We start from the raw sequence: 72,089 nt of genomic DNA on the forward strand, positions 1-72,089 counted from the left end.
TATGACCTATATATTTGAATGTATTCCCTTCAACTGAATCAAAATCCTCTATAGAAAACGCTTCATTACCAGGCGCACAGGAAGATGGCATATGCAAATATAAATTTGTGAATTTATATACATTTGCGCATATGTATATGTTGTGTGTATGTATGCTTAGCAGCCACAGCTCAAAATAAAACGGTAAAACTTCTCAAGAAATCCAGCGCGCATTCATAGGCGCAGCGCACATTCATAGGCACGGCATTGTACATATACACATATTTACATATACATATATTGATGCATACATATGTATGTCCGAAGCCGCGGGCACTCGACTTGACAAAAATTCAAGATTTATCAAATATTGGCAAATAGTTCTACGCGAAATATTCCAATATTGACTATTTTCGAATTGTCGAGAAAATTGGCATATGGGCGGCCCGTTTTATGAATGAAAGTACTTGCTCTTAGAACTATGAGCTCGAATTTATCAATGAATTTTTTGATGATGAGTTTTTGTTGCACAGTACAATAGTTGAAACTGTTCGGCGCCGTCGCGACTGTTCAGCGCTATGGCAACTAGAATGGTGGCCGCTACGCCTGCGTCTGACTGCATTTTGTTCTTGTAGTCGCTAGGCATAGAATTTTAGCTTTGAACGACATACGCATTTTGAGGAATAAAGTGAGTGTGTGCGGTTGTATGTACATGCAAGTTAATACCCTACTCTGTTAAGCCGCATAACGGCAAATATATACAAAAATTTTGAGTAAACAATACTTCTTAAAGCTAGCATAAGCACTAATTGGATGATGAAATAAGCTCATCCAATAGTGAAATATTTACTGTAAACATAAACAATTATTTGTTAAGGATAGAATTACAATAAGCAATACTTTTTAAAGCTAGCATAAGCACAAATTTATAAACATAAACAATTATTTGTCAAGTACTTCTTAAAGCTAGCATAAGCACAAATTAAAGGATGATGAAATAAGCTCATCCAGTAGTGAAAGATTTATTGTAAACATAAACAATTATTTGTTAAGTATAGAGTAAGCAAAAATTTTGTATGAAAGAAATAACGTAGGAATAAAAGAATCACTTCAAGTTTGACTTTGGAAGCAAGCGTTACATTTTTTTAACGCTCACCCGAGTTAGAACTTTAATTGGCGATCCTGCCAGGAGCATCAACCGTAAGCAAATACCTCGTGCGAGAGGGCATACGGTCGGTGATAATAAAATAAGTACCCCACGAATCGGGCGAAAAAACAAATAACACAATATATTTTGAAAAAAAAGTACCCCATGAATTGGACGAAAAAAATAAAAATTTTCGAGAAATTTTTTTAAAAACAAAGTTGAAGCAGTAGAAAATTCTCGCTGGACCACAAAGCAGAAGAAAATTCTCGCAGGACCACAAAGCAGTAGAAAAATCTCGCAGGACCACAAAGCAGAAGAAAATTCTCGCAGGACCACAAAGCAGTAGAAAATTCTCACAGGACTACAAAGCAATAAGAAAGGAAACGGCAGTGAAATAGCTGTGAAAGAAACATAAAGCAACAATCAAAGAATCTAAGTACCAGCAAAGGACGACACCAGAATCAGGAGTATATTAATGTAAGTTAATTTATCATAATAATAAGAAAAAAACCCGTAGAAATAAGGTAAATGGGAAATAGTTCAAGTACCCCTAAATACGTGCGTCTGTATTATTGCAGTTACTGTGGCAATAATCACAAAGAGTCTAAGTGCCCACATTTAAATAAGAAGATAGTGAAAAAGTGTAATTGAGTGAAAGATTTATCAAGAGAATAAGTGCAAAGGGTGAGGAAAGGACCTTGAAAAAATTTTTTTTTTATACACTGGACGATATAATAGTTAGATTTGCAAGAATGGCAGTGAATAATTTATCTGCGGAGGATATAGCTAGATTAATAGCTACTCACACCGCAAACTTACGTATTGAAATAGGTCAATTGAATAACCAAATTAGGGCTCTGACCACAGCTTCTCAGGTAACTGAGTATCAGACTCAGACTATTGACGATGCATTAATGTGTAATGAAATGAATGAATGGATATAATTCGATCTTTGCCCGTGTTTTCAGATAAATCATATGTGAGTTGGAGAGAGGCTGCAAAAAATTCTATGAGTTTGTATATTGAAGGTAGCAGAAGATACTTTGGCGCACTAACTATATTAAGAAATAAAATTGTAGGAGATGCGAACGATATTTTGACTAATCATGGGGCTGTATTGAATTTAGAGGCCATATTTGCTAGATTGGACTTTGCATATGCTGACAGACGACCAATTCATGTAATTGATCAAGAGATGAGTATTTTAAGACAAGGATCAAAATCCCTTATAGATTATTATAATGAAGTAAACCGTAAATTAACTTTACTAATTAATAAGACCATAATGACGCATGGTACTAATTCAGAAATAACAAACCAACTTAATATTAAGAATCGTGAAACTGCTTTGAGGACATTTATTACCGGTTTACATCCTCCACTTAACCAGATACTTTTCACATTGGCTCCAGTCGATTTACCAAACGCTTTGGCTAAGGCTCAGGAGCTTCAATCAAATCAAATGCGATCAGAATTTACATTGCACTTTTCTAGAGCTCGAAACCAGGGAAATAATGTTAATGGAAATTATCAAAATAATTTTAGAGGTGATCAAAAAATGGTGTTCCAAAATAATTTGAGATATCCACAAGTAAGACAGAATACAAATGTAAATTTCTCAAAGCCAGAACCCATGGATACTTCATCTTGTAATGCTCCTGTGGTGCAACGAGGGATGTTTGCAAGATCACAACAGGGTAATGCTTTCTCTGGAAATAGGTTTAATCCACCGATAAAAAGAAATGATAATACAAACTTTAGTGGTCAACCACCTGCAAAGGCTCAGAGCATCAATAATATTAGTGAAAATCATTTTTTAGGTCAAACTTCCACCTGCCCTACATATTCCGGACAGATCTGCAAACCGGAAAAGTAATGAGGATACTAATAGATACCCGTGCTACTAGTTGTTATATTAGAAAGGGAGTGTATGACAATGGACAGGAATTAGCAACTAAGAAGAGGGTAAGGACTATTCATGGTTCGACCGTCATTGATTTGTTTCATAAGGTACATCTATTGGGATGTATGGAAAGATTTTATGAAATAGATAATTTAGAAAGTGATTTCTTGATAGGAGTTAATTTCTTGAAGAAGATTAGAGCTAAGATTGATATGGAAAAGGAGTTAATTAATTATGGGATCGAATATTCAGAAAAATTACGGTTTTTAAGTAACAATGAGGATAGTTGTATAGGAAAATCAGGAACGATATTAAAATCTTTGGGACACGGAAGTCCTAAAGCGCCCGCCGAAGGTAATACCGGTAATATAAAAGAAAAAAATGAAAATTCAAAGAAGGAATGCTTTGGAAATACAAAAGTTATAATGGGACAAAATTGTCTTATGACGCCAGGTGATGAGTCATACCAGCATAAAACAAATAAAGAATTAACTTTGGAGGAAGAAACCTCTAAAGCGCCCGCTGAAGATCATTCCAGCAATATATTAAATAATTTTGAAGTTGAAAATTTGGAAATGAGGAATAAATTTTCTAAGAAATATAAAAAAAATATTGGTGAAAGTGAAGGTTTTAATATTCCTCTATTGAGAGAGGATATTATTAGAATTATAAAGGAAACACATAAGAACATTGACATGGATTTGCCTTTCAGGACAGACATAAAAGCGGAAATTAGAACTGAGGATGACAAACCCATATGGTCGAAGCAGTATCCGTATCCTGTGTCTGTAAATAATTTTGTTAATGAGGAAATTGGAAATTTACTAAGAAAGGGTATAATAAGGAATAGCAAAAGTCCTTATAATTCTCCTGTTTGGGCAGTTCCGAAAAAGGGAATGAACGAGGATGGAAGTCCTAAACTAAGGTTGGTCATAGATTTTAAAAAATTAAATGAAAAAACAATATCAGATAGATACCCCATGCCTAATCCTGAGGTGATACTTTCGAATTTGGGGGAATCCAAATATTTTTCAACAATTGATTTAGAGTCAGGATTTCATCAGATTTTAATGCAGGAAGGTGATATTGAAAAAACGGCTTTCTCAGTTAATAACGGAAAATATGAGTACTTACGGATGCCATTTGGGCTAAGGAATGCACCTAGTATATTTCAGAGAGCAATGAATGATATTTTACGTGAATATATCGGTAAATTTTGCCAAGTGTATATTGATGATATTATAATATTTTCGAAGACATTGACAGAACATATTCAGCAGTTAAAACAAATAGTTGAAAGATTAAGGGAAGCTCATATGAAAATATCTCTTGAAAAATCAAGGTTTATAGAAACAGAAACTGAATTTCTGGGATACGTAGTATCTCATAAGGTTATTAAAACAGACCCAAAAACAGTGGAAGCGATAAAAAATTATCCCATACCTAAAACTTTCCGACAATTAAGGGGTTTTTTGGGATTAACAGGATATTACAGAAAATTTATTCAAGATTACGCTACAATAGCTAAGCCACTGACAAAGCACTTAAAAGGAAAAAATGGAGGAGTATCGCAGCATGTATCAAAAAAGACAAGGATTGATCTTGACCAAGAAGGTATAGCCGCTTGTGAAAGGTTAAAGGATGTATTATGCCAATGCATTGAATTATCGCAACCTGATTTTAATGAAAAATTAATTTTAAATACCGACGCTTCAAATGTAGCTGTGGGAGCTGTATTATCACAACGAGGAAAACCCATAACATTTATTTCAAAGACTTTGAATTCAACCGAGCAGAATTATGCAACTAACGAAAAGGAGCTTTATGCTATTGTTTGGGCATTGAAAACATTGCGATATTACCTTTATGCTGTAAAAGATTTAGAAATTTATACGGACCACCAACCGCTGTCGTTTGCGATATCTGAAAGAAACCCTAATGTTAAAATGAAAAGATGGAGGGCATTTATTGAAGAATTTTCGCCAAGAATAATCTATAAACCCAGAGCAACAAATGTTGTAGCAGATGCACTATCGAGACAGCAGTTAAATAATTTAACAGAATCGAATAATGAAATTTCAGAATCGGAGGATTCATTTGCGAATCCACAGCATTCAGCCGAGAGTAGTGATGAAATTTCAATTAGGGAAACTAACAAGCCATTGAATAATTTTAAACAGCAAATATTAATAAATCAAGGTGCAAAAATTACTACCCAAGAAAGAGTTTTAATCTTCGGTAACACTAGATTTTTAATAGAATATGATAAACCAGAAAATATATATTAATACCTGTTCTTTCTGAACAATTAAATCCAAAATTGGTTACAGGAATATTTTGTACTCCGGAAGTGGCATATGAAATAAAAACCGTATTGATGGATACTTTTCCGGTAACGAAATTTTTACGTGTGAAGTGTTTTCCAATTGATGTCACGAATAGAGAGGACCAGGGTAATATTATAGAGCAAACACATGGTAGAGCACATAGAAATTATAGGGAAAATTTGGCACAGATCAGGGATCAATACTATTGGCCCCAAATGGTGAAGCAATTCAAGCAATATGTTAGAAATTGTCAGGTATGTAATAAGAATAAATACGATAGACAACCCAAAAAGGTACCAATTGGAAGGGCACCAATTCCAGAGAAAGAAGGTGAACAAGTTCATATTGACATTTTTTACGCTCAAAAACTGAAATTTTTAACTTTGATTGACTCTTATTCTAAGTTCTTGATAGTTAAGCATATTGAAGATAAGACAAATTTAATCGAAAAGATTTTGGAAGCTGTACAGGTATTTCCGGAAGTAAAGAGAATTACAGTGGACAATGAACCAAGTTTTGCATCGGCTCAATGTAGATCATTTGCTAATAGATGTAATATTGAAATATATTATTGCGATCCAAGACATTCAGTAACTAATGGTCAGGTAGAAAGAGTGCATTCTACTCTCATTGAAATAGGAAGATGTTTAAAGGAGGAATTGAATTTAATAAGTGATTTAGAATCCATTATTAGAGCAGCTCAGCAATACAATAAAACTATTCATTCGACAATTAAAGAAAAACCGTATGAGGTGCTTTACAATAAAAAACCACATGAAAATATAAAAGATAAATTAAAATCGGCACAGGAAGTTATGTTGAAGGTACATAATAAAAGACGAAAAGAAAAAAATTATACTCCATGTCAGACAGTATATGAGAAAGTTATAGGTGAAAGGAATAAATTAAAACCGAAATATAGGAGACAAAAAGTAAAAGAAGATAGGGGAAATAAAATAATAATTCAGAAACGCGACAGAATAATTCACAAGGATAATATTAAATCTTAATATTTACAGAATGATGAGTAAGCGTTGAAATAGTTATATCATTAATGAATTACAGAATTTAATACAAACTATAACTTTGGGAAAGGTAGGAATTTTGAATCCAGCTATTCTGCACATTGATGAGATAAGAAATATAACACGACATGAACACGGACGAATAACGATTACAGATTTAATAGATGATTCACAGTTTAAAGTAATTCAAAATAAAGAATTAATTGTAATATTATATATATAAAATATCCAAAGGTATTGTATGATTGTAAATTTTATGAAGTTCGGGCTATAGCGCAGAGAGATGGTAAATTGATAATTGAGGATAAAATAGCGAAGTGTGGAAATGATTATGTAAATGTAAAAGAATGTAAAGAAGAAATAAAAAATACATACTGTAAAATTGAAGAAAGGAAATCTTGTTTGTCGAAAATTTTGAATAAAGCAAGAACCAAATGCAAAAAATTAAAAGAGAAAAATAAAGAAATAGAAGAAATAAAACAGGGGGCCATATTAGTTTCTGGAACGCATTTAATTGATGAACGCACATTAGATGGAGTTTATTTAATAGTTTTTAAGAATTATACTATTATTGATAATGTTACATATGAAAATATTGATGAAAAAATTTGGAATTATGTAAAAATTAATTATATTAATAACTTTGAAATAACTGAGTATGTTGAATCTACAAATGAATACTTAAAATTTGAAAATTCGAATGTATTAAATAAAATAAAACAGAAATTCAGGAAAAACCGATTTGGTGGTCACTTACCACAGTATTGATAGTGTCATTGTCTTTTTATACAGTTTATAAATTAATAAAGAAAATATATGTCAAAAAAGCATTAAGAAGTAAAAATATAAAAGAAATGTTAATGAGTGATATTGATTTGACGATTCAGAATATCACCGATATATATTCGAAGACGGGACGTTTCGATTTAGAGGAGGGGGAGTTAATACCCTACTCTGGTAAGCCGCATAACGGCAAATATATACAAAAATTTAGAGTAAACAATACTTCTTAAAGCTAGCATAAGCACTAATTGGATGATGAAATAAGCTCATCCAATAGTGAAATATTTACTGTAAACATAAACAATTATTTGTTAAGGATAGAATTACAATAAACAATACTTTTTAAAGCTAGCATAAGCACAAATTTATAAACATAAACAATTATTTGTCAAGTACTTTTTAAAGCTGGCATAAGCACAAATTAGAGGATGATGAAATAAGCTCATCCAGTAGTGAAAGATTTATTGTAAACATAAACAATTATTTGTTAAGTATAGAGTAAGCAAAAATTTTGTATAAAAGAAATAACGTAGGAATAAAAGAATCACTTCAAGTTTGACTTTGGGAGCAAGCGTTTTATTTTTTTAACGCTCACCCGTGTTAGAACTTTAATTTGCATATGCGTATATTAATAAGCATTGTTTTGCTTGAATTCAATTCACATATTTATATTTGCATATGCCAGCTTCCTGTGTGCCTGGTAATGAAGCGTTTTGTATACAGAATTTTTTTATTGGATCAATTGAACGTACATATATACATATATAGTTAGGGCATCAAGTGTGCATATACGCACATGCACATACATATGTACGTCGATGCATATGCAGAAGAAGCTGTTTTAGCATTGGCAGGAATTCGATCATTCGAATATTTACTCCCTAATTATTGCATGAAATATGATAAGGCGATGCTCGTGAGGTAGGTCATGTTGCTTCAGTGCATACATACATATGCGTGCAACACTATATTTATTAAAGATGCAATAGAACTTAGTTGTCCCATATATAATATGTATGTATGTATGCAAATACGTTTCTTTGAAGTTTTCTTTTATTTATTTTAAATTTCAAAGTTTTGTACTATCTATAAAATGCATACATATATGAATTATTCCCTGTAATATACATATGTACATATGTATGTAAATTTAAAAAAATTTCGTTTGGCAAAGGAACAAAAAAATGCATATTCAAATGTACATAAATATGATAAGGCAATGCGTCGTGAGATAGGTCATTGTTGCTGCAGTACGTATGCACATACATACATTTGTAACACTATAAGAATTGAAGATGCAATTAAACCTTTGCATAAATATAACTAACAAAATATATGTATATATACATATATATTCATCAATATACCAATATGCTCTTTGAATTCTTGTCTAAAATTAATTTCAACTCGAAAAATTAGTAAAAATTTTCATCAAATTTAATAAAACGCACACAACAAAATGTGAGCATTAAAGTTACTTTGATTTTAAATGTCGGACTTTAAATATTTATTTATTTGGATGTAAATTTTCGTTTATCAAAGGAACATAAAAATGCAGAAGCAAATGCCTTGCAAAATGCCGTCGGCATTCGTCAATTGGATTTCATACAGAAACTAAAAACTGAGCAGAGCCAATGTACTTGTACATAATTCACTGTAATCAGCTCTGATAAGAACTTCCCCGCTGTCGAGTTGAGCGAGGTGAAAAAGTGCTCCCGGTTTCACTTCTTTTTTGACAATTCACACTGTTGTTGTAGCAGCATAAACATTCCCCATACTTACATACGGGGAATGCTGCTGGAGTGACAGTCCTTGGCCGGATATAAATCCGGGTCGTTTCGGTAACGTAGAACCGACTGTCGTGGAAACGTTGACAATTCACACTATTCGTAGCTCGTGAGAATTCTCTATATTTAACGTTCTCTGCAATGTATTCATATATATTTGCAGAAGTAATTAAAATTGACAATTCACACTATTCGTAGCTCGTGAGAATTCTCTATATTTAACGTTCTCTGCAATGTATTCATATATATTTGCAGAAGTAATTAAAACTAGAAACTGAAAGGGACATAGGAGCCTTTGAAAAATCTAAGGGCACATTCGTATTTAAATTATTACGTTTCAATTGAATGTTGTTAAAAACAAATAACTGTAAACATTTAAATCGCTAATTTATCGAATCGCTTATCGAATATATTCGCCAGTTATTTTGGTGACTTTTACTGGCAACCCTCCATTTCGACTATCAGCGGTTCATCAGCTCTGGAAGTGGCAATACTGACAAGTACGGACACGAGCTTACACGAAAAGAAAAAGTTTCGCACCTAATTATCCATAATTGAATGCAAAAATTATAGAGAAGAAGGTTGCGTCTTCCAAATTCAGCTTATCGGAAGAGACCATTAATAAACAAACCAAAGAATTAGAAAAGATAACAAAGAAAATAACTACTTGTTTGGAAAGAAGAGTAGGCGAAAGCAATGGAAACAACCAAACACAAGAAATTATATGTACACACAAATAACGGCATTCGGAGACTTTATACTTATTTGTGCTTTAACAATTTAACACGCGGCTCTTCGTTTGCACTAGTTTGTTTAGTTTTAGTCTCACAAATCAACATATTACTAAGCCATTCACTGCATTTTTACAAGATGCAATTTCTGTTACTTTTGGTCGTTTGTTTTGTTTTGGGAAGGGAGCTGACGTCGGATTAAAGTAACTGTTGTTTAATGGCTTTACCTTCAGTACTCAATTCGCCTCGGATAGGTATAAAATTCTGCATTATGGACAAGTATGATAGAGGAACACATTACGCCTTTCCAATTCGGCGTGTCGTAAGAGCGGATGAATAAACAGGCAAAAAGAAGAGGAATTACTTTTTTGTGAAGAAGAAGAGTAGGCGACAGCAATTGAAACAACCAGACACAACAAATTATACGCACACATATACTTTCCAGCCATGGCGTCGTCCGCACTAAAAATGCAAACAAACTGGGTTTGGAGGCTTTATTTTAATTTATGCCTTCACAATGTAAAACACGGTACTTCGTTTTCATTAGTTTATATCTCACACATCACAATACTTACAAGCCATTTACTGAATTTTCACAAACAAGTAATTTCTCCTACTTTTGTTTGTTTTGTTCGTTTTTTTGTATTGCGAAAGGAACTGACGTCAGAACTGTTAAAATCGCCAAAAATAAACTAACTGTGTTTTAATGGCGCCACCTGAGTCATGCTGAAAACAATGAACACCGCACGGAATCCCTTACCGCAGTCCCTTACCGTGCACAAAAACTCACCCCCGAGAACAACTGCGATCTTTTAATTACATATTTACACAATGCATCGGTTTGTGGTTGTATGTGTTTGGTTGTATCTACACAATGTTGCCATTGATACCTATATTTGCTTACACACGTTTTCACTCATCCGCGTTATCAGCTAAAATTTTTCATTGTTTAATAAACCAAAGCCAAAAACCAACAAATGCAAATAGTTCATTTATCTATAATTAACATTATTCAACAGAATTTTTAAGCTATTTTGATAAAAATCATCATTTTTCTAAGTTTATTTTGTAAATGATTTCGAAATGTACTGCTTGGCAACACTGTGTGTAATTTTTTTAATAATCGTGAAATAAAATCTACGGTACTATGATACGGAAGGAACGAACTTTTCGTTTACATGGGGTTCTCATTAGTTTGATGGAACAGCAGAAATATTTCTCTTCAAAAGTGCACTTAGTTATCGAGAATTCTTATTATCGATGATCTTTTCCACTATCCGGTAAAAATTGTTTGTTCACATTTTGTGAAGGACGCGGTGTAGGGTTTTTAAAATAAGGTATGTGAACAAGCTATTGGTCGATTGGTTTTGAGCTTTTATGTAATACATCTTGGAAAATGTAAGAAATTTCTGTAATTCTGGTGTGTAAATTAAGCCATGATTTGGTTTTTTTGCAAGTGCATTATTTGTAGTTCATTTGTATGTATCGAGTGATCTGATTGTTGTGGTATGTGAATATGATTTTGTTCCTCGGCTCTGATCTATTGACCAGATGTATGGATTTACTAAAGTCTTCTATCTGGAGTTATTTTCGTGCTATTGTATTGTGTTGAATTTTTGAAAAACTGCTTTTGATTATTATGAGCTTTTCTATCAGTTGATGCATTATATCGTTTCAGCTAGTAATATTAAAATATCGGTGTGGTTGGATACTCTGGGTGGATAAGTATTCGTATAATTGACTTGAGCGAGGTAAGTGGAAATTGATATAACATCTTAGTTGTTCGAACTACCTCAAAGTTCCTACCTCAGTATCCACCGAAAGGAGAGATTTATGCAAGAACTATTTGTCGTCAGCAAAAACAAGCAATAATGGCTGATCAATATATGCGTGAACTTTTGCGGATAGCTGTCGCACAAATTTGCCAAACTATTGGCTATCATGTCATACAAGCAACACCGTTGGAGCTCCTTCAGGATACCTTGCATAAATTCCTACACGAATTTTCACGAGAGCTAAGACGTCAGGTAGAGCACTGTAAGTACAGATCTTTTAGTTCATCAGTCAATTTTCAAACTAAAACAAAAAAAGGTTGCGATTTATTATTAATATTTTTCATTTTGTGGTGTTGATTAATTCCTGGAGTTATATATAGGTCAAACCAAAAAATTAAAGTTTTATTTTCCATTGCTACCACGAAAAAGTTGCTTATAATATCTAAGTGTACGGACCAAATATAAAAATTATAACACACAAATGTTGATAACATATATCAGCCTTTTGTTTTATAGTGCTTTTTATAAACTACCATTAAGACGCGTATGTTACTTAAATACAAACACAGCAAAGTAACAATATTCCCTTTTAAACAGTGTTTATTAATTCAAGATTTGATTTAAAGCTATTTTTACTCAATAATACTATGAATTTTATTAAAATTCTATGTTCTAATCGTTTGTAAGGCAAAACTTTCCATTCTTCTTCTTAATTGGCGCGATAACCGCTTACGCAATTTTGGCCGAGCTTAACAAAGCGCGCCAGTCGTTTCTCTCTCGTGCTAACCGGCGCCAATTGGACACACCAAGTGAAGCCAAGTCCTTCTCCACCTGATCTTTCCAACGCAGAGGAGGCCTTCCTCTTCCTCTGCTACCACCAGCTGGTACCGCATCGAATACTTTCAAAGCCGGAGCGTTTGAATCCATTCGGACGACATGACCCAGCCAACGAAGCCGCAGGCTCTTTATTCGCTGCGCTATGTCTATGTCGTCGTAAAGCTCATACAGCTCATCGTTCCATCGCCTGCGATATTCGCCGTTGCCAACGTGCAAAGGTCCAAAAACCTTACGCAGAATCTTTCTCTCGAACACTCCAAGCGTCGCTTCATCGGATGTTGTCATCGTCCAAGCTTCTGCGCCATAAGTTAGGACGGGCATGATGAGAGTCTTGTAGAGTGTTAGTTTTGTTCGTCGAGAGAGGACTTTACTGCTCAGTTGCCTACTTAGTCCAAAGTAGCACTTGTTGGCAAGAGAGATTCTACGTTGGATTTCAAGGCTGACATTGTTATCGGTGTTAATGCTTTTTCCTAAATAAACGAAGTCTTTTACAACCTCGAAATTATAACTGTCTACAGTGACGTGGGTGCCGATACGCGAGTGCGCCGACTGTTTGTTTGAAGACAGGAGGTACTTCGTTTTGTCCTCGTTCACCACCAAACCCATTCGTTTTGCCTCTTTATCCAGTTTGGAGAAGGCAGAACTAACAGCGCGGTTGTTAAGGCCGATGATATCAATATCATCGGCATACGCCAACAATTGTACGCTCTTATAAAATATTGTGCCTGAGCGATTAAGTTCTGCGGCTCGTACGATGCTCTCCAACATCAGGTTAAAGAAGTCACACGACAGCGAGTCACCCTGTCTGAAACCTCGTTTGGTATCAAACGGCTCGGAGAGGTCCTTCCCAATTCTGACGGCGCTGCTGGTGTTGAGCAACGTCATCTTACATAGCCGTATTAGTTTTGCGGGGATACCAAATTCAGACATAGCGGCATACAGGTAACTCCTTTCCGTACTGTCGAATGCAGCTTTGAAGTCGACGAAAAGATGGTGTGTGTCGATTCTCCTTTCATGGGTCTTTTCCAAGATTTGGCGTATTGTGAATATTTGGTCGATGGTAGACTTTCCAGGTCTGAAGCCACACTGATAAGGTCCAATCAGCTGGTTGACGGTGGGCTTCAGCCTTTCACACAATACGCTCGCTAGAACCTTATAGGCGATATTTAGAAGACTAATCCCGCGGTAATTGGCACAAATTGTAGGATCGCCCTTCTTATGGATTGGGCAGAGCATACTTAAATTCCAATCGGCAGGCATGCTTTCATCCGACCATATTTTGCCAGCTCCTCACCGCCATGTTTGAATAGCTCAGCCGGCAGTCCGTCGGCGCCCGCGGCTTTGTTGTTCTTTAGCCGCGTTATCGCTATTCTCACCTCGTCATGGTCGGGTAACGGAACGACAATTCCGTCGTCAACGATTGGGGTATCGGGATCTTCACATTCTCTATGACATGCGCAGCTGTCACCGTTTAACAGGTTCGAGAAGTGTTCCCTCCATAATTTAAGATTGCTCTGTACGTCAGTCACCAGATCGCCGTCTTTGTTCTTACAGGACAACGCCCCGGTTGTTGTTGTTGTTGTTAACAGCATAGGTAGCCCTGTCAGTGTAGTCATATCATCGTTCGTCTTCGTCTAGCTCATCTAAGGGTAGGCCCAGGAAACATGCTGTTTCGACAGGTTGGGTCCAAAGGGAGAGGGGGGTTAGATGAGTCGGTTTGAGGGGGCATGTGAAGAGGTGGTTAGTGTCGTGCGGGGTACCTTCACATGCCGGACATGTGTTTGGTATGTCGGGGTCGATTCTGGATATGTAGGAGTTTAACCTGCTACAGTATCCAGAGCGTAGTTGTGCCAGTGTTACACGGGTCTCGCGGGGAAGCTGGAGCTCTTCATCTGCGATAGGTGGTGGTTGGACTCCGATTACGGCATTCACAGGACGGGAGTTCAAGAAGGTGGTAACGGCCTCCCGGTGAATGTCGTTTATAGACTGTCTAAATACTGTCCGGTCCAGTAGGTTACGGTCGGTCTTGTCCTGGATATCGCCAGCGTAGTCAAGGAGGTGTCTCCTGACGTGCCTGGGAGGCGGCTCGGGCTCAAGCAGGTGTCTGCAGGGATGAGACCTACGGTAACATCCGAGCAGGAACTGCTTGCTGAGCAATTTGTTGTGCTCCGCAACTGGGAGCATTTGTGCCTCGTTATGAAGGCGTTGGATAGGTGACATCAGGAGGCACCCGGTCGCTGTCCGAATGGCGGTATTTTGACAGGTCTGTAGCTTAGTCCACTGTGAATCACTAGTTCCAGGCGACCAGACAGGCGCAGCATAGTTGAGAACCGGCCGGCCAATTGCCTTAAATGTCGAAAGCAACAGTTCTTTGTCTTTGCCCCAAGTGCTGCCGGCCAGCGATTTGAGGACCTTGTTGCGATTTTGGACTTTAGTGGCAATTGAGGTTGTATGCGCAGAGAAGGAGAGCAAGCTGTCAAAGGTTACACCCAAAATTTTGGGGTTATTCACAGTCGGAATTGGTGTGTCGTCGACTTTTACCTTAAGGGACAGCTTGACCTCCTTTGTCCAGGTGGTGAAGAGGGTCGCCGTGGACTTGGTGGGGGAAAGTTGGAGATTCCTCGCAGAGAAAAAGCGAGAAAGGTCGGTGAGGTAGTTGTTCACTTTGGAACACAGGCCATCGATGTCATTGCCCGACGCCATTATCGTGCAATCGTCAGCGTATGAGATCGGGGAAACTCCCGCTGGTGGTTGGGGGAGCTTCGAGATGTAGAAGTTAAAAAGCAAGGGTGAAAGGACACCACCCTGCGGTACGCCTTGCTTAATCTTCCTCTGCTTTGACATTTGATCCCGAAAAATCACTGACGAGTGCCGACCGCTCAGGTAGTTCGCGGGAGTGTCGACTGATAAATGTCATCTAGTAGCGTGGAATGGCTGACTGTATCGAAAGCCTTTTTCAAGTCCAACGCTACTAGGACAGTCCTCTCGCAGGGGCGGTTTTGGTTAAGTCCGCGATTTATCTGGGCGTTTATGGCGGTGAGTGCAGTGGTGGTACTGTGCACTCGTCGGAAACCGTGCTGATGTGGGGCTGGGGCCAGGTGTTTCGTGTAGAGTGGGAGTAGGAGGGCTTCAAGTGTCTTCACTGCTGGGGAAAGGAGAGTTATCGGCCGATAAGACTCCCCTTGGTTGGCGGGTTTCCCGGGTGTCAGTAGTGGGGCCACTCTCCCTGCTTTCCACTTGTCAGGGATGATGAGAGTGGCCATGGACAGATTGAAAACCCTTGTGAGAAATCCTACTCTCAGGGGTCCCAGATGCTTCAGCATCAGCGCGTTTAAGCCGTCAGGGCCAATGGCTTTCGATGATTTCGAATGGTTGATGACCCCCTGAACCTCATCACCGGAGAAAGTAAGTGGCGCACTGTTGTTCGTCAGTTTGTGCAGCCTTCTGGTAGCACGACGCTTGGTTCTGTCGCCCGGAGGATGCAATATAAAAAGCCGGCTAAAATAGCTCGCGCATCTCTTCGGGTCCGACGAAGTGCAACCGTTGAAGGTGATAGCCACCTTGTCGTTGTGCTTCGTCGGGTTTGACAGAGACCTAACGGTGGACCAGAGCTTACTCACCCCAGAGGTGAGGTTGCAGGTCTTCAGGTGCTCAACCCATTTGGTCCGCTTATGCTGGTTTACCAGTTGCCGGATCTCCAAATTGAGATCCCTTATGCGGGGATCCCCGGGATCAGCCTGGCGTAGGTGGTCACGCTCGTTTGCTAAACTGGCTGCTTCGGCTGGGAAATGAGGACGAATGTCCTTATAACTTCCAGCTGGAATGAAGCGAGCCGCAGCAGCTGTGAGCACCTTGCGGAAAGCGCGTTCGCCTACGCGCACATCAGTGGGGATGGGAAGAGCGGCGAAGGTGTCCTCAGTGAATTCCGTGAAGCCGGCCCAATTAGCTTTTTTAAAGTTAAAATAGGACCGGTGATTCGCGGAAACGAAGTCGGCAGGTCTCTCGATCGAGACGATAATGGGCAAGTGGTCTGATGCAAGCGATAGCATAGGTCGCCACGTTATGCTATTTATCAGACCAGCGCTAGCAATTGTTAGGTCAGGCGAGCTGCTGCAATTGCCCACTACCCTGGTGGGGGCGTCGTCGTTCACTGTGCTGAATGTCGAGTCGTCTATCTGCACTGCCAGTTGCTGTCCCCTACGATCATTTGGCAGGCTTGAATGCCAAAGATCGTGATGCGCATTAAAGTCACCTACAACCAATCGGTTTTCACCTCTGATGAGCGCGCCTATATCAGGGTGATATCCTGCCGGGCAGCAGGTGACAAGGGGTATATATACGTTAAATATTTCGAGCTCGGAATCGCCTGACCGGACAGCTATGCCTTGACATTCTAAGGTGCTGTCCCTGCGGTCGATTCCTTCATCGATAAGACGATACTGCACAGTGTGGTGGACTATAAACGCTAGGCCACCACCATTGTCTCGCTCGCGATCGTGTCTGTGCACGTTATAGCCATCCCTGGTGATCAGAGATGACCTAGCGTGCAGCTTTGTTTCTTGGACCGCAGCTATCTTGATACTGTGCCGGCTCATAAAGTCGACTATCTCGTCGACCTTACTCGTAAGTCCGTTGCAGTTGAATTGGAGAAGCTTGAAGCTTCTCGGCGAGGTCAGTGAAATCCGGGGGGTGAGGGACGCGTGGTGTTGTCTGCGTTGGGCCTGCTGCGCAATGCACTGTGGCTGTTGCGGCCTGATGGTGGTGGGCGGCCGCGCCTCCGAGGGCGGTAGTGGGTGCAGAGCTCTGCAGCAGGGGGCAACGTAGGCAGTTGTCCACTCACGGGTGGTGCGCAGGCCGGAACATCTCCGAAAATGGCACCAGCCATTGCAGGAATTGCATTGGACTGTTACCAGATTCCGAGGTATTACGGCCTGACACACGGAACAGACTGTGCGGGGGACCAGGAGCTGCTGGTTTGTCCCCGCACTGGGGTTGGAGCTGGAAGGAAGGGGAGGGGTTGAAGGGGAGTTGTGTTGCTCCGATAGGCTCCTCACCGTGGAGGTGTTGGTAGTGGTGGCGGTTGGTAGTGCCGGCCTATCAGGGGGTGTGTTAGCCGTGGAGGCATCAGACGCCTGCTGGCGGGAGCAACACGTGGCCACATACCGTGTGGACCACTCCCTATGTGACTTAAGACCCGAGCAGGTCTTAAGGTGGCTCCACCCGTTGCACTTGTTGCACCTAACCGAGGTGGAGTTCGGGTGAAGCCGTTTGTGGCAGACGCAGCAGTAGAATACTTCTGGCAAAGGGTTGGATTCAATTCCAGCTCTGAGGAGAAGTATTTGGAGCAAGATTGCTGCGGGAGTTTGCTCCTGTGACGTAAGGGGTGGGATGATATGGGTTTCACTAGACAGGGCTAGTATACTGGGGCGGCAGCCCTTGGTCTGGAAAAACCCGAGTCATTCCGGTACGTAGAACCGGCTGCCATGGGAATGCATTCGTAGCTTAGTATTGTTGGATGGTTTTTTAGTTATTGATACATAAGCATTACTTATAAAATTTTGGAGAAATCTGCGTAGTGATATTTTTACTACCTTGAGAACTTAGACTGGTTGTTGTTATTATATTATTGTATTTACTTATTGCATCCCAAAAAGGGAGTAATTTGCATAACTGGGCGGCAGCTTACCTGCAAGCTCTGTACAAAATATTACAACTAGAAATGTAAAATAATTAACAACTTTACAAACAATAAAACGTTTACTGTAAAAAGCTTCGAACTATAGACAAGAATTAAGTAAAGCTGCTTTATGTATATCGAAAAATGAGAGATTGTGGGTGTTCAATTGTTTTAACGTTGTCTGCAAAATGTATATGCAGTAGTCCATGAGCTGAGATGATAATTGGCAATAGCTTCCGCTTTCGTTTCACATCGACATCTAGTTCAGAATATTTAGATATCTTTTCTGCATATGTTTTTTGCATGTTCTTGTTAAGGTGAACCGCAACATCAATTATATAAGCAATATTATTAGATTTATCAATCAGAAATATGACTGGCCCATTATGGGCTCTGTTGTTCTAGCAGTATACTTAAGCCTGTCAGTGTAGTGTAGATTATCGGTCGTCTTCGGCTAGGTTATCTAACCGTAGGCCCAGGAGACTTGCTGTTTCGACAGGTTGAGCCCAGAGAGAGAGGGGTGTTAGATGCGCAGGTTTGATGGGGATATATGTTGAGTATGTCGAGGTCAATTCTGGATAGGTAGTTATAGTATCCGGAACGTAATTGTGCCAAGGTTACGCAGGTCTCTCGGGGTAGCTAGAGCTCTTCATCTGCTATGGCTGGTGGTTGGGCTCCGGTTACGGCATTCGGGTTGCTAAGTGTTTTCCGGTTAATGTCGTTGATTGTCTATATACTGTCTGGTCCAGTAGTGGTCGAACTGTTGTGTCGTGGATCTCGTCGGGCATTCGTATTTAAACAAGTGTCTCTTCACGTGCCTGGGTGGCTGCTCTGGTTCAAGCAGGTGTGTACATGGGTGAAACCTACGGCAGCACCCTAGTAGTAACTTTTTGCTGAATAACTGTTGTGCTTCTTCATAGGGTCATCTGTGCCTCGTTATGTAGGTGTTGTAGTGGGGGCATAGTCGTGTTTTGGCATGTCTGAAGTTTTGTCCACTGTGTATCACTAGTTCCAGGTTACCAGACAGGCGCAGCGTAGTTTAGAACCGGCCGGCCTTAAATTTCGCCAGCAACATTTCTTTGTCTTTGCCCCATATACGGCCGGCTAACGCTTTTAGGAACTTGTTGCGATTTTGGACTTGCGGACAGTTGCGGTTGTATGCGCAGAGAAGGGAGCAAACTGTCGAAGGTTACTCCACAAATTTTGAGATCGTTTACAGTAGATATCGGCGGAGACTTCCTCTGGTGGAAGGGGGAGCTTCGATATATAGAAGTTGACGAGTGCCGACCACTCAGACAGTTCGCGGACCACTTCTTCAGCCCTGGCGGGAGTGTCGACGGTTAAATGTCATGTACAGGGTGAACTATATAAACTATTCCAAACACCTTAACTTTTTTGTGTGAAATTAGTTTTTACAGATTTCAAAGACAAAATTGTTCAAAAATGATTACAATTTTAACATATATTCACTTTAGCTCGATATGACACCCTTTTGCCTTGACGGTCAAAAAAGTAGTTGCATGCTGCACGAATGTGATCTTGAGGTATTTTGGCCCATTCTCGTATAATCGCTGTTTTCAGCGCATCCATACTGGCATATTTTTTAGTCCTCACCTTGCTATCCGAAATGGACCAGATGGAATAGGATTTGCGTCTGACGAATACGAAAGCCATTGTGTGGACGAAATGAAGTGTGGAACACGATTTTTTAACCATTCTTGGTTACAGGAGCTTTATGAGACGGTGCCGAGTCCTTTTGGAACGTCCATGGTCTACGACCGAAATGTTTGCGTGTCCACGGCTCTAAAGCAACTTCTAAAACATTTTCCCGATTATAAGTCGCATTCACTTTGACACCAGGCTCGATAAAAACGATTGGAGAGAGTCCATCAGCGGTCACTCCGGCCCAAACTATTACTTGCGATGGAAAATTGCTTCATTCCCATGGCAGGCGGTTCTACGTTACCGGAATGACTCGGGTTTTTCCCGACCAAGGGCTGCCGCCCCAGTAAACTATCCCTGTCTAGTGAACAGCACATCACCCCACCCCTTACGTCACACAAGTAACTCCTCGCAGCAACCTTGCTCCAAATGCTTTTCCTCAGGGCTGGAATTGAATCCAACCCTTTGCCAGAAGTGTTCTTTGGCTGCGTCTGCCATAAACGGCTTCATCCAAACTCCACCTCGGTTAGGTGTAACAAGTGCAACGGGTGGAGCCACCTTAAGCCCTGTTCAGGCCTTAAGACCCATAGGGAGTGGTCCACACGGTATGTGGCCAGGTATTGCTCCCGCCAGCAGGCGTCCAATGTCTCCACGGCTACTACTCCCCCTGGAATGTTCCGGCCTGCGCACCACCCGTGAGAGGACAACTGACTACGTTGCCCCCCTGCTGCAGAGCTCTGAACCCACTACCGCCCCCGGAGGCGCGGCCGCCCACCACCATCAGGCCGCAACAACCACAGTGGATTGCGCAGCAGGCCCAACGTAGGCAACCCCACGCGACCCTCGGCCCCCGTGTACAACGACCATACCTAGAAGCTTCAAGCTTCTACAATGCAACTGTAACGGATTCACGAGTAAGGTCGACGAGATAGTTGACTTCATGAGCCGGCACAGTATCAAAATAGCTGCGGTCCAGGAAACCAAGCTGCACGCTAGGTCCTCTCTGATCACCAGGCATAGGTCGCCAGGTTATGTTATTTATCCAACCGGCGCTAGCAATTGTGATGTCAGGCGAGCTGCTGCAATTGCCCACTACCCTAGTGGGGGCATCGAATCGTCTATCTGCTCTGCCACTTGATGTCCCCTACGATTATTGGGTAGGCTTGAATGGCAAAGGACGTGATGCTCCTTGAAGTCACCTACTACCAATCCGTTTTCACTCTGATATGTATTAAAAATTTCGAACTCGGCATCGCCTGACCGGACAGCTATACCTTGACATTCTAAGGTGCTGTCCCTGCGGTCCCTGCGGATGTGCTTCGCCCACAGAAAGTGGCCCGTCATCAGTCCAACCAGCTGTCTGCACTTCCTTCTGCTCAATGACGGAGGGTTTGCTACAGTCGATTGGACATGACAGGTAACATCAGTTAAGGCCATCTGCAGCCTCTCTCAGCCTACCAAGCTCGCTTGTGGGTTGTAGTAACCCATTTGCTAACCTTGACTTTGATGGCCGCAGAAGGGAGTGGCAAAAGAGGCTCCGGGCCAAAGAACTTATCCTCAGAGCCCATCTTAGCTAAGGAGTCAGAGGTCTCGTATCCCACGATACCCACGTATCACGGAACCCATGTTACCATCGGGCTGTTATGTCTACCGACATAGTTCCGCCTAGATTTACAAGACTCGACTACTCCTGATGTGGTTGGGGGGCGGTCTATGGCCATGAGCGCAGCTTGGCTGTCGCTGCAGACACATATAAATCTGCCTCTCCATCCGTTTTCCACAACAAAGTTCATCCCTTCTTCAAGCGCATACACCTCCGCTTGAAACACAGATGCATGCATTCCAAGAGCAAAGAGCAGTTTTGTCCTGCTGGATTCCACGGAGTCCATGGATTCAAGAATGGAGAAAATCGTTGGATCGAAGTCCATGCCTTCTCTGTTTTGCAATGCCAAACAGGGGCCATACCAGTTCCCATTGTGTTCCAGCCTGCAGATGGTCTTCCAGGCCTCTCCTGGGATGAAAGCATCAAGTGGTGGAAAACCAATCAGAGCATCTACTGCTGGGCCTGAAGTAGTCGGAAAAGCTCCGGTGCAACAGATGGCCACAGTACGTTGTAGTCTCGATAAAGTCCTCCTGACTCCCACGAGAGAGTCCAGACCACTGATGCATCGTTCATAATAGGTCTTATCATAGCCGTGTAGATCCATAGAACCTTGCTAAGAGAAAGACCCCACGTTTTCCCAAAGACACGTTTGCACTGCCAAAAAGCTGTCAGTGCTTTGGATGTCTTTGTTTCAACGTGTGACTTCCAAAGAAGTTTACTATCGAGGATTACTCCAAGATATTTGAATGCTTTGGATAGCTGGATTGTGACTCCTTTTAGCTTAGGCAAAACGAGTCCATCAAGTTTTGGTGGGGTTTGCCGATAGCCCTTGCGCACAGCACCAAGTGTCAATCATATCCAGAGTTTTCTGTACTTTTGTACTGATGTTCATAAGAGCAATGGAGACAGCACACCACCTTGGGCACAGCCTCTATTAACCCCGGACGACACTAGCAGATCCTCCTCCGCCGGCACCGTGACGATTCTTTGGGCTAGCATGGAATGAATCCAATTCACCCGCACCCGGTCTACACCATGTCTGCTGGCAGAGCTGCACATATTGTCGAAAGTGGCATTATCAAAAGCCCCCTCTATATCCAAAAAGATGCCCAAAGCGTAGTCTCTTCTGTCGATGGCCCGCTCTGCCCTAGCAACAAGGTTTTGCAGTGCCGACTCGCAGGATTTACCGCTTTGATAGGCATGCTGAAATGGAGGGAGCGGGTGAACCTTCAGCGACTTCTGACGCATGTGCAACTCCACTAGCCGTTCGAGACTTTTCAGCATGAAAGAGGTCATGCGTTAAAGCCCCGCAACGCCCCCCAAACTTCTATGAGTTTGTTTTTCTGGGGTTTCTAGAGGGCAATGGCATTGGTGCCTCCTCGCCACACTGAAACTCAATATACCTTTGGTCTGAGCACGAATCTTTGGCAAGGATTCTCCAGCTCTTGATTGACCATTCAAGTTTTTAAATTGATAGGGTAAGATCAATCACCTCCTACCTTCCAACAGTAACAAACATAGGCTGTCTGCCGTTGTTGTGTATATCTAGGCAAGAGGAAGCGATAGACTCGAACAGCCGAGAGCCCCGTCCATTGCACTTGCTGCTGCCCCAGATTGTATGCTGGGCATTAGCATCGCAACATAGGATGAGGCCCAAATTGCGCCGATCACAGAATCTCACGAGACTAGTGGCCTTCCCGGGTGGTGGCCCTTGCAGAGCTTCGTAAGGAAAATAAGCAGATGCAATCACACACTTCGTCCCTCCGCGTCTACCTCTGTAACACACCTCAGCCGCTACCAGGTTTTGGCAACAGAATTGCTCAAGTCCCGTCACAGTGAGATGAGATGATACTATAAGACCGGTCCTAGGTCTACTTGAACTCCTGTCACATAATAACGTGGCCCCTTTCAACGCGCTTAAGCCACAGAGGCGGTCCCTAAAGACCCAGAGCTCTTGCACTGTTATATGGGGTAATGGGTGCAGCTAGGTAGGCCTTCTACCGTGAGGTCAACACTGACCTCATCCAGTCGCACCACAAGAAACTACTCTTGGTGTGCGAGAGGGTCGCCAAAGCCTCGTATTTATGCCCGGATTCTGGTCACGCAGGATTCAGGGCAGGATATCCGCTGTGGACAGATCGGAATCCGAAATCCAGCAGATGGCTTTCCTGAAGGATACACTCTCCTCGCTGTAGACCGCGAAGCGTGTGGTCCCCATAGGGGGCACGTTATTGACAGCGGTCCTGATCCTCTCAAAGTTGGCCAGAGACGCGCACGTCACCCTTATGGTGCCGTCCTTTGTTTCATAGCCCTTCGCGTTGGCTTTAGGACCGGAGGCAACAACCCAACGCTCCAGCCGGCTTTTGCAGAATTTAATTTCTGCATCAGTCAGCTGTTGGTCATGCCCCAGTTTTCCGATCACAGCCACAGATCGTGGGCCAGCAGCCTTCTCGCTATAAGATGGCTTGGCCACACCCTTGGATGTGCTCGGGCGAAGATCCAGTTCGCCATCCTCCGCTGACGAAATTTTCGCCGGGCAGACAGCTGGGTTGGACTTGTTGTCGAGGCGGCGGTTAGACCGCGTCCCAGCAGAAGCATCGCCCGCCACACACGCTCATACCTGGGGGTTTCGTGGCGCGGATATCAGCCTCAGGGCAGGGAGGTGTGCTGCTTTCAGCCACCGTCTTCCTCCGCTTACGTATAGAGCAAAACAATTTATGAGCGCCAGTGCCCACCGAGGACCCGTTGGCCTCTGTTGGTGTGACTTCCGCCGATCGAGGCCTTTTGGAGGACACAGGCGCCGAAGGGCCGACAGAGCCGCATGAGGATTTCTCCCGCATGAGCCTTGCCCGCCGCTCTCTCCTTTCCCCTCTTGCCACGCTCTTCGATTTCCCGGTATCTTTGGGAGGTCAAGCCGCCACCGAAGCCGCCTCGCAACTCAGGCCCTCCGAAACCGGGAAGTGTTTTTCCGTCTCTGAAGAAGAGGGCATTGCGATAGCAATCCCCGTCTCCTCCAGGATGCGCTTTCGCTGATAGAGCTGAGAGACTTGGGTAATGGTTGGGGCCTCCAGGGCCCATTCCCCTGCCGCCGAAGCGGGTGGATCGCCACTTGTGTGAATTCCACCTGGAGTAATTAATCCATCGTTTTCCATTACCTTTTCGGACTCCTCCCTAGCCAGTTTGGTTCGTGGATGGCGCCCTGATTCTATGCCAATTTTGAGTCATCACACGAGTGGTGGAACCTAACCCAGCTGGGAAGGCCACTATTATTATGCCAGGGCTTCCCTATCCACCACCTCTGTCGCGCCCGATGGGAAATCAGGCAACTCCACACGGGCATGAGCTCGTTACAGTTGAATTGGAGGAGCTTGAAACTCCTCGGGGAGTATAGTCGTTACACGGGCGGTGCGCAGGCCAGAGCACCTCTAAAAGTGGCACCAGCCATTGCAAGAACTGCATTTGACTGTTGTCAAGGGGTTGGAGCAGGAGGGAAAGGGAGCAATAGAATACCTCTGGCCCAGGGTTGGATTCATTCAGCCTGTGCGATTTGTGAAACTTTTAAACGCACTAAGGAATGTTGACGCTAATAGGTCGCCAACAAATTCGACGTGCATCGCGACAGTTTAAACGAGCAGATGTAACCCTTGTTGGCCTTAGTTTCTCTTTCTTGGGTGAACTTGTACAGGTGAGGTCCCGCGAAATTGATAGCGGTACGAGTAAAGCATCGTGCGTAGGTTGCGCGAGTCACAGGTGGTTCAAATAAGCGCACTTCTCTCTAACTCGAAGGTTGGTAAAAAAATGTAGTACGTAGGAGATGGCTCGGAATACGATGAGAATTTCATCATCATAGACCAGTGATCGCTAGAATTAGTCACATGGGCACGAATGATACTTTGAATGCCCAGCTCTGTCGCATGTTCCTTTGATGACTTCTGCTTCTACAATTTTTCAGTGCTTCTCAAGAAAATAGGACCAAGAAAATAGACTACAGTTGATAACGTAATAATTCGGGAGGGGTTATACCTCTTGAAACGCAGTCTGCAGGATTCTGTTCAGAACGTACGTGGTTCCAACACTCGGAGGGCATTTCTTCCTGAATGTCAACGACGTGGTGGTCATCCATCTGCTGGGTGAGCTTGAAGCCATGCCAATATTCTGGTAGAGTCAGTCCAAGCGTAAAGCGAGTAGCGGAGATCAGACAAGCAGTGCAGCACGATTCGCTTATCGGCATGATGCGCGGCGCACAGTTTAAGACGTGACAACCTTGTTGATTTAAGCGCTGCCACCTTGGTCTTCGATGAAATTAGCAACATACTAATGTTACCTTCGCTTTGCGTATAGAACTGTGCCGTAAGCGCACTTGGGCGCGTCAGTGAACACGTGCAATTGTGTAAATGACCTAGCTACCTCCACACCAAGCTAACCATTCACCTTCAAGTGTGCCAGCTGCTACAGTTCTTTGAGCTGTTCAAACCACTGCGTTGGAGTATACTCAGGGATGATATCATCCCAACCTCCTTTAGTGCGCAATACGTCTTGTAACCACATCCTTAAGTTTATAGTTTTTTTTTTTATTATTCCTACATTAATCATACATCTGTCATACAGACATCTAGTACATTTTTTAGCAATTAGTTAGGAAAATTATTAAATATATTTCATCATGGCCAGTGCCAAGACGAATACAGCGATTACTTTTTAGGAAAAGAATTACATTTTATATAGAACAGTTATTTTAGCATACGAGAATTAATATTTAATTTAATAGGTCAATTGGTCGGTTTCTCTTCAGACGTCGTAAAGTTCTTCTTTCAAGTTGTGAGAGCGTATTGACTTCTCTATTTTTGTGCTGGTTTATTTCGTTAAAATACCTTGTTGATATCGCTTTTATTTCTTCGTCGATTAATGGTATATTGAACGTAATATGGATGTCATCATTTTTTGTGTACCTGTCGGACATTGTTATTATACGTAAGATTTTTTATTGTTGTCACTGTACTTTGTTTATGTGAGTTCTTTTTTCAGTTCCCCACACTTGAAGTCCGTAGGTCCAGATTGGTTTAATGACCGCCTTGTATACTAAAAGTTTGTTGGAAATATTGAGCTTAGAATTTTTGCCTATTAGCCAATGCAATTGTCGAAATTTTTCCTTTATTTGTTTTATTTTCTTTTTGATATGATCTTTCCAAGTTAGTTTTGAGTCCAGATGGATTCCAAGATATTTTGCAGATGTTTCAATTTGTATATTTTTATTGTTGAGCTTAATCGGCATAGCAGCATTCTCTGTTCTTGTCGTAAATATTACTTGTACAGATTTGTCCTCGTTTACTTTTAAACTCCATTTGCCAAACCACTTCTTTACATTGTTGGTGTACATCTGTAATTTTGTTGTTGCGGTTGAGCGGTTTTTGTCAGATGACAATAAAATTGTGTCGTCTGCGAATGTTGCTACAGTAGAATTAGTTTCGTCTGGTAGTGGTATGTCAGAGGTGAATAAGACATATAACAGTGGTCCTAGAACGCTGCCTTGAGGAACTCCTGCTGTTATTGGATGTATATGTGAGTATTTGTCATTGTATTTAATGTAGAAGCATCGGTCAGTAAGGTAGCTCTTGATAATTAAATAATAGTCGAGTGATAATACTGTCCTAATTTTATGCAAGAGGCCTTTGTGCCAAACTTTGTCAAAAGCTTTTGCGACGTCCAAAAATACAGCAACGCAGTTTCGTTTATTTTCCATGTCTGAAATTATTTTTTGTGTAACTCGATGTATTTGTTGGATAGTTGAGTGTTTTTTTCGAAAACCGAATTGATGATTTGGAATGATGTTGTTCGTGTCAAGTATTGGGGTAATTCTGTCATGTAAAAGTTTTTCTGCAATTTTAGATATAATCGGAAGTAGACTTATAGGTCGATATGAAGTTAAGGCTGTTGGGTTTTTACCCGGTTTTGGTAGCGCAATGACTTCATACTTTTGGGAAGTATTGTAAGCGAAACATTGCATTAAATACATTTCTAAGAAATAGGTAAGCCTCAATTGGTAGCTCCGTAAGTGCTTTGCCTGTCAGCATATCATATCCGGGTGCTTTTTTATGTTTAATTCGAGTTTTGATGCATACTATCACTTCTTGTGTGCTTGTTTTTCTTATTTTTGTGATGGTATCAGTATTAACATTACTAATCGTGTCAATTTGTTTATGTTCATCGTTCGATAGGACATTTTCAAAATAATCTCCCAATGTCGCTGCTTTTTCATCATTTGTAAAAGCCCATGTGTTGTCATCTTTTCTTAGTGGGGGTTGATGCTTTATCTGGTTTTTAAGTTTTTTTGTACATTTCCACAAGAAATAATTTGTGTCATGTGTAGGAGTTAAATTTTTTAGATATTTTTCAATTTCCTTATTTTTATGTCACATAAACAAGCCTTCAAATGTTTTGTAGCTAAGTTTAACCCCTGTTTGTCTGCAGGAGATCTGGTTGTTTGCCATCTTTTGCTCAATTTTCTTTTTTCCTTGATTTGCTTCTTAATAGAAATGTCATTTGAAGTGTTTTGTGCGCTATATTTTTGCTGCGGTGTGAATCTGAATCCTGCGTCAATAACTATGTCATTAAATTGTATGATGCTACGCTCAAGGTCAAGTTGTGTTTTCAAAGGTGTACTTAGAATGAGTTTTTGGGAGATGTGTTTTCGATACTCATCCCAGTCAGTCTCTCTTTGTAAATATTTGGGGTGTTATCTCTATAAGGTAAATTTTTGATGTATAGTTAAGTATTATCGGCGAATGGTCAGAAGATAGTTCATAACTTGGTTTAAGCTTCAGTTGGTTATGGCTAATATTTTTTGTTATACAGAAGTCAATTAAATCTTATTGTATAAACCTGCAATTTTTTTTATGGATTGCGTAAATTAAATATATACCTTTTTTATTAGTCAACCTTGAACCCCAGTCAGGAATCTGTTGTCTAATGTGTTAAAGTAATCATTATATTGATCAGTCTTTATCAAGTGTCGTGGTGGACAGTAGATAGAAGATATTGATATGGGTCCATTGTTGCCAAAAATTTGTATAGACGCTGCTTGGATGTGAGGTGACACATAGGGCAGTCGTTCAGTATGCTTTATGTTTGTTTTGATGATAATGGCTGTTCCTCCCTGAGCTTTTCCATCGGGATGATTAGTTGCATATAATTTGTATCCGGGAAATGTTAAATAACTTTTGTCTGTGAAATGTGTTTCTGCAATTAACGCAATATCAATTTTTCTGTCAATTAAAAACCGCTTCAGCTCTAAATATTGCCGAGTTAGTCCATTTGCATTCCAGATAAGAATTTTTGTGTTATCATTTTCGTCCATTCGAGCTATTTATTACCATTGTAATTATGTTCATCATATTAGTCATTTGGGTGATTAAAGTTTTTATCATGTCTTTGAGTTCATCAATATCTTTGTTGTTTTGAGGTTTAATAGTTAGTTCTGGTTCTATTACCTGTGGATTTGGTGAGGCTATTGCATCAGCAAAACTTATACCTGGTATTACTGTGGATTTTGTGATGTTTGTGTTTTGGTTTGTTATGACTTCCTTTTTGCGTAAAGGTGGGAATCGTTGAATTTTTATGGCTCGAATTTTGCAGCCTTTGTAATTGGCGGTATGATTACCTCCACATAGAGCGCATTTCACTTGAATGGTTGGATTGTTGCATTCGCTTGTTAAATGTTTTCCTGTACATTTTACACATACTGAGTCTCTTGTGCAATAATTCTTTGTATGCCCATACTTCTGATATTTCGTGCATTGTGCAATTATCCGTTTATGATGTGGCGCCTCAAACGATACAATGCAGTGCATTAATTTGTCTATGTTGTAAATGTCTTTGCTATTAGTATTTGTTTCCAGTTCAATAAAAAATAGTGGTAATGGTTTTTTTTTGTTGTTCTTTGTGTTATATTAAATATATTTGTGACTTTATGACCTTTTTCTCTTAATTCACTCTTTATTTCTTCTTGGTCCACAGAAGGATGCATGTTGCGTAATACTGCTTTAAAACCCCTCTCATTTTTTGGTTTGAAAGTATGCAGTTTTGTTCCTTTTTGTTTTAGCATTTGATGTATTTGAGTGTACGTTCCTAAGTCATTTGCTTGTACTCGTACTTCATTATTTCTTAGGATTTTTAGGACAAAATTGCTGTTTGCTATTGCACTTAAATCTTTTTTTATGGTCTTGATGCATTCCACACCTTGCACATATTGTATATTGGTGGTGGTTTATTATTAATATTTTTATTTTTATCACTATTTAAATTTTGAGCATTAGAAACAGAGTTCTGGCCACTGTTCGCTTGTGTATTTGTTTCGTTGTTTTCATTTTCGTCCTCAATAGCAAGAGTTGCAAATTTGTTTGTGGTCTTTGTATCGCCGCTTAGCCAGTAGTTTGGTAATTTGCTTTTTCTTAAGTTCGTTGTTATTTTTTGTTTATTGTTGGTGGTTGACAAAGTTGAGGACTTTATAGGTGAGTTTCGTGATCTCTTTATGGGAGGCTGCTCATTTAAAGCGTGAGGTTGTACATAAGAATAAGTGGGGAGATGGCAAGCAATGGTTTGTTTGATACGGTTGTTGTTGCAGTACTAGTGTACAGAATTGATGTCGTTGTTGTGGTTGTTGTTGGCATTCCGTTTGTGCTCACGCACGTTGTGAAGCTGCCATTAAACGGCTGAGCTTGAAGGTTGACGCTCCCTACGCTTTGCGGTAATCCTGCAGAGTTAATAGAGAGGGCTGTTTCTATTTCGTTTGTTTTCTTTTGCATTGAGTTCGCGCGCGTAATTGCCGGAGTACTCACAGTTTCAAAAGTTATTGTTTTTGTTACAGGCTCACTCGCGGGTTGCTTTCCTCTCCGCGTGGGAGAGTGCCGCACACTCATCTTGCCTTCTGATAATTTGCTTGTACACTTTGTTTTTATTTATTTTTTTTATTTTTATTTCTTAGTTTGTTTATTAGCAAGAAATACTTTGTAGTTATGTTTGTAACACTTGCAATTGCTACGGGTGAGTCTCTGTCTCTTTTAAGCAGTATTGCATACAAAACACAGTAGAAAAGCTATTATTAATACGGATCGGAATTAAAACACGTCCGAATCAACGCACAGCTGGTACTATAAGTTTATAGTTGCGGTAGTAAGGAGCCCCAGAGGATAGAAGAGCGTACTTGCGTCCGATGGAAATGTGAGCTTGGTCAAATGTACAGGTAGTTTCCTCACATTAATGGGGAGCGTGAAATAGTCTTTCTCTTTGTTTCAGGAAAGACCTAAAGCATGAACATCCTTATCGTCGATAATATTATGTTGTTGTAACAGTTGATATTATATAATGCACTTTTGAAGTTGAAACTCCGATTTCCTCACTATTTCGGAGACCATTTGCTGCACCAATCGAAGTTCTTTACTATATACAATAGTAAGCAGATGATTCATGTAGAACTCCTGGAATGTGCCATTAACGCTCCTAGTTCAACCTTTCAACAAATGTCTTGCGTTCCCACTATAGTCACTTCTACGTAATCGGAACGACCCGGATTTATATTCGGCCAAGGACAGTCACTTCACCAACATTTCCCTCATATGTATGGCAAATGTTTATGTTGCTACAACGAATACCTTGCCGTCTGTTGAAGCAATCGGACAGCCAGATGAGATGCAGCTGCCACTCCGTACGTCACGCAAACCATGCGAAAATCTTGGATCTGTTGGAGTTCGGCATGCTTTGAGGATACGCAGACGAAGCAAGCTTGTGTAAAAGTCTTGCTGCAGTTGAGGTCCTACAGATAATATGTCATTCAGCGAGTAACGCGTACGCGTTGCATACTACCCTCAGTTTGGTCGTGAAACTATTCTGCTTAAAAATGGGATTGTGGGGCAAGTTACGTTTAATTCACAGAGTGCATATGGTTCATGTCTAAGAGTTCATTCATGAATTCGTTGTAGTGTAAGCGTAGTCGTAGTCGTAGCGTTGTAGTCCTGAGGCTACATCGGCCAGCGGCAACTCGACGAAGAACCGTCCATTAGGTTCCCTTCGGTGCGTTGTTTCAAAGTGGCGCTTCCTCTAACTCCTACAACCTTATCAACGGTCGATCTAGTTGAATATCATAGTACAGCGACTGTAAGCGTGGCATAGCAGGCTCAGATCCATTCACGCTTCGAAACAGAGTCCACTTATGTCCACGGTCATGTGGGTGTCAAATGGACACTTGCGAAATTTTGTACAGATAAGTTGATCCAAACCAACCACTATGTCGATACGCCCAGGTTCCATAAACCGTGAATCATCTAAAAGCAAGCCTTGGATTTGCGACAAAGTATCGTTTCGACAGTGAAGTATTGATTGATCTCGTCCTCCTTGCGCTGCCCCATTCCAGTGATATACGAAGTGTACATCATCGTACACTTCGGATGATATTCGCGGCAGGCCCAAGCGGTACACACACGCCTCGGTCATAAAATAGCATGCGATCATATCGCAGCAATCGATTGCCTTCACTAATGCGGTAGATAACAGCACAACTCCTACTGAGACGGGTGGATTGGAGCTGGAGTTTAATCATGAAGATACGCGTGCAGTGGCGGCGCTCGCTCGAGATTCAAAGACGTTTGCGTTAACCTGACGTTCTATGTCAGCAGCGAAGAACGGACGGAACGCTTTCCTGACGTAATGACTCACTGTGGTAACAGTCGTTACAGGCACAGCACCGTGCAAAGGGTGTGATGACATTGTTTGCACACGCGGGAAGTCTAAGTACTGTTACACCGATCTTTAGGTATAGTGAACTGAGCTTAATCAGTTTAAACATATACATGCCTGTCTCACGAACTGCGATTTTGCTGCGTATAAGTCCTCTTCTTCTGTATTACTCATTCGTTTACGAATGTATAGCGATCATACAGTGTTTTATAGCTTTTTGCTTCTTAACTATCTTAACATTATTCAAAACTTATTAATTTATATTATTTAAATTTTTTTTATAAATATCTCTATTTTTAGCTGCATCCCATTATTCTGCAATATTGTATATGCCCGTCCATTGCCTTGTACTTCGTAACCATGATAACTGCTTCCGGCCAACGCATCGTTTCCCTTCAATTTTTCTTTCGAGTATTAATTGCAACATGTGGTATTTGGTGTTTGTCATGATATGTTCAAGATAAGCTGTCTTCCGACATTTTATTGTTTGTAGAAGGTCACGTTCTCCATTAATTCGTCGTAGAACCTCTAAGTTAGAAACCAGATCGGTCCACATTTCGAAGGCCCCGAGTCTGTTCATGTCAGAAACCTTGAGTGTCCAACATTACGTGCCATATAAGAGCACAGACCACACATAACACTTCACAAAACGAATTTTAAGATTCATATTAAAGTCATGGCAGCTTAGGTTAGGTTAGGTTAGTCTGGTTGGCAATAAGCCACGCATAGACCTTTTGGTCCCAGCGATACCAGATGGACACCGACCTCTATGAATACCTAAAGTAGATATCATGTAGGATGTCAGCGCTTTTGGCGAATCTAAGTAGGGCTGGGAGCTCCGCTTTTGAGACGTCTTCCAGACCCTCAAACAGTGGGGCTCTCAGGCATCTTAGTCCCCTTTTTAATAATGCCGGACAAACGCACATAAGGTGTTCTAAAGTCTCCTCAACATCCTCTCTGCATTTTCTGCATTTGTCCGTGTTAGCAATCCCTATCTTGTACGCGTGTGCAGCCAATAGATTGTGACCTGTTAGCATACCTATGATAGTTCTGCATTTCTTTCGCGAGAGCTAAGTACGAATCTAGTAAGTTTTTTGTCGTTAGTTCTACACATGACTTTTGCTGTTTTGCATGTGGTCAAGTTAGTCCACCTAGCTTCCACTTGCCTTTTCATGTGGTCGTCCATTTCGTTGTATATTGTGTTTAGCGGTTTTGGTATGTCGTTCTCTTGTTCAAATTGTAGTCTCACAGCACTTTTTGCTATCTCATCTATTATTTCGTTCCCCATAATGCCTTTGTGACCAGGTACCCAATAGATATGCCGCCTACTGTTTCCGGCTAGCCTTTCTATGGCCTCCCTGCTCCGTCGAACATTTTTGGACTTAATACAATATGAGCTTATTGCTCTTATTGCTGCTTGACTATCCACGTATATATTAATTGTTGAGTTCTTTCTTGTTCTAGTGTAGGCTAGCTCCGCGGCCTTCTCCACAGCAAAAACTTTCACTTGGAAAATACTGCTGTGGTCTGGCAGCTTGATAGGCTGCCTTATTCCTAGTTTTGAGCAGTAAATACCCGCTCCCACTCCGTCTAGAGTTTTCGAGCCGTCTGTATAGATGTGAAAAGTTCTATGGCCAGGCTTCATGCCTTTGTGCCATCCCTCCTCTTCGATTGTAGTGCGAAACCTTCTTTCCCAATTGAAGTACGGAGTCATGTAGTCCGTGCCACCTGAGCTCCACTTTCCTATTGAGCTGTGACCGAGGGTTCTGCAGGTGAATACCCCCGCAACCATTAGCCTCCTCGCGGATTTCGCTGCCAGGATTTCCGCCATGAGGTCAATAGGTGGCATGCTGAGTATCATTTCCAGCGCCGCCGTTGGAGTGGTCTTCATCGCTCCTGTTATGCACAGAGCAGCGAGTCGTTGAATCCTTTCCAGTGGCATTGAGTATGTCCGTTTTCTTGTCGCAGTCCACCATACTAAGGTTCCATTCAGCAATATCGGTCTGACTACTGCTGTGTAGCACCAATGCATCAGAGAGGGTGATAGACCCCAAGTAACGCCCAGCATTCTTTTACATGCGTACAACGCATTACTGGCCTTTTTCACCCTCTCCTCAACGTTGTGCTTCCACAGCAATTTGCTGTCCAGTATTACTCCGAGGTACCTCGCATAATCTTTGAGAAGTAGTTCGTTGTTGCCTAGCTTCGGGAGGTTCCACGCCGGAACTTTGTACTTCCTGGTAAAAACTACCATGTCCGTTTTTCCCGCGTTTATCCCTAGCCCTGCGCGAGATGCCCATTAGTGTATCGTTTTGAGAGTGCTGTTCATCACATTACTGATGGTGTCCAGGTACTTTCCCGTAACTACTATAGCTATGTCATCGGCATATGCCACTAGTTTAGGTGCCCCTCTGTCAAGTTTCTTAAGAATTTCATTTGCTACTAGTAACCATAATAGCGGCGATAGTACCCGACCTTGCGGAGTACCTCTGCATGCATATTTGGTGACGCTCGCATCGTTCCACTCCGCTCTTATCTTTCTGCTAGCTAATAGCTGCCTTATCCATAGATAAACCGCGGGTTGCACATTAAGTGACTCTATGCTATTTAAAATAGCATCTTTTGTCACGTTGTTAAAGGCCCCTGATATACCTAGAAATACTCCTGGAGCATACTCCTTATACTCTAACGCCTTTTCTATGTTTAGTACAAGTGAGTGAAGTGCAGTTTCAGTAGATCTGCCTTTAGTGTAAGCATGCTGCGCCTTGGATAATTCATCCGGCGCAATTGTGTCTCTAATGTATGTATCTAGAATCTTCTCTAACGTTTTCAGGAGAAATGATGTCAGACTAATGGGCCTGTATTCCTTTGAGTATAGAGGGTTGCTTTTTCCTGCTTTTGGAATAAACACAACTCTCGCTTCTCTCCACAATACAGGAACGTAGCTGAATCGCAGGCATTCCCTGAATATCGTTCATAACAATAGTACCACAAGATGGTTTACCTTTTGGAGCATGATCTTTTTAAATTTGCAAAATGTAGATCTATTCAAGTCTAGATCGCATAAGTCCAACTCTCGAAATTTTCACAACCGTAAATTTTGTACCTATGGAACACAATTGTCAAGCAAGTCGACTGATGTAGTTTTGACCTTAATTGTTTCGGATAGAAGAATGCATCGATAGCAACCTACATTTTATATCTAAAAATGTGGTTCACTGTTCAAAGGATGGAGGTTCATCACTAACGAGAGATGAGTCCCTATGCTTACGCGTTTCGAATGCCAATTTACTGACCACCTCATGCACCAACCAATCGTCTTAGTGGTGCTTGAGCTTCCACAATTACGCGAATAACCTTATACCGTAAACTGTAGGAACGGCTGTACAAATGCACGCGCGATTTAATGCACCAATTGCAGGTTACTGGTAATTGTAACCTTATTGAAATCAAGTACGAGTTTCAACCTTTTGCAGTTGGTTCCACGTTACCAGGACAGTCCCTTCTACCTTACCGGAAGGACGCGGGTTTATATTCGGCCAAAGGCTGTCACTCCAGCAGCATTACCCCAAATGTATGGGTAATGTTTATGCTGCTAAAACAGCAACAACATCCACTGGTATATTCCTTCCCTAACCGGCTGGGCTAACATGCACAGAAGCGAAATCGCAAACGGACTGCAGACACGGACATTATTATAATCAGTGAGCAATATAAATATATATAGATTTATATTTATAAAAAAACAAAGATAAACATAAAGGAACACCCGGTGCGAATACAAGTGAAGGTGGTATCTGCAAGTGGAACGTGTCAATGCTCAACCGCGAAGTGCTAATAGCTACCGTTGATGCATATTGGCTTCGGAAACACAACCCGAAAAAGCGGCGCAGAAGTGGTGAGAACAGAAACGTTTTGCATTAAACAAGCCTGCAGTGAAGCATTGCCGACTCCGAGAAACACCGAGAAGAGGTAAACAAGGACCTCTCGAGACCGGGATACGGGATTGTGAGAAAAAACTGGGTGCAAGAGTATCTACACGGGAATTTATTTCGAGCACGATGGATTATATCGTAAAAGAGCATTTTTCAAGCCACGGAGTCGAAAAAGGCACTTAAGATCAAAAACGTGGCCAAGAGCCCCCACTATTCACCAGAGAAGAACTTTCAGCTGCCATCACACTTAATAACAATAACGGACCAGGACCGAGTATAGTACCTATAGAAGTCCTCAAGGAAATCGCAAAAATGCGACTACAGACTGATTAAACCTCGACTGGCCGCTGATAATTCTGAAGGACTATCCACAAGAGAGTATGACTTTAGTCGCAAAGAGTCTACAACAATTGAAACCGACAAAACCAACATAGGAGCAGCGCAACAGGGCAGCATTCAATCCAGAAGCATAGTGCTGCATGCCACTTTACATGTGAGAAACGCTTTCAACATATGATATATATAATATATGTATGAGTTCCGAATTGCGGGATATTTACATCACATCATAAGGAATTACTTGCGAGATCGCAAACTCGTTTATCAAACCCCAGACGGCTTTTGATGTACAGCCGTCTCATCCGAAGCGGCACAAGATTGAATTCTCGGTCCCGACTTTTGGAACATTAAAGCGCCTTATATTCGAAACTTCTCTGCTCGCTATCTCTATACTCAATTAACTTGACAAAAAATTTGCATGTGAAAGCAACAAAAAAGTTCTCGAGTAAGATTCGCCGCTAGCGAGTACGGTTACACCTCATTAAACTGGTATAACTCATTATCTTACAAACACATGTAACACGTGGCCTCAAATTGGCCACAGAGAAAACGGAGCTAATACTCTTAACTAAGAAGAGCATCCCACAAGAAATTGGTATGGTAACCTGTTCAAATATATATACATATATAATTGGCGCGTACACCCTTTTTGGGTATTTGGCCGAGCTCCCTCTCCTATTTGTGGTGTGCATCTTGATGTTGTTCCACAAATGGAGGGACCTACGGTTTTAAGCCGACTCCGAACGGCAGATATTTTTTATGATGAGCCTTTTCATGGCAGAAATACAGTCGGAGGTTTGCCACTGCCTGCCGAGGGGCGACAGCTATTAGAAAAATATTTTTCTTAATTTTGGGGTTTCACCGAGATTCGAACCTACGTTCTCTATGTGAATTCCGAAAGGTATTCACGCACCAACCCATTCGGCTACGGCGGCGGCAAATACAAATACGCTTTGTTTCTATTCGGACAGTATGGCCAAGCCAACGAAGCCGCTGGATCTTTATTCGCTACGCTGTATCTATGTTGTCGTAAAACTCATACAGCTTATTGTCTCATTGTGTACGATACTCGCCATCCCGTTCGGACGGTCATGATGGGAGCCTTATACAGTTTTAGTTTTGTTCGTCGAGAGATTACTTTACTACCCAATGGCCTACCTAGTCCTAAGTACAGGGTGGGCCATATAGCGTTTGCCTTTTGAACCACATATTTTTTTGAGAATGGTAACACAAATGACATGTCAAATGTGTTCATAATTTACTTAAAGGTTTGACATTTACGAAATGGGACACTATACGCTTGAACGAAATTGGGAAATATTGAAAACTATTTCCAAAGTGGTGAGTCTTCTACTCAAACTGTGAGAAATTAGAAAAAAAAATTCCATTTCACATCGGTGGCTACGTCAATAAGCAAAATTGTCGGATTTGGGGCTCAGAAAATCTACACGTTACTGTAGAGAAGCAAATGCAGCCACAACGAGTCACTGTTTGGTGTGGTTTTTGGTCTGGCGGCATCATCGGGCCATTTTTTTCGAAAATGAGCGAGGAGCCGCGGTTACAGTAAATGACGAGCGTTACCATGACATGCTCAACGAGTTGTTTTCAAAAATTGAAGAGGATGACATGGACGACATTTGGTTTCAACAGGACGGTGCAACTTGTCTCACTGCCAAAGTTACACTCGAACTTTTGGCTACCGTTTTTGAAAACCGAATAATCAGCCGAAATTCCGATACCAATTGGCCACCTCGGAGCTGTGATTTAAGCCCGTTGGATTATTTTTTGTGGGGGCCATTAAGGACAAATGATATTAGAACCATCCAGAGACGAATGTTTTAAAACACGAAATCGAAGTTGCCATTCATGCAATTGGAGCCCAAACAATCGAAAATGTGCTTAAAAATTGGGTTGATCGAATGGCCTACTGTAAAGCCAGTCGTGGCAGTCATTTGAACGATATTATTTTTCATTCATAAATGACAATGTTCAATCTCTAAAATAAAAAAAAAGTTTGAAAAAATATTGATTAGTTTTTTTTTATAGCCGATTCAAAAAGCAAATTTTATATGGCCCACCCTATAGTACTTTGAAAGAAGCCAGAATCTCCGTTGCACTTCAAGGCTGACATTGTTAACGGCGTATTGTGAATATCTGGTGGATATTGTAAGCAGCGAGGAAATGTGTGAAAGCGGTTTGGGGAAAATATACTTCCGATGAAAAAACAGAAAATTTGATCGCCACTCTGAAGTAATCCGCAATCGGTTTCAAGGAGTCTATGCAAGCTGGTATGTACAGTATGTACTGCAGCGACAGCTGCAAAAAAAATTGTTATTATTATTGTTGTCATTACTGTTATCATTATTATTATTATTATCAATGTTATCATTTTTATTATTGTTGTGGCAGTTCGTCTTCTGTAGGTAGGCCCAGCAAACCTGCTATTTCAACGAGCTGTGTCCAAAGGGAGAGGGGTATTAGATTAGTGGTTTTAAGAGGGTACCATGCGGAGTACCTTCCCATGCCGGACATATATTGAGTGTGTCGGGGTCAATTCTGGATAAACAGGATTTCATCCTGGTACAATATCCAGAATATAATTGAGCCAAAGGTACGCGTGTCTCACGAGGCAGCTGAAGCTTTTCAGTAGCGAAGGGTAACGGCGCATCATGCAAATTAGAAGCCGTTGCGGCTAGGTGAGCGTGATGGTAATCTGTACAAACCGCGTGGTCCACTCCATGCCCTCCTAATGCAAACGCAGCAGAAATAAACTTCGAGTACAGGGTGGGGCTCAATGCCAGCCTTAAGGGGTTAGTCTACTTTGTCACTTTAAAATTTTTCATTTTTTTTTTTTTGCATAATTTGAAAGTATATATATCCAGAAATATTGTGTAAAAATTTTAAGAAAATCCGAGCACTCTAACTATTTTTTTTTTACCTGAACATCAGTACCTTATTTCGTCTACCTGCGCGTATAGCGTGCATCGATGAACCTTCAGCCTTTTAATCGAGTGGTGCAAGTATCTCAAGGCGAAGGCACTCAAAACAGTATACAGACATCCTCCTGCTCTTTCTTCAGAAGTCCAAGAAGTGCTCAAGCCGATTTACGAGGATCTTACGAAAACCGATCTGCTGGAACGATGTTTAGGTGGCCATACTCAAAATAGCAACGAGTGCTACAACAACTGTGTGTGGAACATAGCGCCGAAACACAAGTTCAATGGCAAAAAAATAGTTGAAATTGCCTGCAAAGTTTCGGCGTGTATTTTTAATGAAGGATTTCGTCCCATTTTAAAAATAATGGAGACGATGGGCGTCAAAATCGGTCCGACCGCCATTATTTTCGCAGAAAATCGCGATGACGCGCGTATTAAAGTTGCGAACCGGCGCAGTTCTGATTGTTCAAAAGAGGCCAGAACAAAAAGAAAGCAAGCAAGACTTGAAGAAATTGATGATTTTGAGCAAGAAGAAGGCCTCCTTTACGGTGCAGGCATCGCAGACTAAGTTTAGGTAAAATTTTTCCATACTTTTTCACTTTTAAAAACTTTAAACGCGTTTTTCTGAAAACAACGTTTTCAAAATCTAGCTCCACTGTATCTCAAAAACTAATCAACCGATTTTCATAAAATTTGGATCACCTATTCTAGACATAATTTGCACCAAATTGACGCTCGGGGGTTTTGAAATTTTAAATTTTTACTATATATTTTTTTTAAATATGCGAAAAAAAAAACCGTTCTATCAAAAATTTTCCATTTTTATCAGCCATTTTTTTTGTCTTCATTAAAACCTAATATCCGAGGGTCATTTTGTAGCCAGTATCTTACTGAATCTGAAACATTTTGATTTTTTTGTTTCAGACAAGCCGTTCTTGAGTTCTGATGGAGCTGCCTCACCAACCCATGTTTGAGACGTTACGCTTCACTGCTATTTTTTTACTAAAAATACTATAAAATTGAATAAAAAAAAATTTATTTCTGAATTTTAAGACTTTATTTAATAAATCAAACAAATTTTATATTACTATCATTTATAGTTTTCTCAAAAAAAAAATCACGAATATAGCCTTTTTTTCGAGTCTCCAAAGTAGACTGACCCCTTAAAAGCAGTATTAGGAGAAGACTAACGCTCCTACTCGGAGCTGCTATAATTACGATAGAGGAGGGATGAGGTTCAGTCAATTTAGGCAGCCCTTGATCGGGAAAACCCCGAATCATTCCGTATCGTTGGAACAGGCTGCTATAGAAAAATATTAAGAGAAGAGGAAATTATAATAGACTGTGTGTGTAAAATTGTGGCTTATTTTATGTGCTTCTAAAACATAAAAAAAGTTTTTGTATTGTGATTTATCAGATTGCGTATTTATTTTTCAGATAATCGGACTGAAGCAAATTTTAGTGACATATATCTCGCATTAAACAATTTAAATATTAATGTGCACGAGTTATTAGATTATGTTAATTGTGTTCAGCCAGTGTCTTTAGCTGTAGAAATTCCAAAATTTCCAGCCCATAAAAACACAAATTTGAATTTTTTAAAACCTGGAAGTACAGAAGTTCTTACTCGCCCGGTGCATATATATGAATATCTTCCACCCATGTTACCTTCAGATTCTGGCAGTCTGCTATCTGCACATTATATGCAATCATACTCTTCATTTTCCTATCGTCACGATAAATATTGGGAAAATGCTGGAACAATTACGGACATTAATCAAAAAGTTTACACTAAACCTGATCAGTATCTAACTGGCTGTGGGTATACGGTAGCAACTGCTTCTGGTTCAATAAAACGGCTTGGTGAGCTTAAAGAGAGTGTGCCTTCTGAGCCCTCGCCAATCTGCTTGAAGACAACAATAAGTTCATGTCATTCATATGACGAGGAAGGACGTCCCACTAGAGAAATTAGCAGTGTCGTTATGACCACAGGTGGCTTTATATCTCCTGCTATTGAAGGAAAACTTCCCGATACAATAGTTCCAAAATTTATCGGTACGTTTACGTATATGTTTTTTTTACTGTATATGTTGTTAACTTCATTCAGTTGCAGAAAAACTACTTGGTTTAGATGCTACGCCTCCACCTCCACCTTCTCCACCTCCGGCTCCCGTTGCCGATGAAAATCTGATAATAGAACATAAACCCCGTAATAATAGTACAAGTGCTTCTATAGATCTGAGTAGTATCGGCGTCTCGTTTTCCTCCCAGCCTACAAAAGTACCCATCAATGTTGGTAAACCACCAATTCCCGGTGTCTCTAATAGCAACACATTCCTAACAAAGTACCCCCTTGTTAATAAAAATGTTGCAGCATCCGAGGTAGTGAACCCAACTGCACCAAAGAAGGCTGTGCCAAATCATTTAACCCAACATACCTTACAAGCGCCGACACTTGCATCAAAATTGCTTAAAAAGGCTAAAAAGAAGAATACACAAAACCTGTCAAATCCTTTGGCAGCCAAATTTAATCGCCCAGATCTTCAAGCTTCTGAATCTGGCGTGATTTCAGCCGGCATGCATAGTTCCGAAAAAACCCAACGGAGAAATAAGAAAATCTTACAAAAAATGCTTAAGACAGGAATGGACTCCGCACCTGACTATTGTGACGCCATTTTTCAGCGGCTAAAAATGGAAAAGTTTCTTAAAAAACAGTCAAAGTATCAGAAAAAAATATTGAATAGACACAAAAACAACGTCCAGTCAAATAAGCCAGAGGGCTTAGCAAAGCTGGATGAAAATAAGCTATGTTTACCTTTATTATCGACTACTAAAAGCAACAGTGCTACTCCATCTATGAAAGAATGTTTACCTCCGCCACTAGTTACAAATTCCACAGCTCAAACTTGTATATCAAAACCAGAATTGGCACTTATCTCATCAGTGGCCCTTCCGAAAACTTTGATGAAAGATAACCGTTTTGATGCTGTTTCCAATCTCATCCATGATGGCTTTCTTGATAATGTGCAAATACCTGTAAATGTGTCTCTGGGTCATGATAAGAAAGCATTTCCAGGAATGAAATTGTCAGCAGAACTAGATAAAAATAAACTAAATATCTTTAAGAAAATTTCTAAGCAGAAACCTCAAAAACCATTATCTCCAAATACGAATTGCATGGCTTCGGCCCAAATTTATGGTGGGAATGAGGGCCAATTTATCAATTTGCCTTGCGGAACCACTATAACGCCATCTCCAACATTATTGAATCGCTTGACGTCTGGCGATACGAATTCGGTTTCTCCTGAGGGATTGGAAAAATCTCCAAACATGCCTATTAACCGCGATCATGGTAGTGCTATAGATTTGGCAAGCAATATTAATAGTAGTAGCTTCTCAGAGGTTATGATGCCTTGTGTATTGAATAATTCACCACCGCAGCTTGACGAAGTTAATAAACCTAAAAAGCGAGGTCGTAAGCCAGGAAGCAAAAATTCGCTGAAACAAGCGGTGGTATCACCTAATAACCCAAGTCAAATGGCGCAGTTAAAGAAAATTAAAAGGCTAAAATCTGCCAAATACGCATATCCATTTCCGCTTGGGAATTTAGAAACTGCGAATTTTATGCCTAACAGAATGAAACCCTGCACTAGAAAAGAGGATAATATTCTAAATTTACCACATGTAGAAGGCATAGTTCCCAGAAATTTGTCCACAAATGTCAAAGAATACCGAAAAGAGCGCAAAAAAAATAAAGTGAAAAATCAACCCTTGAATATGTCGACGAGTGAAAAAAACATATTAAAAGAAGAAGCTGGAGTTCCAACAAAGGAAGAAGTTAACACTATAAATAAGAAACTAATGCGCATGGATACTGTTTTACAACCGCTAGAAGCGTTTAATGAAACCTTGATGGAAACGGATAAAGAAGTTGGTAAAGTAATTCCTGCTAAACTTGCACCTACATACAAATCGCCTACTAGCAAAAAGCGATCAGCTCACCAGATGCCTCCGGCCAATCAAACTAATTCAAGTTTAATTTCCGGTTTGCATCCAAATATGTTTATGCCTACGTCTGGAATAGGAAGAGTACCTAGTTTGCTTAAGCTTTGCCCCTTCCCAACGGGGCCTGGTTTGATACCCACTACTGCACAAAATTTACTCTTTCCACGTTTGCCAGCAGCATTTCATTTACCTATTCCGAGTTTTAAGCATCACTGCGTCGATAAAGTAACAAATGCAGGTAAGTGTATCTTTTGAGTTCAGCAAATAAGAGTATGTCTATTTCAAAATGGAAGTAGGACTTATTGCAAAACAACCTTTTAATTTCTAATTGAATTTATATTGTTTTATTTATCAAACGAATTTAACCTTGCATTCCATAGAGTCAGAAAGCACCAGAAAATCACTAGATTTGCTTCTGTCGCAACCAAGCGGAGAACGTAGCTACTGCAATGTTACTCCTTTTGTGCCAGAATCAATGAAACTAATGTCGCATGAGTCTAAAGCCAGTATCACAAAACTTGAAAGAGATAGTCCAAATATTTTTAAACCTCAGCAACCATCTGCAATCGGTGATAGGATATTAAAGAATTTTGATAACTGGAGCACACCTGATATGCATTCGTCGTTGAACCCAGGCGAAGGTCAGAAATCAAATGAAAGAAATAGTATTAAATCTCCTAAACCAAAAACTGAAAACTCATCTTTGGTCGGCGACATATATTTTCAAAATGCATCACCTAATAAAACTTTAGCAGCATCTTCTGCTTCTGTACGTATACTAAATAATGATGACCCAATTGAACTCTCTGACGACTCCGTCGAGTATCCACTACGATCGGTGTTTAATACTTCGAGTGAACTACTTTCCAAAAAGTTAAATCAAAACCAACATCAGTTAACAACTCCTCCATTAAATTTTCCCCATGTGGAGGACTTATTTTTGCCAGTGTGTAATGACACTGCGAAAGATTCAATAAGCGATCTAAATTTTAATTCGCAGGATCCGAAAAAATCAAAAAAGGCCACTAAATACTCGAAAAGCACTAAAGACATTTATCCAAATCCAACAGCGGACTTATCTTCAATTGAGCTTTTTAACGCTGAAAAAGGGGGAGTCGGTAAATTGGCAGGTGGGGCCGATTTAATACCGTTAATATCAACTGGATCAGCGTATTCTTCAAAAACTATACCTTCAACTAGTTTAACAGCGACAGTAGCGACACCTTTCGCTTTACTCAAGAAAGATTTTCCGCCTCCAAAAACATTTGAAAATTCATTGTCAGCAAATATAGATGGAAATGGAATTTTATGTACGAATACAGAACTTCACAAAAAGAAAAAAGAGCATAAGAGGTTAAAAAAACTTAAAGACGATAAGGTAAAAAAGAAAAAGGATAAGAAGTCAAAGAATAAAGAACGTGTAGAATGCCCAGAGAAATTTCTGCTTAAAAATGACACGGTATATAAAGACAAATTGAAGGAAGCTTTGCTAGGCGGTGAAGAGCAACGACTGATGAATAAAGATTTGTTAAAAAAATTAAAAAAAGAAAAGAAGAAAAAATATAAACAGGTACGCAATTTGCTTAATAATAAATAATTTTTTATGCAAATACCAATCGCTCTTCACAGAATTTTTGTATATTCCTATTAAAACAATACTGTACATAATATGTTATTGTATATAAACCAGTGAATAAGAATTATTAATATTAGTTGTTAGCTTAGCAACAGTTACTGGATGACGTTCTTGATAAGGATTACTTTAAAATTTTGAGTTTTTGCGTTGCCTTATTAAACGTTAGGGTAAGGGTAAACTATTTTTTACATTGATTTAATTTGTTCATGTGAATTCATATTATTAGGCAGGATAGGTGGCCCACGAACCAGAAATTTGCTTACAAAACTCATTGTTTCACTGCGAAAAACCAAAATATATGGCTTTCACATCAACCTTAACTGTACAAATACTTGGAATGAGGGTGGACTATATAGCGTTTTTTTTATACTTATATGTTATTTTGGCAACGGCCACCGTAGCCGAATGGGTTGGAGCGTCACAGACAATGACAAACCTCCGAATGTATTTGTGCCATGAAAAAGCTCCTCATTAAAAAACTGTAGGTCCCTCCATTTGTGAAACAACATTAAGCCGCAGACCACAAATGGGAGGAAGAGCTAAGCTAACACCCAAAAAAGGCGTAAGCGTCGATTATATATATATTGACAGTGAACGCTGGAAATATTGCAAAGTTATTTGGTGGTTTCAACAGTCAGTGATGGTCTCAAGAAGAAGGTCGATATGTGGGTGCAACACAAATTTTCCCAAAATACCCTTTTGGACTGAACTGACGACTGTAATTCTCTGACGGACGGAGACGAGAACATCAACCGAATAATATATTGGGCAAATTGCGGTTCGGCAATAGCGAATTAACTGCCACGAAGGCTTAGTGGCATTGAAAGCGAATTATCCGCCACAACCTACTTCCTATCGGGCGCTGTTAGATGTTTGGGGACATTAGAAAAAAAAGTAGCCCCTCAACCTACTTCCATTGGGCGGAAAATTAACTCCTACAACCGATTTCCAACGTGTCAGAAGCTTCAAGAGCTTAATGAGAGGTTCTATGGCATCTGCTGTATAGTCCAGACGACGCACTAAACGTTTATAATATTAGGTTGGGGAATAAGTTCGTAGCGTTTTACCGAATACTTTTATTTAAACCAATAATTATTTCAATAACTGAATCGATTATATATTCGCTGTTGCTACTTACAACCTCTCGCCATCTCTCGACCAAATTGTTGATGCCGTTAGTTAAAAAAATGTTGTTAATCTTTTTGAAGCAATGTGAAAAATATTCGTTGGTAAATAATAAAAACCACTTACATGTTTTATAAGACAACATGAAAAATAAAAATTGGGAAATAATTTACTAACAACGCAAAAAATATTTCGCTCTCATAGGAAAGTAAAAATTGGAAAAAAATTTATTAGGGGTCCATGACTGAATATAATCCACGTTGTTGCGGAATTGCTCCTAGAAATGAGTAATATTTCAGTTTACCAATTATTTTAATAAAATAATATAAACGTAATAAATAAATTTAAGGAAAGTGTTTTATTCGAGCTATATTACAGCTAGCTACAAAAAATATATTAATTAAGTGCTCAATTTCAATTCCATATTAGTTTTATAGTTTCGTACTGCCCGTTCGCTGATACTTTTTTTTTTTTTTAATAATAAAGTGGAAATTCGTGATATTATAAGTATAATATTTATTGAAACTGTTACGTAGATAAAAGCCCTGGTAACTAGTGCTTTGATATTAATTTTGTAATTTAGTTTTAATGATTAATAAATAATAATAATAATAAGATTGTGATGTATTAATAGATATAAAAAAAATCTTATTTAGCTACTCACTGATGCCGTTGAGCAAGCGGCTATAACTCCGGTTATTGATGCTTCTGATATCTGCAGAGTTGAGAAACCAAATACCATTTTTTCCATAGGAAGTACTTTGCCAAATTTAACGCCGACAACAAGTGTAGCAAGTTCAGCGACATCATTCGTACCTAAATTAACTCTTAAACTTGGTAGCGTACCATCACCTTCTCAGTTTAATGACACTGTACAAAGGAATTTGTCTAGTGCAACTACTGTTGCTTCAAAAGAGCTTGGTAAAAAGAGGGAGCCATCGCCGGAATTGGCAAGAATTTCACCACTTGTTACTCGACCGCCGAAGCAAAAGTTTAATATTTGTTAGTATTACCTCTAAATTTGTAAAGTCACTTTTAATTACTTTTTTTTCCAACAGCTGAAACTGTAACAACATCCTTATTAAATTCTAATCAACTCGACTCAATACCTCCCAGTGGTAGTAATCCTAATAACACTTTAGACCCTCTTACCGAGATTAATGTCAGCACAGTAATTTCACCAATTAATCCGACCATACGTTCCATTGTACCTCCACCTAGTCCATGGTCATCTGGTGGAACAATATCTGCCAGTTCCGTCTTACTTCCGCAGCAACTATTACAGTCTGCGACGGCTCAAGAACACTTAGGATTCAGTAGTAAAGCAGATGGAGGGTTGTTGGCAAATACAATTGCTGGTACAACACGATCATTGTCCTCTACCGAGTCTCAAAGTCCAGTGCCGTTAATTTCAGAAACAAGCCGTCCATCATCTTATATTGTAAGTAAATAAAGTAAAATCGATATCAGTAGAAAAGTTGTTGAATAACATTAATTATAAGGATGCTGAGGGTAATCGTGTGTGGATCTGCCCGGCATGTGGCAAAGTAGATGATGGTTCTCCTATGATTGGCTGTGACGGTTGCGATGCATGGTACCATTGGTATGTGCTGTATGTTTTGTAGATATCAATTAATATATTTCTATCGCACATTTCAGGATATGTGTGGGAATATCCATTGCGCCAAAAGATAACGAGGACTGGTTTTGTCGCGTTTGCATAACACGAAAGAAGGGTATTCATGCTACTGACAAAAAGCGTAAGCGGAACAAAAAGAAGTAGTTTTAAAACGATATAAAAAATGCAAATAGCATACAAAAAAAAATGATACTTATATTGTTCCTGATAAAGACATGCTTTATAAAAAGCCATAGCTCGAAATTACACCAGAGAACTCCATCACATTTAATTATTGAGTATATGTATGTTCGTATTACACAGATTGGTTGAATACAAGAACGATGTTTAATTTAAATTCGAATTAATTTTTACATACAAAAATATATGTTTTATTCCGCCTAATTTTGTTTTTAACTAATCATTACATTAAGGTATGCCAACTGATTTAACTCTGATTGCGTTGGTAAGCAAAATTTTGGTAAGAGGAAACTTTGATTATGCGATTAAGCGTCAAAAAACTAACGAAACTCAATTAAGAAGAATTCGGATATTATCAGACTTTAAGGAAATATGAATGGTTACAACACGACTAAAGAACAATCTCACGACAGCTATCTACCTCTCTTTATATCAATAAACACAGTTTTTCACAATTTATTGGAGCAAAACACTTGTGATCCAGGGAGGGTATGCTGCAATGTATGTTGTGTCAGGTTGCCAACTAAGAGTATTTCACGGCCACATAGTGATCAACAGCAATTACTCAACTTCTCGTTCACGAACTCCAAAGTAAGCATACATGAGCATGTTCTATTCTCAAAATAAAGCTGAATGCAAATACCCTTAGTTGTAGTTTGACACGGATTCATCGTACGTAAGAATACATATTTAATTATAAACAATGGCCCTTATTATGAGCAACATTCGATCGCACGAATTTTCATTTGGTATTATTGTGCTCATTCGTTGAAGAATAGGACTATTGTTAATTTCGATCGCTCGACGCATTTACAATAGATAATTTTTCTCAGCTGATACAGCAAATCAAAATAAAAGAAAAACCGATTGTGTTGAATTTCTTTGCTAACAACATTTTTAAAAGTTAAAAAAAGAATGTTTTGTGAAAATGAGTACAACGGAATTGTGGTTCGACGATTCATCGGACGATGAAATATTAGTGAACTAGCTAGAAGTAGAAAGCAGTTGAGGGGCGCATCCAACTCCCTAGAAATGGCTTCCACTGAGTAAGTTTAGAATTTTCAAAATGTGTTGACGTTCTTAATATTACAGAAATTTCCTTACAGATTTTTATAGAACTTTAGATTATATAAAGAGGCGTTTATGAACCTACTGTCCGGTACAGGAAACCAGTTGCAGCAGTGCACCCGAGCCAAATCCATTCCAAATATGTTAAAGCTAGTCACAGTTCTGCGATTTTGTGCTCAGGGATCGTACCAATTGAGTATTGGTAATGAAGGTATGCTAGGACTTGCTCAACCCACTGTGTACGATGATGCTGAAGATATTGAAGTGGAGTCAAATAACGGAGAAGTAGAAAACATAAGAAATGAAATTTTGAGAATATTATAGAAAAATCTAAAAAGTATTAAATAGAAACCTTTACGCCACATTTTCTGTTTTATTTTTGTTATAAATTTTCTTTATTCAATTATTCGTCATTCGAAAAAAATATGTATTTCAGTTCCTCTACGTATTTCAGCCCATACCTACCAAGGGAAAATTAAAACGTATTTCTATAAACATCACAAAAAAAAAACATTAAGCTTAATCCATTTTTTGCCGTTCTCACTGGTGGTCCCAAGCAATTCAGCTTCGTTGTAAATTCCTCCCATTTTTTTGCTGCTTTAACTTTGGTGCAAATTCCTTTTGCGAATTATTGATTCGCCTTTCTAATTGTTGTTTGGTACTCACGGCTTTCGACCTGCATAAAATTAACAAAATTAGTATATATTTATTATTTGGTTACTATAAAACCATAAATAATCGCAAACAACTTACACTTTAACAAGTTTTCCCACAATACGCTACACGATCGAAAGCAAAATTGCATTCGACTCTAAATTCTGTAAACAACGAAAATTTCGATAGGGTCGCACCGCTCATAATACCAAATTAACATTCGATTTTCGATCTTCGACAACCAGCGAATATCGAAGATCGAATGTAACTCATAATAGGGGCCAATAAAAATTAGATAGATTTGATTTGAGGTTTCCACTTCGACCTCATGGCCTTTTGTGCCCTCTACTCATCACAGTACCTCCGAGGATTGATTACGCAAACCACAAGAGCAGATGACTAAGTAATCTGTAGTGGCCTGTGAAAATGTCCGGGAGCATTCTCAGTTTATCCTTAGAGAGGGTTATGAATTTCATAAGCCTATTAATTGTATCCCCCAGTAAGGATTTCGCCTGGCGTATCCTCATAGTTTGGTGCCAGTTAACCTCCCTTTGCCCTATTACAGTGCTCGGCAATCGCAGTGTAACTAACTTCAGACCGCTCGCGCAGCTGATGCACATTAGTTGGCTAAATGACCGCCCAGACCAGTTTTTACAAACGCGCAGAAGCATTTTGCCGAAAGAAAACGCGAAAAAAGGAAATCACTAATGGATTTCAAACGTAATAGTGTGATTGCATCCTATTTAGTTGGAAAATCACAACCAGCTATTGTTCATGAGCTCGAAGTTTTTGTCTATCGCACCATTACTCGTTACAATGATACTGGTAGCATAGCGAAACGTTATGTGGTCACCAAAAGACTGCAACATAACGTGAAATGGTTCAAAAAGTGAAGAAACGACTTGAGCGAAATCCCCGACAAATTGCAAATCAAATGCCGAAAGAACTGCAAATATACGACCGTAGCATCCGCCGCATACTGAAAAAGGATCTCCAAGTCAAGCCTTACAAAATCCAAAAGCGCATGATCTCACACCAAAGCAGAAATAAGTCAGACTTGAGGGATTGAAGGAGTTGTTTCGCTTGGCCGAAATCGGTCAATTTTCGAGCATTGTGTTTTCTGACGAGAAAATTTTTCAAATTGTGTAATTCGTTAACTCCAAAACGATAGGGTTTATTCGACCGACCTTTCATACGAGAATTTGAGTCAATTTGATTGGCTACCACGAGGCAGCACCCGCCGCAGGTAATGGTTCGAGCCACTGTAACCGCAGATGGGCGCTCTCCAGCGGTTTCATCGAGCCTGGCGTCAAGGTAAATGCGAAATATTATCGGGAAAGAATTCTGGAGGTTGCTTTGAAGACGTAGGTAGACAAACATTTCGGTGGCAGACCATGGACGTTTCAACGAGACTCGGCACCGTCTCTCAAAGCTCGAGTGCACCAAGAATGGTTAAAAAATTACGTTCCGAACTTCATAACGTCCACATAATGGCTCTCAAATTCACCAGACGCGGGGTGATTTTGAAGAGCAACGTCTGAACTAAACGTTTCAGCAGTCTCGAAGCGCTGAAAAAAACCATTGTCCGCGAGTGCAATTCGTTCCTGTACCGTCTCAAGGCCAAAGTTGGTCATATCGAAAAAAAGTAAATTGGTTCTTAATTATGTATTATTTTGACAAATTTTTTCATTTGAATTGAATAAAAGTAATTTTCCAAACTAAATTCGAGTACCGGACCCTGTAGTAACGATTTTGCATCCATTCAAGGACCAGTGAGGATTTAACCTCAGAGGATGACAGTGCTTTGAATAATGCGACAGTCAAATCGCTCATTCCGAAAATTCCTGTCTAAATAGATCTCCAATTGGAAGGTGCTTGGAAAACTACCCATTGGTACTGAATGCTTAGTTCTGGGACCATTTAGTTTAGCGCCTATGCTTTCCTTGTCGTCCAGTTCAATACTGAACTTCTTTTCAAATTTAATTACTTTAGTGATATCATCCTTGGGTAGTTGGGCAAGTGTGAGTTACAGGCTCAGCAATTCCATGTTCTTAGATGGCATTACTTTTCCAGGCAGAGTGGAAGCTAAGCCGAAGACGAAAAGCAGTTTTTTTCTACTACAACAACAACAACGAAAAACGGTGCGTTCCTACGACAGTCGGTTCTAGTAACCGGAACGAAACGGATTTATATCCGACCAAGGAATCGCTACAAGTACTAGTTTCCCCGTATATGTAGTGAATTGTTCACATATTTAATTGTTTGCATCTGTTGGGCAGATAACAGCAGCAGTAATTACCTTATTATTTGTGAAAACCAAGCATTTTTTGGGGGTTTTCCAGTATCGCTAGCTTATATTTTCAAGAGTTTTTTGTCAACAATGAAGTTTGTAGTTGTGGAATTAAAACTCGCCTACCTGCTAAAATTAACACATGAAAAATTTTGAAATTTTTAATAACAATTCGTCTCTAAATTAGCAATGTTTCTATATGTTTTTAAAGGTAAAACTAAAAGAAAAAAGCAATTCACGAAATAAATTTAAATAGGAAAGCTTTTGGAGAATTTCACCACTTGTATGAAGAGTTACGGCAAGATGAACGGAAATTTTGAGAATCTTCTAGTATGTTAATACGTTTGATTAAGGTAATGTAAATATCCAAATGGGAAATATTTATTTATTTGCTCACTTCTTTTGTGGTTGTTAGTGGAGGGGGAAGATATGTAACACCTTAAACCACAATCCAAACTTTAAGAAAAGTAACTACCCCTATATGACCCTCTTGGACCCATTTGAAAATGAGGCAGAAACCCATTCGCAGTATTTTTTTTAATCCAAGATAGTTTATTTTAATCAACTATAATAAATAGTCATTAATACATTGTTCATGGAAAAAGAAAGCTGTATCCCCATCATCAGTTTATATCTTCTGTTTTGATTTTTGTTCCAATAGCTCAAGTTTGCTTTTTGGGATTTTAATTATTTCCTTATTCAATTCATCATTTCGCTTACTCTTTTAGGTTCGTTCTATGAAGTGCAGGGAGTCTACTTCAAAAGTACTAGTGCTGTTTTCAACGCTATAATTCCTCTTTCTACCTTGATCGTTCGGTGCTTTGTAAATGTGCAGAAAAAGTGCGAAACAGGGTTTTACTCAAAAATTCATTACTCAAAAACAACTCATTTTAGCTACTGGGCATTCAGCTATGTTGAAGTTTGAGATATCCTCTTGATTTGGAAAAAGTTAAAAAAAAAATAAAAATATACTTTTTGAAATATTGAATTTCGAAAAAATTTCGATTTTTCTTTTGTTTTGCAAAATAAAAAATTTTCAACTACTTTTTTGCAACTGTTTCTACATGAAGTCGCTCGCGCAAGTAATGACGATCATTTTGAACCCCAAATTATTAAAATCGGCTAATTTTTGACTAAGTTATGAGCATTTAAAAAAAATTGTTCTTATATACAATAATTAAAAACAATCGATTTTGAGCCGAAAAACAAAATTGCCGATAAATCTTGAAAAAAATTTTTTTTGGGCGAACAAAAAAATATGTGCCTCATTATTTTGACCAGAAAGCAACATATTTGAGTTACATCGAAATCGAAGAACATGACCCGAATAGCCCGGTTGAATTGAAATGGAAAGCATCTATAATAATAATTTAAACCATTTTTTAATTACTACTTACTTTCTTGATTCAAATTCGCAATTTTGTTCACCAGCACGTCGGTTGTGATAATGTTTATTCTGCTAATTCCACACTGAAGGTTTCCCAAAAATATCTGCTATCAATTTCTCGTTCACTAACGACATTTTTCAAAACTATATCGCGTTTATTTCACAGAATCCAAACAATTAAAGAAAGTTTTCGTCTTTGAAAAAAGTGCCGCACAGTTTCAAGCTGACGCGCAACGTTGTTGTTGTTGTAGCAGCATAAACATTCCCCATACATACATAGGGAATGCTGCTGAGGTAACAGTCCTTGGCCAGATAGAACCGATTGTCGTGGGAACGACGTTGTTGTTGTTTTGTTGTTTTAACAGACAGTACAGGGTGTATCACCGGCCGTCTTCGTCTGGCTCATCTAAAGCATGGCCCAGGAAACATGCTGTTTCGACAGTTTGGGTCCAGAGGCAGAGGGGTGTTAGATGAGTAGGTTTTAGGGGGCATGTTAAAAGGTGGTTAGTGTAGTGCGGAGTACCTTCACATCCCAGACATATGTTTGGTATGTCGGGGTCGATTCTGGATAGGTAGGAGTTTAATCTGATACAGTATCCAGAACGTAATTGTGCCAGTGTTACTCGGGTCTCACGGGGAAGCTGGAGCTCTTCATCTGCTATAGGTGGTGGTTGGACTCCGATTACGGCAATCAGTGGACGGGAGCTTAAGAAGGTGGTGACGGTCTCCCGATGAATGTCGTTTAATGTCTGTCTAAACACTGTCTGGTCTAGTAGATTTCTGTTAGTTTTGCCCTGGATCTCGTCGGCGTAGTTTAAAAGGTGTCTCCTGATGGGCCGAAATTTGTGTGTCATCGACTTTTACCTTGAAAGGCAGTTTGACCTCCTTTGTCCAGGTGGTCGCCGTGGACTTAGTGGCAGATAGTTGGAGATTCCTCGCAGTGAAAAAGCGAGAAAGGTCGGGGAAGTAGTTGTTCACTTTGAGCACAGGCCATCGATGTCATTGCCCCACGCCATTATCGTGCAGTCGTCAGCGTATGAGACCAGGAAGACTTCTCTGGTGGTTGGGGGAGTTTCGAGACATAGAAGTTGAACAGCAAGGGTGAAAGGTCACCGCCCTGCGGTACACCTTGCTTAATCTTCCTCTGTTTTGATGTTTGGTCTCGAAGGATCACTGACGAATGACGACCGCTCACATAGTGTGCGGAAGACCTCTTCAGCCCTGGCGGGAGTGTCGACTGATAAATATCAACTAGTAGCGTGGAATTGTTGACTGGTTCGAAAGCCTTCTTTAGGTCCAATGCTACTAGGACAGTCTTCTGGCAGGGACGGTTTGTGCTAAGTCCGCGATTCATCTGGGGGTTTATGGCGGTGAGTGCAGTGGTGGTGCTATTCACTCGTCGGAAACCATGCAGATGTTGGGCTGGGGCCAGATGTTTCGTGAAGAGTGGGAGTAGAAGGGCTTCAAGTGTTTTTACTACTGAAGAAAGGAGAGTTATCGGACGATAAGATTCCCCTTGGTCGGCTGGTTTCTCAGGTTTCATTAGTGGGACCACTCTCCCTACTTTCCACTTGTCAGGGATGATGACATAGACTTCCGTAAGGATTACCGTCGCCATCTGTCCTGTGGCATAGGAGTACTTAGTGTCTTCGTCTAAGTACCATCCAGGTCCGCTTCCATCGCTGGTTTTGGATCCGTCGGTGTAGAAAGTGTGCTGGTATACCGTTATTAGGTTCTCTAGACTTAACCATTGATCTCTCTCTGGAATCAAAACATCATACTTCCTACCGAAGCTAACGATAGGCACCCGATTGTCCACCGGCATCGAGAACAGTGTGCACCGCTCCGACAACTGATACTATATCTGACAGTGGTCAGTGCTTACTTCATTTCTCCAGACTCCGTTTAACTTGAGCCTGTACGCCGCCTTCATTGCTTCCTTTCGAATTTGAAGATCTAGAGGTTGCAAGTTCAGAATGGCATTAAGGGCATCACCCGATGCTGTGCTCATGGCACCTGTGATACCCAGGCACACACTTCTCTGTAGCCTGTTTAGGGGTTTAACGCTGGAATTAACCAATGTGGCTTTCCACCATACTACAGAGGCGTATGTATTAATGGGTCTAATCAGGGTGATGTACAGCCAGTGTACTATCGCCGGTCTTAGACCCCATGTTTTGCCAAATGTTCTCTTACACTGCCAGAAGACCTTTAGTGTTCGAGAAACCTTCTGCTCGACGTGCTTCTTCTAGGTAAGTTTACTATCTAGGATTACTCCTAGATATTTAACCTCAGAGGACAGTTGCAATGTTACCCCTTTCAATGTGGGTAGTAACAGGCCTTCCATATTGCGTTTCCTAGTGAAAAGCACTAAGGTACTTTTTGTAGGATTCACCGAAAGGCCATGCAATTCGCACCAATACTCAATTTTATTTAGGGCTAACTGCATTTTATTGCATATAACTTCAGGTGATCGTCCTGAGATTAATACGCACACATCGTCTGCGTAGGCTTGGATGTGTCCAATTTCCTGCAGATCATTAAGAAGAGAGTCCACTACGAAGCACCAGAGAAGGGGAGAGAGTACACCGCCTTGTGGGCAGCCCTTCTTAACCTCAACCTTGACTCCTTCATGGCTTTCTCTATCCATGGTAAGCAGTCTTTTGGATAGCATAGGGTGGATCCATCAGACAATGATTTCTTCTACTCCATGACTTCTGATAGAAGAGCACATAGAGTCAAAGGTAGCATTGTCGAAAGCTTCTTCAATGTCCACACCTCTCTTGTTTCCAGCCCTTTTTCGATTATGCTAACGCACTCGTGCAGAGCCGATTCGCAAGAATTCCCACTTTGATAGGCATGTTGTCTGACGTTGAAAGGGTGTCGACTTAGAACCCTCGTCCTAATGTGCGTCTCCACCATACGTTCCAGATTCTTAAGCATAAACGATGTCAGGCTTATAGGTCTGAAACTTTTTGGTAAAGTGTAGCTGTCCTTGCCTGGCTTTGGGACAAATACAACTTTCACCAAACGCAACAATTGTGGAACATAAGCGTGCGCAAGACATTCCGTAAAGATTCTTTTCAAAGCCTTTATTAGTAGTTCTCCGCCTCGATTGAGCATGATTGGGTAAATGCCATCGGGTCCTGGGGAGTTAAAGTTTTCGAATGACGGTAAAGCGAATCTTATCGTTTCCTCGTTAACTATCCTGGATGCAATAAACCAATCACGTCTGCTGGTAATTATATTAACATGATCAGATTGATCGATAGAGCTTTGACCAACAACATTCCTGGAGCCAGGAAAATGTGTTGGAAAGAGAGAATCGTGCACTTCTGATTTTGAGTCCGTATAAGTACCATCTGGTTTGAGCAGTGAGTCTAGCCTAGTCGTCCGGTCTCTTTGGAGGGCTTTTCATAATCTCGCTGAACTGTACCCTTCCTCCAGTTCACTGCAGAAGGTTCTATAGGAGTCCAATTAAGATGATCTAATTTTCTTTTTATATTCCTTCCTCAGCTTTCGGTAGGCAGTCCAATCTTTTTCCAACTGAGTTTTAAGAGCTCTGTTAAGAAATTTCCTGGAAGTTTTCAGGAGTTTCGAGAGTTCGGCGTTCCAACAAGGGACTGTCTTACCCTTTTTTTTTGTGGAGGAGGAGAAGCATCAAAAGCCTTTGGCCGAAGCCGTGGTGTGGGACTTTAATCCAACTAAACCCCCCCTCATATCCTACGGTATGTCCTCCGGGAACTTCACCGTTAAGTAGTACGTCAGGAGGCCGTTGTGAGTATATTATTACTCAATCGTCTGTTATTGTCATTCTGTTCTGTACATTGTGTTAAGGAGCTCTTTCTAGGGACCTACGTGAATATTCCGCGTATTGAAGGTTCTTCATGATATTTGCGGCCACTACACATGTAATTTTCCAGTTTTCTTCGTTTTCGCACATATGTGGGATAAGATTTGTCTCACTTATGTTTTCGCCAAACGCTCCCTCAAGTATATTTCGCTCATTAATAAACCGCGGGCATTGGAACAAGATATGCCTCGCCGTTTCTTGTTCTTCGGGGCACTGCGGGCAGTACGGGTCGTTCCCAAGATGGAACCTGTGTAGGTATGCTTTAAAGCAACCGTGTCCAGTCAGCAGCTGTGTGATACAAAAATCAATTTCTCCGTGTTTTTGCTCAATCCACCTCGCAATGTTTAGAATCAGTTCAAAGGTCCACCTACCTTTCTCGGATTGCTTCCATCGTATCTGCCATTTTTCAATTGTTCGCAGCCTTTCTTCTTTTTTAGCCACGTTCGACGGTTTCGGCCCAATGGTATTATGTAACCTATACATCTCAACCGCGAGAAGGTCGATAGGCCCCATTCCCGTTATCACATGGATTGCGTCATCTGAGACAGTGCGATAGGCACTGGCTACTCGCAGGGCGCCAAGTCTGTATGTGGTTCGTATGTGTTGGAGGTACGATGGCTTTGTGTTTGCCCAGATTGGTGCTGCGTACAGAATCACTGAACTTGTGACTGTTAACAGGAGTCTCCGTATACTTGCGCGAGGGCTGCCAATATTACGCATTAGTCTAGTCAACGCGTTATTTATTCTTACGGCTTTTTCACTGACTGACTCTAAATGATACTTAAAGGTCATTTTCGAGTCAATGAGTACTCCCAGATATTTGATATATGGCTGCGACCTTATGTCATGGTCAGCTACCATAATCCCTAACTCTTCACGTACCCGTCGTGTTGTCAGTAATATGACTTCAGTTTTTTGAGCTGCAAGTTCTAACTTCACATTTTTAAGCCATCTTCTAATTCTTACAATTGCATCGTTGCATAACGCTTGCAACACGTCCAGATGCTTTCCCACTACCCCCAACGCAATGTCGTCTGCGTATCCAATAAGGGTAGCATCTTCAGGAAGCTCAAGCTTGAGGATACCGTCATACATAGCATTCCAAAGTGTTGGGCCAAGCACCGAGCCCTGTGGGACACCGCCAGTTACTTTAAATGTGCCTATTCCGTTGTCAGTATCAAAAAGCAAGAGCCTGTTTTCAAAGTAGCTTGATAAGATTTTTTGCAGGTATTTCGGCACCGCGAATCCTCTCAGTGCACTCATAATTTGGGGCCAGCTTGCGGAGTTGAACGAGTTTCTTATATCTAAGGTAACAACATCGCAGTATTTCTTCGTGCCACCTTTCCATTTCCTGCCGCTAGTGGCTTGACGAGCAATACTCATTACAGCTTGTATTGCGTCCACGGTTGAGCGGCCTTTTCTAAAGCCGTATTGGTTTGGCGAAAGCCCTGTTGGCTTCTCTAGAAACTCTTGCATTCTGTTACATATGATGCGTTCTAGTATTTTGCCGAGTGTATCTAGCATACAGAGTGGACGGTATGACGATGGATGGTCCGGCGGCTTTCCTGGTTTGGGTAGCAGTACCAACCTCTGTTTCTTCCACACTTTTGGGAAAACGCCTTCGTTGAGACATGTGTTGTACAATTTAGCAAAAACCTCGGGTGTTGATTTAAATGCTGCTTTCACAGCTACATCTGGCAAGCCATCTAAGCCCGGAGCTTTGTTATCCGCAATGCGCTGTACTGTGGATAGCACTTCTTGTGTGGTGACTTCTGGGATGTTAGCCGCCATCACCCATTGTGTCTGTCGTGGATTTGACTCCACCTGATATGGAAATAATGTGAAAACCACTACTCGCAATAGGGCTGGGCACGTTGGCTGTGGTCCTCTTGGATTCTTGATAGTTCTCATTACAACCTTATATCCCATTCCCCAGGGGTCGACGTTCACACTGTCGCAAAGTTCTTTAAAACAGCGATTTTTACTAGCCTGTGTAGCTTTTTTAAGCGTAGCTTTACAGGTTTTATGTTGTGCTAATAATGCGTCGACGGCTGGTGTACCACGAGCTCGCTTCAGCTTTCTGCGCACTCGATTGCAGTCTCCTCTTATTTTTGCGATGTGACTATTCCACCAATAGCCTTCTGCTTTCATTTCCCCAGCGCTATCTAAAGTTAGGCAAGCGTTCCAGCTCATGTTGAAAACTGTGCTCTTTGAGGGCGAAAATCGCTATTTTCTACACCCATTAGTATATCGATGGTTATTGCCTTATGATCGCTGTACGTGTAGATGGAGCTTACAGTCCATGTTGCGTTGCGCGCTATAGTACTATGGGCGAAGGCAAGATCCACTATTGAGCATCCTCTTTCGGTTTGAAAAGTGAATTTACCAGGCACATTCAGCAATTCCAGGTCAAATGGTGCCAGGCTTTCCAAAAGCACTCTGCCACGTCTGCTAGTACGCGTACTTCCCCAGGTAGTAGACCAGGCATTGAAATCGCCGGCTATAAGTACTGGATTGCTCGGATATAAGTGCAATATCTATTTGGTGCTCTCGCATGGTCTGCTCAAAGAGTTCTTGGGCAGTTTGACAGTGGTTGAGATTAAGCTGTAAAATCCTAATTGGATAGCTTCTCTTCGCGCCTTTTTAGCTAACGGATATTTGTAGCTGCCAGCTGTATGGACTGTCTTACCCTTTCTTCTCCTACGTTCCGGGCACATCTTGTTATAACACTCGATCAAAGCTCGCCCCAATGAGTTTGTGGTTTCTTCAATAGCAGTTATTGTCCGGAGTTTGGGAACATCACGGATTTCCTCTAAAGTGAGATCCTCATATCGTGTCCAATCCGCTTTTCGAGGATTCCGGCCTGCTGGGGTCGAGATTGTCTCGGCCACAAGCCTGAACTCTATATAACGGTGGTCCGACATCGAATCTTTATCGAGTACTTTCCAACCAGTGATATGATCTGATATTTTATCGTTAGATAAGGTCATAGCAATCACTTCCTGCCTTCTGCTGGTCACAAAAGTCGGACTGATGCCAACATTCTGTGTGACCAAGCGAGATGACAGAATGAAGTCCATGAGTTTATGCCCCATGAAGTTACATTTTGTGCTACCCCAGAGGGTGTTCTGTGAATTTGCGTCATATCCCACAATTAGACCTAATCTCATGGATTCAGCATATCTTACAACTTCTATAAACTCCCTCGTAAGGGGAGGGAGAATAAGTCGCAAGGAAAATTGGCCGAGACGACAATTGCCTCCACTTATTTCCCCTCTAATCGATACTTTATTTTAACTGCAACTAATTCTTGACAACAGAATTGTCTTAACAAAGTGCAATCAACCGGTTTCGGCATAATAATACACGTACGCGGACGGACCTCTCCCTCTTCATGAAGGACAGACCCCCACTTTATATCTCCCAAGCCCCGTATTTGTCCTTTAGACACCCACGGTTCTTGAATTAATATTATGTGCAATCCATGCTACAAATCAGGAATAAATGGTCGGCAGCATGCGATGTCATAGCAGAGACTATGAAAAAACTAAGGACCCTCGAAAGACTACGACGAATGACGGGCGACTAATTCGTCCCTCCCCTCCACGATGCAATACTTGGCGGTTGTCTCATGGGGTGCGGAGTTTCGACGAAACAACAGGCTTATCCTGGTTTCAAAGGGCCACTTGAGGGTAGCGCGCTACCACAAAGCCCATGAAAAAACTCCCTATGTGACTTTATGACTTAAGGCCTGAACAGGTCTTAAGGTGGCTCCACCCTGTGCACTTATTGCACCTACCTGAGGTGGAGTGCGGGTGGTAAATGACATGGCTAGTTTACTGGGGCGGCAGCCCTTGGTCGGGAAAAACCCGAGTCATTCCGGTAATGTAGAACCGGCTGTTATGTGCGCGACCCTAAAATCAACTATTGCTGGAGAATCCAACAATTCAAAGAAAAGTCAAAGACCTAAACGATTACGTAGTTCACATATTCACGGATTAAACCGCCTTCAGAGATCAGATTTGACATACTGGACCAAGAGAACGAATTACAAGAAACTGAAAAGAAAGAGACGCAAACTTTTAATTCAAAAACGGCAAAGCCCAAATACGTACCAAAGCCACCACCTATCTACGTGCAAAAAGTACAAGTACAGTACAAGAATGTATACAAAACAACTACGAACTGCACTATACAGCAACAATAAAACTACTTATAATAAAGGGTTTAAATTAAATTTGGGCAACATGCATCATTCTACAGACCTGAATGATACTAAATGTGAACTCGCTGAATACGGTCATGAGATAAGTAATATCTTTATACATCATTAAAATCGGCACAAAGCAACACTTACCTTTATTCCCGTTGGAAATAAAACCAAATACCAACAACAAAGAAATATACAATTTAACAAATATACTGTACTTTAAGGTATAATTCGAACCCCTACGTCAAACCAGGTTCATTCCACAGAGTCCCAACTGCCAACAATAAAACGCAAGAAATATGACGTGGGGTTCAAGATTAACAAACCCCAAAGGAAAAGCACTACTGACGTGACCATCAGAACACAAAACTGTAAATTTTTAAACACAGGAGAACCCTGTTACTGGCCTTCTGATATTAAGAATGTATCTGAATTGCTTGACTTTTTTATCATTAAATCAATTAACCCAAATATGCTGACAATTGAATCTGGTCTTGAGCTTTCTTCAGATCACTGGCCAATTATACTAAGAACCAAATATCCACCACAACAAATGCCAAATCGACAACTTTACAATCATCACAGACTGAAATGCGTTTAAGGAGTTTATGGAATTATACTTAGACACAAAAGTATCATTGAAAACAAGCGATGAAATTGAGACAGCTATAGCATTCTACTACACTACATTTAACGCCAATAAAAACAGCAAATGGAAAATATTTACCAGAGTGTTAGCTCAACATTTTAAAGATGCATTTGAAAACAATAATAACGACATAAATCGCCTGGATACGATCAAATTTCGAGAACAATTATGAAGCAAATGCCGAACAAGGCAATAATTTATCTAAGATATATTTTGAACTTTGCTATAAATCTTAACTATTTCCCTAGAACCTGGAAAGTAACTGAAATTATAGCAATCCCAAAACCAAACAAGAACGCTACTTTACCTACATCATATCGACCAATCAGCTTGCTACCGACAATCTTAAAAATTTTCGAGCTAGTTCAAGCTACTATTTGACCGCATAAACCCAATTATAACAAGCATGAAGCTGATACGCCAACACCAATTTGGATTTAGACGAAATAATTCATAACATTAATGATGACTTGAATAAAAAAAAGTGTGCATGTCTATATACCTGGACGTAGCTAAAACTTTTGACAGAGTATGTCACTCTAGATTGTTTCATAAATTTAAAACATGGCTACCTAATGACTTTTACCTGATGCTTAAGAGTTACCTCCAAGGCAGGAAATTCTAGGAAGTTGGGCTCAGAGCCCATCCTAGCTGAAGAGTCAGAGATCTCTTTACCCGCGATACCCAGGTGTCCCGGGACCCAAGGTATTATGCCTACCGATATAGTTCAACCTGGATTTGCAGTACTCAACTACTCTTGGTTGAAGGGCTATTTAAGACATTGAGCGCAGCATGGCTGCCGCTGCAGACACAAAATCTGTTGTTCAATACCGGACAGGAGTCGTACCCATTCGCATTGTATTTCAGCTTGCAGATGGCCTTCAAGGCCTTTCCTTGGATGAAAGCATTAAGTGGTGGTAGACCAATCTGAGAGAGAGCTTACTCATTCAATCCACTGATGTATAGGTGGTAATAGGTCGTATCATAGCCGTGTATATCCATGAGATCTTGCTAGGGGAAAGACCCTTCCACCGCCAGAAAGCTGTCAGTGCTTTGGATGTCTGTGTTTCAACGTGTGACTGCCAAAGAAGTTTACTATCGAGGATTACTCCAAGATATTTGATTTCTTTGGGTAGCTGGTAGCTTTCCTTTTAGCTTAGGCAGAATGAGTCCATCAAGCTTCCTCCTTCTGGTAAAGAGGACAATACCAGTTTTGGCGGGGTTTGCCGATAGACCATTCGCACAGTACCAAGTGTCAATTATATCTCGAGTTTCTACAGATGTTCATAAGCAAAGGGCCTGTTAACAAACAGGCAACGTCGTCCGCATATGCTTGTGTGTAGACTCCCGCATCATTTAAGGTGGTGAGTAGAGGATCGATCGCCATGCACCACAGTAATGGAGACAGCATATCGCCTTAGATACAGAGGGTGAACCTTCAGCGACTTCTGACGGATGCGCAATTCCACTAGTCGATCGAGACTTTTCAGCATGAAAGAGGTCATACTGATGGATCTAAAGCTTTTGAGGCTGGTGTAGTCATCTCTTCCAACCAAGACAGTGGTATATAAGCCAGTGGCAGGCATGTAGTGAAGATTTTCTGCAAGGCTGCAGTGACGGACTCTATGCCTTTCTTCAGCATGACAGGATATATGCCGTCTGGTCCGGATGACTCTTAGAAGCCAAAAGAATGGCAAATCGAATGGCGGCCTCAGTCGCCACAGATCTGGCAACGTACCAGACATGCCGTGAAGGTATAGTAGCTCTGACAACAGCCTCTTTCAATAAGGGCTGTTGTCGGCCGACGTTTATCTGATTACCTGGAAAGTGTGATTCCACCAGCAAGCTGAGTGGCCCTCCAGTTCTGGACTGATCACCCAAGATTTGAATTTGATGAGATGATAGTCACCTCCTGCCTTTCAGCAGTTACAACCGTAGGCTGTGTATCCTTGTTATGTATGTTGAGGCAAGAGCAAACGATAAACTCGAACATCCGATAGCCCCGTTCATTGCATTTGCTGCTGCCCCAAATTGTATGCTGGGCATTAACATCGCAACAAAGAACAATGCCCAGATTGCGCAACTCACAGAACCTCACGAGACTGGTGGCCTTCCCAGGAGGTGGCGCTTCCAGAGCATCGTAAGGAAAATAAGCAAATGTAATCATAAACCTCTACCATCCGCGTTTACCCTTATAGGGTGTGGTCCCCATGCAGGCACCACGGTCCTGATCTACTCGAAGTTGTCCAGAGACACGCACGTCACCCTTATAGTGCCGTCCTTTTTCGCATAACCCTTCGCGTTGGGTTCAGGACCGGTGGCAACAACCTGACGCATCAGCCGATTTTTGCAGTATTTGATTTTCACCGAGCAGACAGCTGTGTTGGACTTTTTATCGAGGCGGCCTTGAGGCAGTGGCCTAGCAGAACCTTTACCCACCACATTGACAGACGCTAAGATCGCGCTCGTCGCGGCCATTAGCGGCAGCTGCCGGACAGGGAGGTGTATTAATTTCAGCCACCGCCTACCTCCGCTTACCTCGAGAGCGAGATTATTTGTGAGCACCCGTGCCCGCCAAGGACTCTGTGGCTTCTGTGGGTGTCACTTCCGCCGACCGAGGTCTTTGGAAGACACATGCGCAGAAGGGCCGTCAGAACCACTAGGGGACTTCTCCCGCATGTGTCTTGCCAACCGCTTTCTCTTTGCCCTCCTCGCAGCCCTTCAATTCCCCGATTTGAGAGGCTTTTTGAACTCTTCGAAACTGGGAAACTACTCCCTATCTCTGAAGAAGAGGAGATTGCGATAGCTAACCCGTCTCTTCCAGGATGCGCTCTAGTTCATAAAAGCGAGAGACTTGGGTTTTGGTTTGGGCCTCCAGACTCCATACCCTTGCCGCTGAAGCGAGTGGATTGCCAGTTGTGTGGGTTCCACCTGGAATAATAATCTTCTCGTGTTTCATTACCCGATTATGATTTTAATTCGGGACTCCTCCCTAGCCAGTTTATTTCGCGGATAGCACCCTGACTCTATGCCAACTTTGAGTCATCATATGAGCGCTGGGACCTAACCCATTTGAAAAGGTCACTCGTATGATGCTAGGGCTTCCCTATCCCCCACCTGGGACGCGACCGATGGGATATCAAGCAACTCCTCACGGGAATTGTATAAATAGTTTATGAATTACTGTTCTGTATCCTGTTTTTAGTGTGTCAAAATTCGTTGCAGTGTTGTTGCAGTACTTAATGTCTTCGTTTATTTTTGTAGTCCATGTTATGCGCTGCCTTGGTTTTCTGCCTTAAGTGGTTGTCTGTTGTCCAGACAAAACATTTGGAGCAGGTTGTCGCCTATTGTCGACGTCACGATCGGGCTCTTAATTCCCGTGTCGTCCCCGGTTATTATGACGCTCGTCCGAGGCTCTAGTAGTTGGTCCAACCGTTTATCACACTCGCAGATGGTTTGCCTATTCTACGTGTTGACTGGGGTCAGCGGATTCGATATTTCCGTTATGCTAGTAGGTATTCCTTTGCGGTTTTGGTTTACAGTTTTTTCTTCTTGGTTCACAGTTCTCCTTCAGGCATGCATTCAACCAGCCAGAATGCTATGTGCTTTGACGGGATTGTTCTCTTCGCCGTCTAGACTTCGGGACCGTGGAATCTTCACATCCATAATCCCCCATCGGAGGGTAACAGCGGGATTGTCAAGCTCATTATTCTCCAATAGGAGATGCCATTGCGAGCTTATTATTATTATTATTATTTCGTACCGCACGAGGCGGGGTCCATTTTCATCGACCGCGATTCCACTTTCCTCGATTTTAGGATTCTATGATCGTTTTTCAACAGTTGTAGCTTGTGGTCCATAGTTTCGGTGTATATTTGACATCTGCGGCACTTATCATCTGACACGTTGGGATCTTTCAAAATATATTTTTAATAGCTTTTTGTGAGGATAACTTGATCCTGAATGGCGATCGCAAATCCTTCGGTTACAGGATAAACTTCTGATTTTTATAGCCAGATGTAGCTGTTCTTTTGGTCAATGTTTTGGTCCCGCATTATGTGTAAATGTCTGCCGTGTAGCTCTTTCGGTGCCCAAATGGCTTTTTTTCGTCTATGGTTGTACATGTCCTTATATGGCCTGTGTTGTGAAGGTTTAGTGGAGGAAAGTTCCTGTCTGCTATAATTATTGCTCTATTTAGATTAGATGTTGGAAATTTTTTTTCTTCCTCCTTCTGTTCTTGGGATTTTAATTCGTTGTATGCATGATTTTGGATGTTGGTTTCAATATTTTGTCATCTGTTTTCTAGTTGATATTTCTATGTTGTTGAAATCTGTGTTAGTCCAACGTATGATCCCAAATTAGTATTATAGGATGGGTATAGCATTTGTATTTATGGCTTTGGTAATATGTTTTAAGGATTTGTTTGATGCTTTTTTCATATTGTGTTGCAAGTTGTTTTTTCATAGTTGTGTGGTATAGTTTGATGCTTTGTTGAAAACCCAAATATATTATTTATAGGATTCGTTTTCCTGTAAATTGTCCATGGTTTGATTACCAATTTTTTATGGTTGTACTTCTATCCACCTTCCTTTCTCCACGTGTTGTGCTTTACGTTTACTAATTCCGAATTACATTCTTATATCTGTTGAGAACTGTTCTGTGATCGGAATCAGGTTCTTTAACTGGATCTGTGTTGACGCATATAGTTTAATGTCATCCATATATAGTAAATGGTTTATTCTATGTTCTCTAGCTTTTTCGTGTTTAATATTGAAACCATATGTTTTGTTAAGTGTGTTAAACAAGAAATTTAGACTAAGACAGAACCATAGGGCGCTTAAAGAGTCTGCCTGAAATATATCTCTTGTATTCGCGTTTTCCATTTAAACATGGTAGTTATTAAAAAGTGTATAAGTTTTGCGTGTATTTTAAATATTTGTAACACCTTCAGAAGCCGGCTATTCGAAAGCTTTTTGATAGTCTATGTAGCAGGTGTGTAGATTGCGCATTTGGGTACTGGTGTATTTCATTACTATTGTATCTATTATTAATTACTCTTTACATCCTCCACTGTCTTTTTTGCAACCCTTCTGTTCATTCATTGAAATTTCGTAATTATTATTATCCCACCCGGCTAAATGTTTCGTGGAGTTGCTGAAATTAGAAATAGGATTGTTTTTATAGTACATATATTGTTTCCATATTCGTTTTATTTCTTGAGTTAGATCACTATATTTTTCACTTTCTTTTTCGTTTTCTGTTAAACGTTGTTTTTGGCTATTTCTCAATGTATTATGTATACTCTGGCCTGCTAGAATTTGGCATCCTGTCAATTTTTTCTGGGTGTATTTGGCATTTTCGGCATTTGTCGGTAGTTATAAACGGGTCTTTTATTATGTACAATATTTTTGATAGTTTTTAGTGAGGATTAATTGATCTTAAACGGCGATTATAAATCCTTCCATTTCAAGATGAAGCCTAGTATAACCGTTAATTTTGTCAATATTTGCGTCTTCCATATTGTGTAGGTGTTTGCTATTTAGCTGTTTCTCTGCCCAAGCCGTCTTCTTTTCTTCACCTGTTGTTTGAGTGATTTTTACTTCGGTGTTTTGTAGGTTTAGTGGTGTAGACTGCAAGGACTATTGCTTTGTGTAGATCAGATGAAACTCTCCTTTATGAAGCGTGGTATAACTGTTAATTTTGCCAATATTTGGGTCTTCCATATTGTGTAGGTGTTTGCCATTTGGCTGTTTCTGTGCCCAAGCCGTCTTCTTTTCTTCAACTGTTGTTTGAGTGATTATTACTTCAGTGTTTTGTGGGTTTAGTGGTGTAGACTGCTTAGACTATTGCTTTGTGTAGATCAGATGTGTGGGTGTGGAAAAATTGTCTTAATTTTGAAATTTGGTTATTGTGAAGGTTTTGGATATCAATGAATCCTCTTCCTCCTTCTAGTCTTTGTGTGCATGACTTGGGTTGAAGTTTTCTATATTTGGTAAGTTGTATTCTTGTTGTTCTTTCCAGGTTGTCAATATCAGTTTTCGTCCAGTTTATTATTCCGAAGGACTATGTGGGTGTTGGTATGGCGCACGTGTTGATTGTTTTTACAGAGATTCTTGGAATTTAGTTGTGTTTTAAATATCTGAGGACAAAATTCATTTTTATATCGTTTGTTACTTGTTCTGTGATATTAAAGTGTGTTTGTGTGGATGCGTATAGTTTGATGTCGTCTATGTTTTATGGTTGATGGTTTATTTTGTCTTTTGTAATTTTTTCGTGTTTTATATTGCATCCATATGTGGTATTGTTGAAGGTGTTGGAAAGAGGCAAAACCAGAAGGCACTCAAAGAGTCACCTTGAATTATTCCTTTTTTTATGCCAATTTGTTCTGTTGTTATTGTTTCTGTAGATGTTATTTGAATTATTTTTGTTTTCCATTTATCTATTGTGTTCTGTAGAAAATTTATTATTTTGGGTATATTGTGTTTATTTGCAGCACTTTTATAGCTAGCTATGTGGCACCGAGTCGTAAGCTTTCTGCTATTCTACGTAGCATGAATGTAGGTTTCGTTGTTTTAACGTGGTTTGTTTCATAATTGTTGTGTGAATTATCAGTTGCTCCTTGCAGCAGTGACTGTTTGTTTTGCATCCTTTTTGTTCGCTAGTTATAACGTTGTGTTATTATTATCATTTCCCACGCCATTGAAAAATCTTTCGATTCAAATGGAACCAATCTTTCCAGATGCACTATTCTGACTTATCCCTGTTCAGTTGTGCAGTGCTGTATACGATACGCCACATCATTCAATCTTTCAATCACCTTGTATGTACCTTCCCAGGATGCTTGCAGTTTTGGAGATATCCCTTTCTTTCATTGCGGATTATAAAGAAGTACCAAACTTCCTTCGCTGAAACCTTCGGAGTTCACAGCATGGTCAAATCTGTTCTTCATCTTCTTATTCTTTACCTGGATATTTTGCCTTACATGAAGGATAAATTCTTCCATGTCATCCTGCAGCTTTTCTCAATGACCACCTTCGTCTATTGCAGGAGCGGCATTTCTTCCAAACGATAAATCACCCGAAAAACTCGAATCGCTTCCAAAGATGGTCGTAGTAGGCGTTTGACCAGTAGTTTCATGTGCAGCTGAGCGGTAGGCTACAGGGACATTTGGATATGTTGGACATTGGCACTTTCCAACTAAAGGGTTTTTCAATAAGGGCGGGTAGATGTGGAAATGGAATAAAATGGCGATTGCTGTGTGGCACGTAGCGCCGTCCTGCTGGAACCACATGTCGTCTAGCACCATATGGTTCAATATATGGGCCATAAGAAATTGGAAGGGCCACCACGTCTACCGAAAAATGGGCGCAATGCGCGCAACGTTTGCGTTAATGAACACTCATTTTGATAATAAAGTTTTATCATTTGAACGTGCTGTTCAATCGTGTAACTTGACATGATGATTTGGCATAAACAACTGAATAATAAACAAAAGATTTGACAAATGTCACCAAAACAAAATGGCTGGCACAGGGCGCCAAAATCGATCCGCGCCAATTGAAAAACCCTTTACATTTAGCAATTGCTTCTCCAGAGTCAGATTGAATCTTTCGACCATTCCATCTGATTGGGGGTGCAAAGGTGTTGTAGGTGTTTGGTCAATTCCCAGTAAGCAACACATTTCTTTGAATACTACGGATTCGAAGTTCCTTCTTTGGTCTAAATGCAACTCAATTTTTTTTTGTTTTTTACCTCCTTGGTTTGCTAGAGCGTACACATCTGGCCACTTACTGAATTAGTCCATAACAACGTCCTTCGGACCTTTCGCTGCCATACGCCCTACGTAATTTCTCCAACGTTTTAGTGATACCCAGATGACTACCACTTGGCGCATTGTGCAATTCCTGTAACACGGATGTTATTCTGGATTACGAAACTATAATCGGAGGACTCTCTTTCTGATCATCGTCTTATCGAATTCCGACTGGGAATTGATACAATATCAATACCTTCCGGTAGAAATCCTCGAAATGTGGACTGGGACGGGTATGGTGAGTTTGTAACAGAGCGATTACCAAACCTGAAAAAACTCAATCAATTGGTTTGAGGAACTGTGCCCACTCAGGCAAAGTAGACAGGGGAAAGCGGTTCCTTGGTGGAACCCAGAACTGTCGAAGCTTCGTGTATGGTCCAGAAAACTTCTTAATAAGGCCTTAAAGACCCAAACAGAAGAGGACTGGGCTAATCATCGACTTATACAGAGAGAATATAAGAAAAAAATACGGAAAGCCAAACTTGAATCCTATAGAAATTTCTACAGTAACGTCGAAGAAATGAGGGAAACAGCGAGACTTTGTAAGGTCCTTCATCTAGACCGCTCAGTAAGGCTGGATTCCATTCGAAAACCTGATGGTTCATGCACCATTTTCAAATCGGAAACGTTTAATGCTCTATTTAATGCGTTTATATACATTTCCAAAGGCGACGCGTAAGAGTAGTATTTATTCCGAAACCAGGAAAAGATGACTATTCCCTGCCAAAAAGTTTTAGACCAATGAGTTTGACATCGTTCGTGTTGAAAAGTCTAGAACGAGTGGTGGAGAAACATATTCGAGTGGGGATATCTTGTTAGCAAGATTGAAGCCGGCTGGAAGCTGACGAATACACAATGGGCATGTTCGTGGACATTGAGGGGGCTTTTGATAATGCCACCTCAATCGGCTCGATGTTTTCTTCTGCCGAACGACACGGAGTAAATCAAACCATTGTAAAATGGATATATTCCATTCTCTCTGAGTGGCTGTTAACCGCTGGTGAGAGCAGTGACGAACTAATCACAGTGAGGGCCAAGCTGGGATGTACCCAAGGGGGTGTTCTTTCTCCGCTTCTGTGGTGCTTTGTCGTAGGCTCTCTACTAGCGGAGATGCAGGAACTCGGTTTTCATGTCCAAGCATATGCGGACAATGTGTGTGCGCTAACATCGGATAAGTCCCCAAGAAGGCTTTGCACGAAAGTGTAGAGGATTCTTGACAAAATCGATGACTGGTGCATGAGACAAGGTCTTTCTGTTAATCCGAACAAAACAACCATAGTCTTGTTTACGTGAAAACGGAAATTGGATGGACTCAGTCTTCCAACACTGAAAAGTGTGACACTTGGTCCTTCCGATGAAGTTAAATATCTAGGAGTAATCTTGGATAAGAAGCTGACTTGGGAGACACATGTTTCACTGATGCTGAATCGCGCATTAAGGATTTTTCAGCAATACCGTAGAGCCTTTGGTAAAACCTGGGGTCTGAAACCTGATGTGGTCCTATGGATATGCACAGCACTTATCAGACCAATCATCACTTACGCTTCTGTGGTCTGGTGGCGAGGGAGCATGGTTAAGTCCACAATCCGGGAACTATACAGGCTGCAAAGAAGTGTATGTTTATGCATCACGGGTGCCATGAATACAACCTCTGGTGATGCCCTAAATGCTATGCTTGATTTGCTCCCCCTGGATCTTAAGATACAACAGGAAGCAATAAAAGCAATGTGTAGACTCTATAAATATGGTTTCTGGCACGAAGATGGAACTTCGGGACACAGAGAAATCTTTAAGTTGCTGTCGGAGCAGTATCCACTGTTTTTGGCACCTAAAGATGACCTGATACCCACAGTTTCATTTGGAAGGGAATTTGATGTTAGATTTCCATTGCGTGAGCAATGGAGCAATCCAGAATGCATGCAGGGAGATTTGACGGATATTTTCTTTACCGATGGGTCCAAGACTGAAATAGGGTCTGGAGCCGTATGGTACTGAAACGATAGTAATAAGTATCACTATGCTATGGGGGGAATGGCAACTGTTTTCCAAACAGAAGTTTTTGCCATCCTAAAAGTAGCCGAATGGATAATCGAGAGGAGATGGAGCGGGAAACAGATTGGAGTCGTCAGTGACAGTCAGGCGGCATTGAAGGCCCTGGAGAACGCGAAGCAAACCTCAAAGATTGTTCAAGAATGTAAGAAGAAGCTCAATTCGGTCGCAAGACAAAATAGGCTTGTACTTATATGGGTTCCGGGACACTCTGGTGTTCAAGGAAACGAAATTGCCGACGAATTGGTCAACCGTGGATCAACGGTGCCCCCACAGGGGCCAGAGCCAATAATCGGAATCAGTTCCGCAGGAATCATGAATTGGATCAGCGATTATGTAGGCAATCTACAGAAAGAG

The 72,089-nt window shown here is 40.8% G+C and overlaps 1 protein-coding gene across 5 annotated transcripts; it reads left to right on the top strand.

The window, feature by feature from the left end:
• The first annotated feature begins 10,821 nt into the window (after positions 1-10,821).
• Positions 10,822-47,963, top strand: LOC128869589 (transcription initiation factor TFIID subunit 3-like). 5 transcript variants are annotated; one of them, XM_054112154.1, is made up of 10 exons: positions 10,832-11,080; positions 11,361-11,433; positions 11,494-11,719; positions 40,612-41,229; positions 41,282-43,417; positions 43,560-44,749; positions 46,597-46,942; positions 46,999-47,381; positions 47,443-47,543; positions 47,600-47,963. In XM_054112154.1, the coding sequence occupies exons 3-10, from the start codon at positions 11,554-11,556 to the stop codon at positions 47,721-47,723; spliced, it is 5,064 nt and encodes a 1,687-aa protein (XP_053968129.1). In that variant the 5' UTR covers positions 10,832-11,080; positions 11,361-11,433; positions 11,494-11,553; the 3' UTR covers positions 47,724-47,963. The 5 variants fall into 5 exon arrangements, with proteins under 5 accessions (XP_053968132.1, XP_053968129.1, XP_053968128.1 ...); XM_054112153.1 differs by having other exon boundaries at positions 10,832-11,019; XM_054112156.1 differs by having other exon boundaries at positions 10,832-11,019; positions 41,288-43,417.
• The last annotated feature ends 24,126 nt before the right edge of the window (positions 47,964-72,089 follow it).

Source organism: Anastrepha ludens, chromosome X, assembly GCF_028408465.1.
Source record: "Anastrepha ludens isolate Willacy chromosome X, idAnaLude1.1, whole genome shotgun sequence".
Classification (NCBI taxonomy): domain Eukaryota; kingdom Metazoa; phylum Arthropoda; class Insecta; order Diptera; family Tephritidae; genus Anastrepha; species Anastrepha ludens.

What these genes read in the sequence shown, in the direction of transcription:
- LOC128869589 (XM_054112154.1), top strand. Translation starts at nt 11,554, where the DNA reads ATGGCTGATCAATATATGCGTGAACTTTTGCGGATAGCTGTCGCACAA. An exon ending in GAAGCAAAAGTTTAATATTT is followed by an intron (nt 46,943 to 46,998) that starts GTTAGTATTACC and finishes TTTTTCCAACAG; the next exon opens with CTGAAACTGTAACAACATCC. An exon ending in GCCGTCCATCATCTTATATT is followed by an intron (nt 47,382 to 47,442) that starts GTAAGTAAATAA and finishes ATTAATTATAAG; the next exon opens with GATGCTGAGGGTAATCGTGT.